The following is a 72089-nucleotide window of genomic DNA, read 5'->3' as shown; positions in this document are numbered from 1 at the left end:
CATTGCATAAGCCAAAGGGCATGACCATCCACTCATACAACCCTTGCTTTGTCTTGAAAGCTGTTTTCCACTCATCTCCTTCCCTAATCCTCATTTGATGATAACCACTTCTTAGATCAATTTTTGAAAAGATGGAGGCGCCATGTAGTTCATCCAGCATGTCTTCCAATCTAGGCATAGGAAACCTATACTTTACTGTGATGTTGTTTACTGCCCTACTATCTATGCACATCCTCCATGTTCCATCTTTCTTAGGTACTAACAAAGCTGGCACAGCACATGGACTCATACTTTCCCTTAATAACCCCTTTCAATTAGCTCTTCAATTTGTTTTTGCAACTCTCTAGAGGCCATTGGATCACATCTATAGGCAGGTTTGTTTGGTAATGGTGCGCCTGGAACAAGGTCAATAGCATGTTCAATCCCTCTTAAAGGTGGAAGTCCTTGTGGAACTCTTCAGGGAAAACATCTTTGAACTCATGCATCAAAGCTTCAAGTTGATCATTCTTATGTGCTTTTATACTTGTATTCACCTGCTTCACAACCAAAGCATAAGCATAACCTCCCTTTTCTATCTCATGGTCGAACTCCTTAGCATTTAGGAACAAACTTGGTGCTTTAGGTGGTTGTTTAGGCGCCACTTGAGTAGGGTTTAGAGGATGTAATCTAACCCTTTTTGATCCAACCAACACAGAATAAACATTAGTGTCCCCTTCATGAATAACCTTCCTATCAAATTGCCATGGTCTTCCAAGTAGAAGATGGCATGCACTCATAGGTAACACATCACACCATAAATCATCCTTATAGCCTCCAATAGAGAATGATATAAGTGCTTGTTTCTTCACTCTCAATCCAGTGCTATCATCTAACCAACTTAATTTGTAGGGTTTAGGGTGTGCCCTTGTGATTAGATTTAGTTTAGACACCACATGATCTGCAATAACATTAGTGCAAGAACCACTATCTATTATCACATTACAAGTATACTCACCTACCTTGCATCTAGTATGGAAAAGATTCTCCCTTTGTGCCATGTTAGGTGTGTGATCCATGTGTAAGGTGCGCCTAAGCACTCCAAGTAACCTTGAATCACCTCTGCAAAAGCATCCTCTTCTTCATCACCTTCCTCCATGCTTTGCTCCTCTTCAGGGATGAATTCATACTTCTCTTCCTCCTCTTGTAAAGCTAAGTAATGCTTCATTGTAAGAGCTTTCTTGGTAGGACAATTACTTGCTATGTGTCCTCTCCCTTGACACTTAAAGCACTTTCTTAGTTCCTCAAACTTATCCTTAGGTACGGCTACCTTAGGCTTCTCCATGGTAGTGTCTTCCTTAGGTGGAAAACTAGGCTTATTAGGTTCGGACCACTTAGTGTAGGAAGTGGTTGCTTTGCCCTTTGCATTAGAATCAAACCTAGGTGTGTATGCTCCCTTGGTTTCTCCTCCATGTCATGTTCTTCAAACTTCATAGCTAGTTGGTTACTTCCTCAAAAGTGTGGTAGGAAGAAACTTCAACTCTCTTAGCTATGCTTCTATTCAATCCTTTAATGTATCTTGCTATCTTATGCTTATCTTTCTCCACTATCTCACATATGAGAGCTAATTTTTCGAACTCCATAGTGTAATCATGTACACTTTGGCTACCTTGGCTCATTGATGTAAGCTTTATGAATTGCCTTTGTTCATAATCATCTGGCAAAAACTTATCTTTGAGCTTCCTTTTAGTTTCTCCCAACTACATAGCTTAGGTTTGTTTTTCTTTGCTCTTTGTGCCTGTAAGCCTTCAAGCCAAATCCCAGCATACTTTGTGAGTCTTATGGCAGCAACTTTGAATGTTTTTCGATCATCAAAGCCCCTATACTCACTTATCTTCTCTAGTTGGCGGATCCACTCTAGTAAATCCTCAGGTTTGCTCTCACCTGTGTAATCTACAAGCTTTAACCCTTTATCATCTGGGTATGAGATCTTGGGGTGATTCAGCTTCATCCCTTTCATCCTCTGAGTGTGCGCCTATGTATGACACACTATTGGGGTTTAGCCTCTTCTTGATGATATCTGCCATAGCATCTACTTGTGCATCCTTTTTGTTGATGTGTAATGTTATAGAATCTAGGCGTGCACTGATCTCCTTTATGGCCTTAGCTAGGTCAATTGAGTCGGACATGGTTAAAGATTGGATCTTTGATACTCCCCCTAGTAGGCAAAAATTTTCGGCCCTTCCAAGGATGTGTAACCTTTGCTCTTGATACCACTTGATATGATTATCAAACTAAGAAGTCTAATAATCAGTTTATGAACACCAAACTTTCGAACCAAACTCAAAGAACTCGAACAAGGATATGAATTTATCCAAGATCACTCCTGAAACTTGAATAAAGACTCTAAACACTCTTAAAAACACTCCTGAATTTAAGATGTTTAACACTAAGTATTCAACACTCCTGAAGAATAATTAATGGTTTCAATTGTAAGCACTAAGCACACAATCAAGAAGAAGAATTAACTCTAAAAATCTGTAAGTTTATTGATAAATTCGGCCCTTATATATAGGCTACAACTATTCTACTTCAACTAGGAAAACATAAAGAAAGTTATCCTACTCCTACTCTGATTTAGACTCCTAAAGATAACATGTACAAGTCACATGTTTATCTTTTTAACAACTTTACTACTTAATTATAAAACAATAAAGATAAACATAGCAATCCTAATTCAACTAGGATTCTATGTAGCAAGCAAGGAGTAATCCTAATTAGAGTAGGACTCCTCTTCACTTCCCTTCCACACGCTAAAGCTAATCCTAATTAGATTAGGATTCTTCTTTACCTCCTTTCCACACGCCAAAGCTAATCCTAATTAGATTAGGATTCCTCTTCATCTAGCTTCCATGTTAACACACAAGCTAGGACTTGATTTTTGTTCTTGACTTGGAACCCTAAAGTCTCCATGGTCAAGTCAATAGGCTCTTGGTTGACCAATGCCTTTGCATCCACATCAATCCTCTTCTTCGTCGTCCGAAGATTCTTGAAAAACTGGAAGCTCTTCGCCGGCCATTGTAGCTTTGTGAAGGCTTTCTTGGAATTCTAGACGATGTTTGTATCGAGGAACATCGTCAAACTCAACCAGCATTTTGTACGCCTTCACAGCCCAAGACTTAGAGGTATCAATAACCTCGTTCAGAGCCCCTTTCGCAGACTCAAAGGCTTCAGCTGCCTCCTTCTTCAGTTCATGGTTCGTTACCCGTAGAAAACTATTTTCTCTTCTAAGACGAACCGTCGTCAGAAGGGCAGCGTTCCTCTCAACCTTCAGGGCTAACTTCAAAGCATTCTTCTCTTCCAGGAGCTCAGTTAGCCAGATGAGATAACTTTTGTTGGCCGACTTCAGTTTGGCTGAGCGCCTCTCCCAGGCCACCCTCGACAGGCGATGCAGAATTTCCTGCTCAGCCATGTCGTACATAACCTTGTCCCCAGCCGTCGTCGCATCCTAGACGAGTTGCTTATTTTCTTTCTCAGCCACCTTGCAAGTCTTCTGTTGTTATGTTGCAAATAAAAAGCTGAAAAAGAGAAGGAAGATCAAAAATGTCAAAGACGATTATAAAAGAGACCAGTTATTTTACAAGTATAAAAGAATAACGATATGGAAATAAATGTTATACCTTAGCAGTCAGTTGAGACATGTAGCCTACATGCCTAGATGAAGTGCCTCTCAAGCCTTTAATATAAGGCTCGGCAAAGCATTTGAAGAGCTCATGTTTGAGCTTCTCGCGATCGGACGAAGTCATCCTCGCAAAAGCAGCCGAGGATTCGTCGTCCAATAAAATCAGCGAAGCGTCAGGAGCTACCTCAGCTGCCCTTTTGCGTTTATCCGAAAGAGGATAGTCATCAATATTATGGATGAGTATGACCACTGCTAGTCTGTTGTACGGACTCATTGGACGTCCGCCCACACGCAAGGTTCTAACAATGTTGGAATAGTAGGACTTACCAGAAAACCGAGAGGCAGATCTATAGGCAGGGGGCATATATGATACCAACCATGCTACCGGCTTGGAGAAAGCCGAGCCGCCCTTAGCCGTCTCAAGTTGAGAAGTCTTTTCTCCACCCCCTTCGGCTTCGTTTAGAATAACAACCACGTCTGGTTGTTCAGAAGCTATAGGGGGTGCCAAGCCCATCTCACCGGCATACGGTACCATTGTCGTCTCCTCTACCGTCGGTGGAATTTCTACCTTCGGTAAGGTGAGCCGATCTACTTTATTCTTTATTTGGAGGAGGAGCATCTCCTATTGTGGCCGGCCTCTTTTTGGTGGCCGCCTTTTCCGCCAACGCTTTGGACGTTGGGGCATTTTTCAAAAGGCCAAAAAAGGGCAAGTCAGGAACGTAAGCGTCAATTGAAGAGATTAGTCCAAAGAAAAGTAAAACATAAGATTAGGACGAAGCTTGCCCAAAGAAGGAAGGTGATTTGACCAAGGAAACATGGTTCTTCTAGGAACCAACAAAGATTTATTCTCGGACGAAGCCTGGTCAAAGAAGGAACACGACCTCAATAGCTTGGTCGGCTTCCAGCCTGGCGGGAGGACCGTCCATAAAAGGCAAAACGAAGGTTCGTCCAAGAATCAATTTAAATACTGATTCTCCGACGAACCTCACACGAAGAAGAAGACTAGCCTTAAGAAGTCTGGCCGCCTTACGGTTTGAAGCAGGCTCCGTCCAGAAGAGGTAATTGCATTTTCTAGACGGAAGTGGCTCAAGGAAGCTAGCCGGCCGAAGGATTTTAGCCGGCTTGCCTGCCAAAACCTAGTCCATCCAGAGACTATTAAAAAAAGTAAAAAAAAAAAAAAAACTCAAAAACCTACCAAGGTATGCGTCCTATTTTCAGAGCCGGATTTATTGTACTCTTTCCACAGCGAGCCGGTGAACTTAGACATGCTTATGTCTCCTGCCTTAGATTTTTTCAGGACGACTTTGGCCGCAACTGCAAAGGAAAAATGCATTGTTAGTAAGTTAGAGTCATGGGACGAGGCCATTACCTAGAAGAATAGAGAAGCATACCCCTATCCCCAGCTTGCCGTAAGCCCGCGGCAACCAGAAAGTTATCATCATAAACGTCTCTTTGAAGGAAAGCCTGCGGCATGTTGAAGCCTCTATTTTCGAGCTTGACGTTGGGAGATTCACTCCACGTCTTATGCGAGCAGTTTGTTTGACGCGCGCCATACTACCCTGCATAGGTAAAGATTGGGTCGTCTAAGTTTGCCGTCCATGTCCATAAAAATAAAATGCATGTCCTGCCAGAATAGGTCCAACTCTAGAATGCGTCGAATATGGAAGGCTCTCTATTCTAGGGTAAGGCCAACCCTTAAGCATCCAGGATTGTTTGATGAAGAGGACAAATCCATTTTTTCTTAAAAAAGAATGAAAAGAAAAAACACAAATTGAGAACGAAAAGAAGAAAGGGATACCAGTTGGAATTACTTGGACTGTTAAAGAAGGTTATCGAGATCTCGGACGGATGCTCTTTCTCTCTCTAAAAGTTCAGTAAAAAATTTGGCAGAGTCTCTCTCTCTAGAAAAATTCTCTCAAGGTGTGAAAGGGAATTCAGAAAGGACAAGGGTCTGTATTTATAGGGAGGTAAATATGATCTTCCCATCCGGTGAAGATAACCGTTGCGTTCAAAAAATCTCTATGGGTTTACCTGTTGAGACCGGCGATTTGGCGCCTTCTTCAGTTTGAAAAGGTTAGTGCTGTTCTATTTGGTTAAAAGAGAATTTCCACCGTCATGGCACATAATGGTAAAAAATTCTGTTTTAAGGGGCAAATGTTGTAGCCTAAAAATCATCGGCTATAAATAGGACACGTGGCTCCCTCCTACTCCTACACGTGTCCCTTCACTATGGCAGAAATGTACAGAGTTCAAAAAGGTGTATGGCCTAAAGTACACTTTTTCTTAATAAAAGAATTGTAGTAGCCCTCATTTTTGCCCAATCTGTACTTAAGCCCAGCATCTAAAAAAGGCATTATTGTAAAATGGATGATGTGTACTCTCCAATCAATGCTCGCCACATGTCATAAAACTATTGCTCATCCAATTAGATGCTCCCAAATTAGGGTGACATCAGCATGCAATAGTTACTTCAGACACTCTAAATAGTCCTTGAAATCAAGGGAAAGGTACGTTTTTCAGAGCAGTATACGGTTATTCTGCCATAAATTCTCTTTCTCTCTCTAAAAATTTTTCTTTCTACTCTTGATACCTGACTTAAGCTTCGGAGGGGGAAATACCACCCAAACCACCAGGGTGGGTCCCTTTTTGCAGGTCTGGAAGCGGAGCTCGGGTCCTGGTTTGGATTCAGGTGTTGTTACACAAGTCTCCTATTAAAAGAACCTATTGTTGGGGATAGTAGTACTATTTTACGAGTTTATCACTATGTAACAAGTGTTACATTGACATAGATTATCGACTTACAATGATACATTTATTGATCCCGTCCAATAACAACTTGTTTCAATCCAATTACATGTTTTTAGTTTTGAAATGCATACATGAGGACTATTAGATAAATATTGTATTATTCTTGAATTAGCTTATGATTTATATTGATACATTTATTAATCTTATCTAGTACCAAATTTTTTTAATTTATCGTGGAACAAGTTAGTGAGTTACTGAGTTGGTATGATTCTAAGTGAGTAACTGACTAAATGTTAAGTTAACATATGATTGCTAACACCTTACTAACTAGTAAGTACTTGTTAACTTATTCACTTATGGATGTTATGTTTACCATCACTTATATAAACTATTGTTATGTTAATTCTTATTATTGTACAACATATTAACTCTCGTTTATAATCACTTAGGCGGTTCAGCCTCATATTAACTGTTTTTGTAAATATATGATTGTCATTTGTTATAATATGATAACCTATCAAGAGTCGTGTAGTAATTTATAATATTAAAATGGTTTTACAATTATATTAATACGATAATATCATAACGTATTATTACAATGATTTTCATTTTTATAATATCATAATATATTACAATGGACAAGTCAGGAATATATACGACGATAAGCAAATAGCCCAGATAACAACTTCAAAATTGGGGAACCGAGAAAAGGAACGAGAAGAAGAGCAAGAGGAAAGATCTGGTGGACACCCAACTAGCCTCGGGGTTTATATGTCGGAAAATCCAAAATCATACGAACGACCCCGACCGGTCGAGGAGGATGAGGAAGTAATGATAGGGGAAGACCTTGAGCAGAAGTTAAGGATAGGAACAAACCTCAATCCCGAGGTCAAGGAAAAGCTCATCAACATACTGCGAGATTGCAAAATGTGTTTGCCTACTCTCCATCTGACATGCAAGGGCTCAACCCTAATTTTGCTTGTTGTTATGGCTGACTTTTTCGACAGGATGACGCTGACACAATGGCGCGACGACTCGATGCCATGATGCCATCCGGCATGATGATGAAGCAATTGTGATTTGAAGACACATCGAAGGACGCGAGATTGGAGCAGAGCATTAAGTGGTAACGGTCCAGCTAAGTAAGGAAGGAGAGTATTGAGGCATAAATTCAGCCGTTGAAGAGCACGAATCAAGACGTTGGAGCATAAGTGGAGAAGATCTCCCATGATTGAAGCGCCAAAGTTAATGTAATAATTAGTGAATTCATTTTTGTATTCGTCGAGAAAAAGCAAGGGCAAAAGAAGGCATATAAAAGGGAGAGAGAGGTCATTAACGAGTTTTTTACGCAACATAGTTGGAAGAACACTAGAGAGAACTTAACATTCTTGTAACGACAGTCAGTCACTAGAAAGATAGTGAACCATATTAGTTTGGTGGATCTCCAACCACCCGCGGTTTTTACCCATCTTCATTGGGGTTTTCCGCATCACCATTTTTGTTTGTTCATCCCCTTTAATCCCCTTTGCATTCTTTTGTCACGTTGTCTTTAACATAATCTGGTTAAATCGTCCCAAACTTTAATTTCGTCGTAAGTGATAAATTTTACCATAAACAATTTGGCGCCCACCGTGGGGCATAACCAGACCATCTACTGTTCAAAATCCATCAAATGGGAGAAACACCCAACCTCGAGGAAATGCAAAGACTCTGAGATTCGTCGTGATGCGACAACAGTTTTGGATTAAGACATGCAGTAGAAACGATGTAAGAGTGGTCTTCACGACATGACACGAACTTAAAAAGACTGAAAATAAACACACCTTCGGTATTCCAGCCGCCAACCAGAGGCGTCCCAGCTTCCCCTAGCGACGACTTCTTCACAAACACAAACCTGTTTTTCCAACCTCTGTCATTCGACTGTATTCCCCCGACCAGAGGCTCTAACCTCGCCTTTGCATGTAGGTTATCCTATTTTTTGCTTTGACCCTAATCTCATAGTGTAACAGTAAGTTGTGGAGGGTGAAGGCTTCTTCCCACGACGCCGTCACCCTGTCGATGACACTCAGAATCCTCCAGACTTGGGGCATAATTTGCCAGGGGGGTGAAGGGAAGTTTAAGGCCTATTTTGAAAAGGTATTCGTAGAGCACTACCCATTTTTGGGGACACAACTCTAGTGGTTCGTCAGACTCAGTGTTCCTAATGATAGTACTTTCGGGCAAATTCCCTAAGTCTAAGAACCTTAAAAGATCATCTTCTGACATTGTTGACAGTTCATCCTCATTTTCTACCCTTAGTTCTACAGCTTTCTCTTTCCCTTTCGATTTTTCTTGAGTTTTACAAAAGTCCTAATGCTACGTCTGCTAGGTGTCATGAGAACAGTAGAAGAAGAGAAAGTAGAACGAATTAAAGGGAATGACGAGCGGAAGAGTGTGAAATTACCTGGTGTCAGCAGTCGATTTTCCGGCGGAGAGAATAATGGAAGTTAAGGAAATTGCCTTACTTGAAGAGAAAGAAAGATTTGATGAAGTTGGAGTGAAAGATGGGATCTTTAAACCGCCCAAGTTATTTATGCCAACAATGAGTAATCATGACAATCGTGCCAACGGTAATAATTAAAACGGCTATTTAAAAAGAAAACTACCTTTTGTATTTTGACATCCTTGAACTACCAAAAATAAACCGCTCAAACGGATTTCCTTTCCTTCCTTGTGTCTCCTTGGGAATTTTTTTCTATAATTGACAAAAGCGAGATTTTTCTTGTGATTTTTGATATCTTAATGACTTAGACGGAATTTCATCTGATTTATTGATTTTTTTCATAACAATTGTCTCATGGGTTTTGTGTCACCCCGATTCAACAATTGGGGGCAAACTGTTATGGCTGAAGTTTTTGACATGATGACGCTCCCAGTAGAATAAATGATATTTGTTGCGCTAATATTGCTGCCGTTTTACCTATACGCAACAATATAACAAGCAAAAATAAATAAAAAAATTGAAAATGAAAATATTGCTACGGTTCCCGCCAAAAACCGCAGCAATATTGTTCAACGGGTCAATTTTGAAAAGCATGTGGGGCCCCCCCTAGCTAATATTGCTCGGGTTTCCACATAGGACCGCAACAATATATTAAAAATAAAATACTTTTTTAATATATTGTGCGGTCCTACGTGGCAACCGCAGCAATATTAGCTGGCAGCCAAAAAAAAAAGGGGGCGGGTTCTAATTTTACGACTCTCACAGTACTCTCTCTCACTCTCGACTCTCTCACGCACACACTCTCTCTCCTCCGGCGAATTCGTTCTTCCGGCGACGTCTGCAACAACTTTCCGGCGATTCGCTCCTTCGTTTTCCGGCGATTTCCTCTTTCGTTTTCCGGCGAGTTCGAATTCCTCCGCTTCTCTCCTTCGTTGCTCCAAGAATTTGATACTGCCTTCTATTTCACCGGCGCCACTTCAAATTTCCGGTGCTTCTCCTCCGGCGCTTCTCCTCTGAATTTCCGTGCTTCTCCCTCAATTTCCGGTGTTCCTCGCCGTTTTGTCATCTTAGGTTAGTTTTTTTGTAAATTTTTCTTAATTAGTGTTTTAATAAATTGTTGGCTTAAATTGTAGTTTAAAATGATTAGTATAAAGTATATATATGCTTAGTTATAAGATTTGAGTATTAAAAACTGATTTTGAGATAATTTTGCTTTAGTTTTTGCATGCCCTAATATGTTATACGGGATTGTTTAGCTTAAGTTATTGTGATTTTTGTAATTCTTTGTTTAAAATGATTGCATGCAATGCCTTTATATTGATAGACTTACCAATGGGAGGGGAAGGGAAATCTAAGGAATGGTTTGGTATTGTTGTTTGATGATAACTTCAAATCGCTTGAATGCGATTATTGTTTGGTGAATACTTGGAATCGCTTGAATGCGATTTTTTTATGTACATCATATTGCCTAGATACCCGTTCAAGACTTACTCATTAGGAGTAAGTCTTGAATAGTCCCCGTTTTGGGACTGTTCTTAAACGTCACATCTCACTTAGGTGGTGAATGTGTGTTGATTCTTTGATTCTAAGTGAAATACGGTTAGTCATTTCCCTAATTTGTTCTCCGGTACATATAAGATAAACAATTATCTTTATCGTGTACTTGGAGAACTGAACGGAAATAATGCTGCCGAATTTACTTAGAATCAAAGATGATACATGCATTCACTAGTGGGATTGGACGTTTAAGGATGGGTTAGGTTGGAGTGATAAGGACCCAATGGAAGCATGCATTGAATATTAGTTTGTTGTATGTGTTGGAGTTATGTGAATTTTAAATTGATAATAATTTGTATGTATGTGTTGGGGTTTTTAGAAATGGATCGAAGTTGGATGTATGGAAAGCGGAATACGTTGGAGTTCGTAGGTGTGAATGAGTTTTGTAAACGTGATGTAGAACATCAACAACTTACTTGCGAGGCTGAGATTTATTGTCCATGTGTTGATTGCTACAATGTGAATATGATTTCTGATATTAGGACCATAAGGGATCATCTTATCCGTCGTGGATTTAGGGCTGAGTATTATATTTGGTTATGGCATGGTGAGCAGGGAAAATATACTCAGGATAGGGTTAATGTTGATGTTGGCACTAGTAATTCATTAGAGATTGATATGTCGAATGCTGGGGTTGAGAATGAAGTTGTGATAGAAGATCATGTTAGGATTGAAGGTGATGATGTAGTAGGTGATGAAAATGACAACGGAGATAATAGTGACACTGAATGAAGAGTTTGGTGATCGATAGGTGAGATGTTGGAAGGGGCTCGTGACCATTTTAATGAGCGGCCACGAGTGTTTGACAGTTTGTCTGAAGCTGCTGGGAAACCCCTTTATCCAGGGTGTACAAAATACACTCAATTGAGTGGGGTTTTAACTCTTTTCAACATAAAAGCGAAACATAATTTGACTGATGTAGGCTTCACAGAACTCTTAGAAGCTTTACATGATATGTTTCCTGAGGTAATTTGTTACCAAAATCTACCTACTATGCCAAAAAATTAATGTGTCCTTTGGGTTTGGAATATGAGCGACTCGATGCATGTCCGAATGATTGCATGTTTATCGAAATGAGTATGCGGACCTTTATGAATGCCCGAGGTGTGGTAAGTCCCGCTACAAATTGCCGGATGGGGTTGTGCCCGGACCGGGCAATACTGGTCCTTCTGCGAAAGTGTTGTGGTATCTTCCAGTTGTGCCAAGGTTTAGGAGGCTCTTTTCTAAAGAAGATGCACAAAACCTAAGATGGCATGCTGATCAAGAGAAAAGAGGGATGCTTAGGCATCCAGCAGATTCTCCTCAATGGAAAGCTATCGATTCCAGATATAGAGACTTTGGTCAGGAAGCTAGGAACTTGAGACTTGCATTGTGTACGGACGGAATGAACCTTACGGTACTTTGAGTAGTCAACATAGTACTTGGCCTGTTCTTTTAGTGATATACAATCTTCCTCCATGGTTGTGCATGAAGCGGAAAGTATATTATGTTGTCTCTTTTAATTTCTGGGCCTAAGCAGCCGGGAAATGATATAGACATATATCTTGCACCTCTCATCGAAGATCTCAAAAAGATGTGGACGAAGGTGTTAAGGTGTTTGATGCGTATTCTAATGAAGATTTCAGGCTTCGTGCTATGCTATTCTGTACTATAAATGATTATCCTGCTTATGGGAATTTATCGGGGTATAAGGTCAAAGGGAAAAAGGCATGTCCCATTTGTGAGAATGGTATGGAGGCTACACATTTGCCACATTGTGGGAAACATGTCTATATCATTAATAGGCAATTCCTACATAGTTCTCATCCATATCGAAAGAAAAAAGCACCATTTAACGGGTTTGTTGAAAATGCTCCAGCTCCTAGACCGTTAACTGGAAAAGAAGTTTATAATCGTGTTAAGGGGATGGGAACAGTATTTGGTAAGGGGGTTAAACCTTCGGAAGACGATGGTGTCATTTGGAAAAAAGAGTCTATATTCTGGAGACTTCCTTATTGGAAATACTTACCAGTTAGACATTGTCTCGACGTAATGCATATTAAAAAAATGTTTGTGATGCAATTATCGGTACTCTGTTGAATATGCCAGGAAAGACTAAGGATGGTCTTAAGGTTCGTAGAGATATGGAGAAATTGAAGATTCGGCCTAATTTATGGCCAAAGGTTAAGGAAAAGGCTAAGAAAGGAAAGGGAACAACAACGTATTTGCCTCCAGCTTGCTATACATTGTCTAGGAAAGAGAAACGATTGTTCTGTGAGTGTTTATACGGTATTAAGGTTCCCACTGGATACTCATCTAACATGAGAAGACTTGTTTCTATGACTGATCTGAAATTAATTGGGTTGAAGTCTCATGACTGTCATGTGATGATGCAAGTGTTTTTGCCGATTGCAATACGCGGGATTCTTCCAAAACATGTCAGACTTGCTATCACGGTTGTGTTCATTTTTCAATACCATATGCAACAAGGTACTTGATCCTGATAGTTGGATGCTTTGCAAAATGAGGTGGTGATCACACTTTGTCAATTTGAGATGTATTTTCCACCTTCTTTTTTTGACATTATGGTTCACTTAGTCCTTCATTTGGTAAGGGAGATTAAACTGTTGGTCCTGTGTTTTTAAGATGGGCATACCCTTTTGAGAGACATATGGGTTCTTTGAAAAAGAAAGTGAAGAATCCAGCAAGACCAGAGGCGAGTATTATTCAAGGAACAATTGCCGAAGAGGTTGGAGGATATTGTTCTTCTTATTTTGCTAAGGCTGTGAGATAGGTCTTCCTAAGTCCAGACACGAGGGTAGATTAGAAGGCAAAGGTGGGGTCGGAATGCGACATATTGCACCTTCATTGGATGAGTTGCATAAAGCTCATCTTTTCGTGTTGCACCATGTTACTGAAGTTAATCCATACTTAGAAAGACATATGCGTGAATTGCGTCACAAAAATCCGTCAAAAGGGGAGAGGGCATTGATGAATGAGCATAACAGGTCGTTCATTGACTGGTTTCACAATAAAGTAATCGGTGAATTGTCTGCAAACAACCATCATGTACCTGATACAATTAAGTGGTTGGCATACGGTCCACGTGACAGTTTTAACTCCTATGAAGGATATGATATCAATGGTTATACCTTTTACACTGAACGTCAGGATAAGAAATCAAAGGTGGTCCAGAATTGTGGGGTTTCAACGATTGCATCATCTAGGGAGTATGCGAGTGCAAAGGATAAAACTCCGATTGATGCTACACAATCATATATGGGATCATTCAAGAAATATGGGAGCTCGATTATTGTGACTTCACTATGCCTATTTTTCGATGCAAGTGGGCGGATAATAGACGTTGTTTGCAAAGGGATGAGTGTGGTTTTACTCTAGTCGATATGAGTCGTCAGGGTGACACTGAAGAACCTTATATCCTCGCATCGCAAGCAAAACAAGTTTCTATGTATCTGATCCTGTAGACACTCAGTGGTGCATTGTTGTTAATGGTAAAAGGCGAATTTTAGGAGTGGTGATGTTGACGACGAAGAAGAATATGATAAGTTTGATGATATCCCCCCTTCTCAATCCCAAATGATGATATGATGAATGTGTCTGATACTGAAAATAGTTACATGCGAATGGATCACCAAGAAGGTATAACAGTCATCGAGCAACCTATTGACCAAAATTAAAGGTAAAAAATGTTTTATATGAGTAATTTGACTTGTTTTGGATTTTGTTACAATAATGTGATGATGTATATATATTGTTTTAAATTTTGTTAACACTCTTTCTTGTTTCTATGTATATGCTACAGATATGGCTAGTGACGATTCGAGCGATCATTCATCGGAGTCTGATGCCCCTTTTCACCCAGAAAAGGAGCTGACTAGGGAGAGGACATTGATCGTGCTGCAGATGCGGAAGATGCATGGATGGAGAGTTGAGCTAGAGGCTGATAGGAATGCTTTATTGGCATTGAGGTGAAAGGTGATGGGCAGCCAACTCCCTCAGGTTCGCGTTTATTTCAATATTGTAAATATTCAATATGTAATTTACTTGTTCGTTCTCTAATTTAATTTCCTTATTTTGATTCTTAGATCCACGTCAGACCACTACATATTATGGTGCACAAGGGAGCGGGAAGAAGTCAAGTGGGAATCCAAAGGCATCTAGAAAGAGTAAACGAGGTCCCACGATGAATCTCCGCAACACAGGAGATATGGTCTTAGAGTTTGATCATTTGGGAAGACCAACAGGTAAATAGATGTAATTTATCAGCCTTAGCTTATTACAATTTCATGTTTGGATTTCTAATTGTTTCTTTACTAGGTCAATGGCGAGCCAAGTATGGTATTTGGATCGGTCTTTCTATACGGAAACTGAACATCAATTGGTCATGGAGACACATATCTCCTACCTTGTTGGATGTGATGTGGAAATACACTATGGTAAACACATTTATCCTACCTTAGTTTAATGTATTTATTGGTAAATTTGATTGGTAATACAACATATAGGCAAGTTGGAACCAAAATTAGACCTTTTAGGCCATTTTGGGCCATTTTCTTCCCAAATGAATGAATATGAGTTGTTTCATGCTAGTTTAAGTTGTAAACACCTCTAACATATCATATATACTTATTTTAATGTATTTATTGGTAGATTTGATTGGTAATAGAACATATAGGTAAGTTCGAACCAAAATTAGCTCTTTTACGCCATTTTCTTCCCAAATGAATGAATTTTAGTTGTTTCATGCTAGTTTAAGTTGTAAATACCTCTAACATTTCATATATACTTAGTTCAATGTATTTATTGGTATATTTGATTAGTAACACAACATATAGATAGGTTGGAACCAAAATTAGCCGATTTAGGCCATTTTGGGCCATTTTCTTCCCAAATGAATGAATATGACTTGTTTCATGCTAGTTTAAGTTGTAAACACCTCTAACATATCATATATACTTAGTTCAATGTATTTATGGGTATATTTGATTGGTAATGCAACATATAGGAAAGTTGGAACCAAAATTAGCCCATTTAGGCCACTTTGGGCCATTTTCTTCCCAAATGAATGAATATGACTTGTTTCATGCTATTTTAAGTTGTAAACACCTCTAACATATCATATATATACTTAGTTTAATGTATTTATTGGTAAATTTGATTGGTAATACAACATATACGCAAGTTGGAACCAAAATTAGCCCATTTAGGCCATTTTGGGCCATTTTCTTCCCAAATGAATGAATATGACGTGTTTCATGCTAATTTAAGTTGTAAACACCTCTAACATATCATATATACTTAGTTTAATGTATTTATTGGTAGATTTGATTGGTAATACAACATATAGGCTAGTTGGAACAAAAATTAGCCCATTTACGCTATTTTGGGCCATTTTCTTCCCAAATGAATGAATATGACTTTTTTCATGCTAGTTTAAGTTGTAAACACCTCTAACATATCATATATACTTAGTTTAATGTATTTATTGGTACATTTGATAGGCAATACAATATATAGGCAAGTTGGAACCAAAATTAGCCCTTTTAAGCCATTGTGGGCCATTTTCTTCCCAAATGAATGAATATGACGTGTTTCATGCTAGTTTAAGTTGTAAACACCTCTTACATATTATATATACTTATTTTAATGTATTTATTGATAGATTTGATTGCTAGTACAACATATAAGCCAGTTGCAACCAAAATTAGCCCATTTAGGCTATTTTGGGCCATTTTCTTCCCAAATGAATGAATATGACTTTTTTCATGCTAGTTTAAGTTGTAAACACCTCTAACATATCATATATACTTTGTTTAATGTATTTATTGGTACATTTGATAGGTAATACAATATATAGGCAAGTTGGAACCAAAATTTAGCCCTTTTAGGCCATTTTGGGTCATTTTCTTCCCAAATGAATGAATATGAGTTGTTTCATGCTAGTTTCAGTTGTAAACACCTATAACATATCATATATACTTAGTTTAATGTATTTTTTGGTAGATTTAATTGGTAATACAACATATAGGCAAGTTGGAACCAAAATTAGCCCATTTAGGCCATTTTGGGCCATTTTCTTCCCAAATGAATGAATATGACTTGTTTCATGCTAGTTTAAGTTGTAAACACCTCTAACATATCATATATACTTAGCTTAATGTATTTATTGGTAGATTTGATTGGTAATACAACATATAGGCAAGTTGGAACCAAAATTAGTTGTTTCAGGCCATTTTGAAAAAACAGAACATGTTTCACATTCCCGACGAGGTTCGGTACAAGAAGCAGTACTTGTCTGCTTTGAACGTTAGTTGGAGGGATTTTAAGAGCAAATGGGTATCTGGTTGGATCACAATGACGAGAGTTAGATCAAAAAAAGAGAAGTTAGGTGATAATCCGCCAGACGTATACAAGCACATCAAGAAGGAGGATTGGGCCACTTTTAAAGAAAAGATGATGTCAGACGATGCTATAGTAAGTATATATTCTAATTATTAACTTGGTCTGCTTGATTTAAATAATATTATACTAACCTAATGTATTTTTTTATTTTGTAGAAAAAGTGAGAAAAGGCGCTTGAGAGCGCAAAGAAGGACACACATCATCACCATTTAGGTCAGAGGAGCTATGGAGATGCTAGAGAGTTGTGGAGGCAGGAGAAATTCGGTCCACCTAGTTTTGATTCTGGATCGTCTTCTAGTACACCATCCTCCTCGGTGTCCTCCAGTTTTAACCGGGGTGATGATTGGTGGTGCGCGATGCATAAGAAAGATCCTGTTACTAAATAGAGATTTATTCCAGCCGAGGAAACAAAGAAAGCAGATGACAAATACGTATGTATGTCATTATGTTTGACATGAATATTTTTTTCATTTATTAACTACATTACTACTGTTAACTTGCTTTTTGGGCAGTTGGAGTACAAGGAGAAGGAAGCCAATGGTGAGTTCATTCTGGTTAGTAAAAGAGACGCCCTTTTTATGGCTCTTGGAGAGAAGCCAGATCATTCGGGTCGCTGTTATGGTTTTGGGGGCGTGAATGTTGGCTATACCAAGCTTTTGGGCACGTACCTCGTACGAACTATAGGAGATCGAGTAAGGAACAAGAGGAGGCACTCATACGGAAAATGAGTGAAAGGTGGAGGGAGGACATCGCCACATATATGCAGAATATGATGATTTCACAGTCACCTACACATCCACCTTCCGAGCCATAACCTTCACCATCAGCTGGGCCATCTCCTTCACATGTACAACCACCTACTCAATCACCTGGGCTATATCAGTTTTTCCCTTCACCATTTGCTTTGCCATCTTCTACACAGCCCACTCAGCCACCTATTCCGTCACATCCTTCACCATTTGTTGTGCCATCTCCTACACAGCCGACTCAGCCACCTATTCCATCATTTGTTCCACCATCTACTTCACCATTTGCTAGGCCATCTCCTCATATCTTGGGCCATCTCTCGGGCCATATCTTGAGCCATTTCCTAGGCCATATCTTGGGCCATCTCCTGCGCCATCTCCTCGGCCATTCCCTGAGGTAGCTGCTTCACAGCCCACTCAGCTACGTACTCCACTATCTGGATTTTCCGACTCTCATTCTCCTCAGCTGAAGGTACATATAATTATTATATATACATGTGCTTTATACAAAAATTATTATATATACATGTGCTTTATACAATATTACGTGTTGTTGTTAGGACGAGGTTCCATGTCGATTGTATTTGGTAGATCCAACTAGTGGAGAGACTTGTCTAGTGGCAGATGCATATTCTTATGCTTTTGATGAGACCACTACAGTTCATGGGTCTAGAATGATGAATGATCACTTGAAAGTGAAAATTCATCGAATTATAGAGAAATATGGTCATTTGCCACTACTTGTTCCCGTCACTGCATATGAGATCGACACTACAACTACTGCTTTGGGTGCTTGGGTGCAATGGCCAAAAAAATTAGCACAAATGTTAAGGGCAGCAGCATGAGCCTCATTGGATACACAGATGCCGACTTTGCTGGTTTTATTGTGGACAGGAAAAGTACTTCTGGAAGGGCCCACTTCTTAGGTTCTTGTCTCATTTCATGGGGATCTAAGAAACAAAATTCTGTAGCATTATCCCCAGCTGAGTCTGAGTACATTGCTGCTGCTTTGTGCTGTGCTCAACTCTTGTGGATAAAGTCACAACTAAAGGATTTTGGGGTCTGTTTCGGAAGTGTTCCGATTTTATGTGATAACACAAGTGCAATCAATATTTCGAAAAATCCTGTCCAGCATCCTAAAACCAAGCATATTGAGATAAGGCATCATTTTCTAAGGGACAATGTTGAAAAAGGAAATGTTGAGTTCGAGTTTTACAGGTCAGAAGATCAATTAGCTGACATATTTACAAAACCTTTGAGCAGAGAAGTGTTCATCAAGCTTCGTACCTTGTTGGGTATGATTAAGATTAGACAATGAGCTCTTAGGTCTTGACTTATCCCTTTGGCTTGTCAAATGATGTCATTTGTGTATATATGTCAGTTGTACATTTTTTTTGCTTTTTAAGGCTTACAAAGTTCTTATGCGATGCTGAACTGGTCATCTTAGTACTTGGGTACTTAAGCATAAGTCTTTAAAGGGTAAGTTGGCACAGACCAGTTTCAGACCACTTGGGAACCAGATTCTTGAGGCGGTTACTCTCTGAATGCTTGGTTTATTTTTCAAATTTCAAATTAGGAAAATAAATGAAGTGACGGTTGTAATTAAGGCAACTACAGTTTGCGATGAACGGATATATCCGTTTGATTTTATTTCTTTCTTACCTTCTTATATATATTCTTGCATGTGATCATACTTTCCTTATTTCTCTCTTATTATCTTTGATCACAGATTTTCTTAACCTTGTTTTCGTTAGTTGCGTTCTTTCCTTAGATCAAACCCTACTTTCTTCTACTCTTGTCTTTCTCGAATTCTTCAAACACAAATTGTTCAAGTTTTCTTTTCTTTTTCTCAAGTTCTCACAACAGAGTAAATTCAGTCTCATCATGTCAACAAGAAGGAGTTCAAGGTTGGCCGAAAAGGAGGTTGAAGAATCTCCTGAGATTGAAACAAAGCAAGCAACGGTAGTGGTTGAACCGATTGTAGAAGAGGAGATTGAAGAAGAAGAAGTACCTCTGATACGGAGGTCTTCAAAGAAGCCAGTCACTGCAAAATCCACCACTACAAAATCAACACCACCGAAAATCACCACAAAATCTACCTCCACAAAAGTAGGTACTTTAACATCAACTGCCAAAACCACCACAAATTACAAAGACCACCACTCCCAAAAAGCCTGTCACACCAAAACCAAAGGCTCCCTCTCCAAAACCGATTGAGGAGTTAAAGCCAGAGGAGTCAGAGAAGATAGAGGAGTCAGAATCTGAAAAAGAGTCGGAGCCGGTGGGAGAGTCGGAACCGGAAAATCAGGAGGTGGAGGAAGAAGAAGTTGAGAAGGAGGATGTTATAGTTGAAAAGCCAAAGAAGGTTGCTGCCAAGAAACCGCCATCAAAAGCGGTTAAGTCTGTTGAGAAGACGGTTACCAAACCCATTCCCTCAAAACAGCCAATCAAAACCACCAAGCCCAAAATCTCTACCCCTACAATTTCACCCAAACCAGTGGAAAAATTAAATTAGAAGGTAGATGCTGATGTTGAGGGGGAAGTTTCTAAGAAGGAGGCTGTTAAGGCTGATGCTAGCAAGGGTCCTAGGATTAAGATGGTTGCTAGGAAGGGTGCTGCATCTTCCAAAGGCAAGGAGATCATGGTGCAGGAACTAGAATCAGACCGGTTTCCTGCTGATAAAAAGAGGAAGGGGTCTACTACTGCTGCTGCTGAGGGTTCTAAACCCAAGAAAAGTAAGTCTACTACTCCTGCGCCTTTGTATGATTTAAGGGATAGGTCTATACTGGTTGGTTTTTATGTTGCAAAGAGTTGGGTTAATCAGAATTTCTTGCATGAGGTTAAGGAAGCCCTAGATTTTCAGAAATGGTCTGTGTTATTTACCAAGGAATTTGATGTGTTTATGCCTTTGGTTGAGGAATTTTATGAACACCTGCATACCAAGGACGATGGGTCCTACTTCGCTTTTGTCAAGGGCACTCCCATTAATTTGTTTGAGAAGGGTTTGGCTGACATTCTCAAAGTCCCCCACAAGGGACTAGATGAGTACTCCAGGGAGAACTGGCCCACTTTTAAAGGCCTCACAGCATAACAGATGCAGACCAGGTTGTTCACTGGTCCTCCTGACCCTAAGCAGGGGTACCTTATTGGCCATTTAAGGGAGCCAATCATGAGGATCTTTCATACCATAGCCTCAAAGATTGTGTTTCCCAGAGCACAGGGGCGCATGAGTGTTAGGTTGATAAACAGTGTTCTTATTTACTGTCTCATGGAACATATCCCCGTCGATCTCCCTGCTATGATCTTGGGTCACATGATCTGATGTGTGGAAAAGGCCAAGCATGCACTACCATATGGAGGGTGGCTGACCTTAGTGTTAACTCATTGGAAAATTCGTATGGTGGGAGACTATGGCACCATGTCTCACCTTACAAATCAGATTGTAGGTCAGAAGGGCATGTCATATGCAGGTGGTGTTCTGAAAATGAAAAGTGCAGCAAAGGGTGAGGCTATTGGTGAAAGGACCAGTACGGAATCAGTTCAGGCTACTTATGCCTTGGTGAAGCAGTTGAGTGACCAGAATCAGATGATGCAGAATATGCTGAATAGTGTCACTCAACATTGCACTGCTCTTTAGGAATCCTATAAGAGAGTTGAGGTTCGCCTTGACAAGGCTGGTATTCAGGGAAGAGAGGATTCTGAGGAAAAGGATGAGTCATCTCATGCTGCTGGTGATGAAGATGATGAAGAGGAGGAGGCAGAAGAGGGGGAGGCAGAGCAAGAAGAAGAGGAGAAAGAAGAACAAGAAGAAGATGCTTCAGAGAACCTTGAGGAGGAAGAAGATGATGGGACTGAAAATGACTCTGGAGCTGATTGATTTATTTTCTTTTCTTCTTATTATCTTTTGCTGCTAACCCCTCTTTCCTTAAACTTTCTATCTGGTTACCCCCCTTTCCCAAATTACAAAAACAATTGATCTTCTGTAATTTGGTCTACTATTGTTCTGTAATAACTCTTAATTAGGACAAGTAGCTTTTGGTACTCTGCAGGAACATTGGTAGCATCAGCATCCCTAGAATGCTGTCTGAGTTGCCTATTTGGCTTGACTTAGTAGTTATCTATTGCTTATTTTATGTTCCTTTGATTGTACCTTGATTTATTTTGATGATGCCAAAAGGGGGAAGCAGGTGTGAAGTTCTGTGATCTTTTCCACCTAATCTTAGGGGGAAGTAGATCTGGTGCTATAACTTGTGTGTGTTGCAGCAACTAGAACAAGGCTGAGCGCCTTGTTAGTGGTGACAGACTAGTAGTGGTTTGGATTTGAGTGTATTCAAAGCACTTTACTTCTTTTCACCCTAATGACTTAGAAATAAGTCTGAATACTACTGATGTTCTTCTTGCGGATGCATGTTTAAGTCTAAGAGCTCTAAGTCTAATCAGTATTTGCCTATGGTACTTAGAAACTCTTTCTTAAACTGCTGTCAGTTAGTTGTGAACTGGTGTACTTGTTAATGATGCTTAATCTGTAGGAACAGTACGAGACCAGTGCTTTGAGCTCTTATCTTAAGAATTCAATTTGTTTGAAAAAAGTTCCCAAAACTAATGATATTATTTGTAGGGGAAACTTCAGGGTTTGTCATAATCAAAAAGGGGGAATTTGTTATGTTCCCTATTTTGAGTTTTGAATGATGACAAACCACATTGAACTATTATATTGCATGTTTGTTTCTGTTTACATGTGTAGGTGCAAAAGTACGAGTTCAATGAATAGAAAGACGAAGCTAGTGAAGCCAAGTCTGGAAGAATTGCATGAAGACCAAGATCAAGCTGTATCTTTTAGGTCTTAGATGCAATGTAAGTGGAATAAAGGTTTTAATGCACTATAAAGGTTTGAAACTAGAGAGATGAGGTAGTTGTGGATGACAAGAAACATCGGGTACCTGTCATACACAACTACATGTAAAACTTGGTTGATTGGAACAATCTGGGAACAGATCTGAACCAGTCCTCTAAGATTTACTTCATGCATTCGTATTTTAGGAAAGTTTCCTTCCGCGTTAAATTGATTTTCAAAATACACGGATGCATGGTTTGTTATGCGAGCAAGATCTCTTAAGTATGGTAAGTGTGTTATATGATATTATACTAAGTATATTTTCCTTGGAATAATTTCCATACTTCCGAGGAAAGTATACTCTCATAATATCATGTAACACTAACTTACCAAAGGCTTATTTATGAAGTTCTGCTAGCATTCAAACCTTAAGCTTTTGCACGATAATATTTTAGTATTCTTTCAGCAAAAGTATTCTCTCTCAAGGATTCAAACCTAGCATAAACCCTAATACCACATAGATCAGAAAAAACTCTCATTCTAAGCATATTAGGCTGTTTTGTTCGTGAGAGAAAAACTTGTTATATTTGAGCATCCTGTGAGTTCAGGTTGCTAGGGAAGTTGATCAGGGATTAACTTCATTTGAACCATCATAGTTGGTGGTTGAGTCGAACTTTCATAGGTGGAAGTTGGGGAATCATCTTGTGCATAGGTGCATAAGTGATTGAGTGTAATTCTTTTGTTTTTCTGAGTTGATTAATAAAAGAGTGAGTGAGTGGAGGACGTAGACTTATTTGAAGTCGAACCTCGTTAAATCCTTGTATTGTTTATTCATTGCTTTTATTTCCGCTGCTAAAGAACTGTTTCTTTACTGTTCTTACAATAATCGAAAAAGTTGCAACATTCGGACAAACACTCAATTCACCCCCCTCTTGAGTGTCTCTTGCACTTATAATTGGTATCAGAGCCTAACTTCTTGAAAGGGTAACACCTAGAGAAGGAGGACATAATGACTACTCAAGAAATGACTAGTGGACCCGGAGGATCAAGGCTACCAAAGTTCAATGGAACTAACTATCCTTGGTGGAAGAATTGCATGAGAAATCTGATCATTGGCACAGACTATGAGTGCTGGATGATTATCAAGAATGGACCAAAGAAGGTGGCTAAAAATTCTGATGGAACTGAAAAGAAGGAGAGTGAGTACACTACTACAGATCTGAAGACCTTCGAGAAGAATGCAAAGGCCATGTCTCTTCTTCAACAAGGTATTGCTGATAATGAGGTAAGTCGTATATTAGCATGCTCTACTGCTAAGGAAATATGGGAAACCTTAGAATTAGCTATGAAGGCACTAGTGAAGTCAGGAGATCTAAAGTTGATATGCTTATGTCAAATATGAAACTTTTGATATGACCGAGATGAAAATATAAGAGATATGTTTACTCGTTTCATGACAATTATCAATGAACTTAAATCTCTTGGAAAAGACTTTACTAATGAAGATTTGGTGAGAAAGATCTTGAGAAGTTTGACAGGTAAATGGCTGCCCAAGGTGACTGCTATTCAGGAGGCTAAGGATCTAACGACCTTGTCCATAGATCAACTTATTGGGTCATTAATGACGCATGAGATGTTGGTGGAGTCAAAAGAGGAAAGCACAACAAAAAGTCGTGGGTTAGCTTTGAAGGGTGAGGAAAATGATGAGATCTGATGATATTGGTCTCATGGCTAAGAGGTTTGAGAGGAGTCTCAGAAGCAGTTCTAGGGGAAGTCTTGGAAGAACAAGGGCAACTTAAAAAAGACCAGTTCCAGCACTGGTTGCTTCAAATGTGGAGAAATTGGACACATGATCAAGGATTGTCCAGCATGGAAGAATGACAAAGGAGGACAGAGAGAAAAGAAAATGACTAAGAGGGCTATGCTAGCCGCCTGGGGTGATTCTGATTCAGGTGGTGAAAGCGAGGAAGATGAAGCCCTAATGTGTGTGACTGCTTTGATTGGAGACATAGACCAGAAGCAGACCAGTCTAGGAAAGAAAGGACACATGTGTCTCATGGCAGGAAGCAGCTCCTCCAGAGAACAGGTAACTATTTCTAATATGCAAGAACAAATGAGATATTGTGATAGAGATGAGTTACTGGATTTTGATTCTGCTATAGAACAAAATGTTAAAGGTAATGTGCTTATAAAGCTAACAAAAAGAAGTTGAGAGAAGTAACTCGAAACTTAGACCTAAGTGAGAGCCGGTCTGCTGAACTTGAACTTATTTGTACAGAATGAAAGAAAAAATTTCAGAGCTTGAAATAAGTTTGGATCAGAAGAATATTGACTTGAGATGCTAAGACCTCAATCAGATTTTTCAAAAACTGATTTTTATCAAAACATTGATAGAGGATTTAGTAAACTCAAGGAGGCTGAAGTTGAAGGTATAAACTTCGAGTTACTCAAACAGAAAAGCTCACTTTAGAACATTCTGATTTAATTATGGCTCATAATTATCTGATTGATGATGTGGAAGAATTATTCAATGAGTATGTGGATTTGAAAGCTTCTTTTGCTAGCAAAGTGGTCCTAATGTAAATGTCAAGACTTATGTTTGGAATATGAGGGTAAGATCTGTGATCTTCAATCCGAATTATACGAACTAAGAAAAGGCAAGAACATTGCGACCACTTCTGAAACAGATCCTGAATGGTTTCAAACTTAAGGATGAGCTCCATAGGCAAAGTTGGATCTTGCCATTGCTGCAGAATTTAATGAAGCTCAACTTAAGAAACTTGAAACCAAGGAACAGGATTTGAGTGATTGCTTGAGACAAATGAACAGGCTGCTCGATGCTCAGAGTACCTTAAACATTCTGACCTCACAACCTGGTAATCCTCAGAGGTTTGGATTAGGGTACTCTGGAACCAGCTCCCAACAGCCACCAAAGTTGGGAAGAGATGAGACTTGGATTTCTGAATTCAAGAGAGGTAAGTACGTGTTTGCAAAGGAATGCACGTGTGTACCTACTGCGGTAAGAATGGTCATGTTATTATACTTGTTGGACTAAGCAAAAACATGACAAAAGAAACCAGTCTCATGTTCACAAGTTCATATCAGAAGGTCACACACACAATTGGTCTAACAATGGAAAACATGATAAAACAAAAGACCAATGTAAAACAAATCTGGGTTAGAAAGGACAGAGTCAAACCAGTTGCCAAGGACAAGGAACCCAAGAAAGTCTGGGTTCCTAAAACTAAACCTTGATTTGTTTTGCAGGTTAGAGTGAGAGCAAAACCATACTGGTATTTGGACAGTGGTTGCTCGAGACACATGTCAGGAGATAAAAGTCAATTTCTCTCACTCGTAGCCTATGAAGGAGGAAGTGTCACCTTTGGAGACAATAGCAAAGGTTTGATTAAAGGTATAGGTAAAGTTGGTAAGACACTTTCTCAAGCGATTAATGATGTTTACTATGTAGAAGGTTTGAAACATAACCTCTTGAGCATTTCTCAACTATGTGACAAAGGAAACCATGTTGAATTTGAAACCAATCTTTGTCATATAGTCAACACTGAAACAAGGGAACTGGTCTGCAAGGGATTTCGACATAACAATGTTTACATAACATTTTTAAGTCAGATTCCAAAGACCAGTGCCACTTGTCTTAGTGTTATAAAGGATGATCATTGGCTGTGGCATAAGAGACTTGGACATGTGAGTTTTTCTTTATCTAAATAAACTGAGATCTCAAGACTTGGTGACAGGTTTACCAACATCAAGTTTGCTGCAGATCATATTTGTCATGAATGTGCTAAATGTAAACATGTCAAGTCCTCTTTTCAGCCAAAGAAGTTTGTAAGCACAACTAGACCTTTCGAACTTGTACACATGGACTTGTGTGGCCTGCGTGTGCAAAGTCGAAATGGTCATAGTTATGTGTTTGTGTTAGTTGATGATTATTCTCGTTTCACTTGGACAATCTTTTTGAAGTTTAAAAATGAAACTTTTGAAGAATTTGAAATTCTGGTAAAACAAGTCCAAAACAAGATTAGTCATCAACTGGTCTCTATCCGGTCTGATCATGGTTCTGAATTTGACAATGTCAGCTTCAACCTACTGTAATGACCATGGTGTATCTCACAATTTTTCAGCTCCTAGAACTCCACAACAAAATGGAGTGGTTGAAAGGAAAAACGCACTCTAGAAGAAATGGCAAGAACAATGCTTCTAGAGAGTGGTCTTCCTCGAAACTTCTGGGCTGAGGCTGTGAGTACTCGTGTTATATTTTGAATAGGGTAATGTTGAGACCTTTACTAAGAAAACACCTTATGAGCTCCTTAGGGGAAGAAAACCAAACATTCACATTTACGCATTTTTGGGTGCAAATGTTTTGTACACAACAATGGTAAATCAAGTTTGGACAAGTTTGACCCTAGGAGTGATGAGGCTGTTTTCGTTGGATACTCTTCACACAGCAAGGCATACAAAGTTTTCAATAAAAGAACCTTGTGTGTTGAAGAAAGTATCCATGTCTTGTTTGATGAGACTAACATGTTCAGCAAGCATGTGCAGGTTGAAGATGTTGATGAGTTCGAATTGGTATGCTGAACTTTACAGGGCTAAGGATGAAGAGGTGCTGAACCAGGCTCACCACACAACTCTCATAGAGAGGAAGAGTCTGGTCCAGCACAGAATCAGGTAGCTCAAGAGGTAAGGGAAGGAGATAGTGACTCAGATGCTCATCCACATGAAGATGATGCAAATGAGACCACTATGGAAACTGGTTCACCTGCTCAAAACAACAATGAGACAGGGGGAACCAGTACAGGACAGGTTCAACATTAGAAGGCACAAATGAAACATTGATATGAAAAATCTTTTAAGTACAAGTCCTCTCACCCCACTGATCTAATCATTAGTGACATTAACAAGGAATTCTACTTTGCAAAACTTTTGTGCATTCTATTCCTTCTTATCAAGTGTTGAATCTACTGACTATAAGGTTGCTTTAACGATCCAGATTGGGTTTAGCCATGCAAGATGAACTCAATCAGTTTGAGAGAAATCAAGTATGGCATCTTGAACCCAGGAGGAGAATGTCTGTTATTGGAACTAAATGGGTGTTCAGGAACAAATTGGACGATTCAGGAATTATAGTCAGAAACAAAGCTAGGCTAGTGGTTCAAGGGTTTAATCAACAGGAAGGAATTGATTATGATGAAACCTTTGCTCCAGTAGCCAGGCTTGAAGCTATCAGGATATTAATTGCTTTTGCTGCTCAAATGAATTTTAAACTCTTTCAAATGGACGTTAAGACAGCCTTTCTTAATGGCTATTTGAAAGAAGATGTTTATGTAAAGCAGCCCCTGGTTTAAGATAGTGATTTGCCAAATCATGTTTTTAAACTCGATAAAGCTCCTATGGTCTCAAACAAGCTCCCAGAGCTTGGTATGAGAGACTTTCCAGTTTTCTTTTAGAAAATGGTTATAAGAGAGGATCAGTTGACAAGACACTATTCTTGAAAGAAAGGGGTCTGATCTGTTGTGGTCCAAATATATGTTATGATTATTTTGTTTGGAGCTACTAATCCTGATTTGTGTAAAGAGTTTGCAGATTTGATGAAGAGCGAATTTGAGATGAGTATGATGGGAGAGCTTGGATTCTTCCTTGGTCTTCAAATCAAGCAACCAAAGATGGAATCATGATCCATCAACAGAAATACCTCAAGGAGCTGCTGAAGAGGTATGGTCTGCAAGATAGCAAGTCCATGAAACACCTATTCCAACTTCTACAAAATTGAGCCTTGATGAGAAGGGAAAGGATGTTGAGGGCACGCTATACAGAGGTATGATTGGCTCATTGCTTTAACAGCCAGTAGGCCAGATATAGTGTTTTCAGTAGGGTTGTGTGCGAGATTTCAAAGCAACCCTAAAGAATCTCACCTAAAGGTGTTAAAAGGATTCTTAGATATCTCAATGGCACTGATGATTTGTGTTTGTGGTATCCAAAGGGCAGCAGCATGAGCCTCATTGGATACACAGATGCTGACTTTGCTGGTTTTATTGTGGACAGGAAAATACTTCTGGAAGGCCCACTTCTTAGGTTCTTGTCTCATTTCATGGGGATCTAAGAAACAAAATTCTGTAGCATTATCCACAGCTGAGTCTGAGTACATTGTTGCTGCTTTGTGCTGTGCTCAACTCTTGTGGATAAAGTCACAACTAAAGGATTTTAGGGTCTGTTTAGGAAGTGTTCCCATTTTATGTGATAACACAAGTGCAATCAAAATTTAAAAAAATCTTGTCCAACATTCTAAAACCAAGCATATTGAGATAAGGCATCATTTTCTAAGGGACAATGTTGAAAAAGGAAATGTTGAGTTGGAGTTTTGCAGGTCAGAAGATCAATTAGCTGACATATTTACAAAACCTTTGAGCAGAGAAGTGTTCATCAAGCTTCGTACCTTGTTGGGTATGAATAAAATTAGACAATGAGCTCTTAGGTCTTGACTTATCCCTTTGGCTTGTCAAATGATGTCATTTGTGTATATATGTCTGTTGTACATTTTTTTTGCTTTTTAGGGCTTACAAAGTTCTTATGCGATGCTGAACTGATCATCTTAGTACTTGGGTACTTAAGCATAAGTCTTAAAAGGGTAAGTTGGCACAGACCAGTTGCAAACCACTTGGGAACCAGATTCTTGAGGCGGTTACTCTCTGAATACTTGGTTTATTTTTCAAATTTCAAATTAGGAAAATAAATGAAGTGACGGTTGTAATTAAGGCAACTGCAATTTGCGATGAACGGATATATCCGTTTGATTTTCTTTCTTTCTTACCTTCTTATATATATTCTTGCATGTGATCATACTTTCCTTATTTCTCTCTTATTATCTTTGATCATAGATTTTCTTAACCTTGTTTTCTTTAGTTGCGTTCTTTCCTTAGATCAAACCCTACTTTCTTCTACTCTTGTCTTTCTCGAATTCTTGAAACACAAATTGTTCAAGTTTTCTTTTCTTTTTCTCAAGTGCTCACAACAGAGTAAATTCAGTCTCATCATGTCAAAAAAGGAGTTCAAGGTTGGTCGAAAAGGAGGTTGAAGAATCTCCTGAGATTGAAACAAAGCAAGCAACGGCAGTGGTTGAACCGATTGTAGAAGAGGAGATTGAAGAAGAAGAAGAAGTACCTATGATACGGAGGTCTTCAAAGAAGCCAGTCACTGCAAAATCCACCACTACAAAATCAATAACACCGAAAATCTACCTCCACAAAATATACCTCCACAAAGATTGTGTTTCCTAGAGCACAAGGGCGCATGAGTGTTAGGTTGATGGACAGTGTTCTTATTTACTGTCTCATGGAACATATCCACGTCAATCTCCCTGCTATGATCTTGGATCACATGATCTGTTGTGTGGAAAAGGCCAAGCATGCACTACCATATGGAGGGTGGCTGACCTTAGTGTTCACTCATTGGAAAATTCGTATGGTGGGAGACTATGGCACCATGTCTCACCTTATGAATCAGATTATAGGTCAGAAGGGCATGTCATATGCAGGTGGTGTTCTGAAAATGAAAAGTGCAGCAAAGGGTGAGGCTATTGGTGAAAGGACCAGTACGGAATCAGTTCGGGCTACTTATGCCTTGGTGAAGCAGTTGAGTGACCAGAATCAGATGATGCAGAATATGCTGAATAGTGTCACTCAGCTTTACACTACTCTTTAGGAATCCTATAAGAGAGTTGAGGTTCGCCTTGACAAGGCTGGTATTCAGGGAAGAGAGGATTCTGAGGAAAAGGATGAGTCATCTCATGCTGCTGGTGATGAAGATGATGAAGAGGAGGAGGCAGAAGAGGAGGAGGCAGAGCAAGAAGAAGAGGAGGAAGAAGAACAAGAAGACGATGCTTCAGAGAACCTTGAGGAGGAAGAAGATGATGTGACTGAAAATGACTCTGGAGCTGATTGATTTATTTTCTTTTCTTCTTATTATCTTTTGCTGCTAACCCCTCTTTCTTAAACATTCTATCTGGTTAACCCCCTTTCCCAAATTACAAAAACAATTGATCTTCTGTAATTTGGTCTACTACTGGTCTGTAATAACTCTTAATTAGGACAAGTAGCTTTTGGTACTCTGCAAGAACATTGGTAGCATCAGCATCCCTAGAATGCTGTCTGAGCTGCCTATTTGGCTTGAACTTAGTAGTTATCTACTGCTTATTTTATGTTCCTTTGATTCTACCCTTGATTTATTTTGATGATGCCAAAAGGGGGAAGCAGGTGTGAAGTTCTGTGATCTTTTCCACCTAATCTTAGGGGGAAGTAGATCTGGTGCTATAACTTGTGTGTTGCAGCAAGTAGAACAAGGCTGAGCGCCTTGTTAGTGGTGACAGACCAGAAGTGGTTTGGATTTGAGTGTATTCAAAGCACTTTACTTCTTTTCACCCTAATTACTTAGAAATAAGTCTGAACACTACTGATGTTCTTCTTGTGGATGCATGTTTAAGTCTAAGAGCTCTAAGTCTAATCAGTATTTGCCTATGGTACTTAGAAACTCTTTCTTGAACTGCTGTCAGTTAGTTGTGAACTGGTGTACTTGTAAATGATGCTTAATCTGCAGGAACAGTACGAGACCAGTGCTTTGAGTTCTTATCTTAAGAATTCAATTTGTTTAAAAAAGTTCCCAAAACTAATGATATTATTTGCAGGGGGAACTTCAGGGTTTGTCATCATCAAAAAGGGGGAATTTGTTATGTTCTCTATTTTGAGTTTTGAATGATGACAAACCATATTGAACTATTATATTGCATGTATGTTTCTGTTTACATGTGTAGGTGCCAAAGTACGAGTTCAATGAATAGAAAGACGAAGCTAGTGAAGCCAAGTCTTGAAGAATTGCATGAAAACCAAGATCAAGCTGTAGCGTTTAGGACTTAGATGCAATGTAAGTGGTATAAAGGTTTTAATGCACTAAAAAGGTTTGAAACTAGAGAGATGAGATAGTTGTGGATGACAAGAAACATCGGATACCTGTCATACACAACTACAAGTAAAACTTGGTTGATTGGAACAATCTAGGAACAGATCTGAACCAGTCCTCTAAGATTTACTTCATGCATTCATATTTTAGGAAAGTTTCCTTCCGCGTAAAATTGATTTTCAAAATACACGGATGCATGGTTTCTTATGCGAGCAAGATTTCTTAAGTATGGTAAGTCTGTTATATGATATTATACTGAGTATATTTTCCTTTGAATAATTTCCATACTTCCGAGGAAAGTATACTCTCATAATATCATGTAACACTAACTTACCAAAGGCTTATTTATGAAGTTCTGCTAGCATTCAAACCTTAAGCTTTTGCACGATAATATTTTAGTGTTCTTTCAGCAAAAGTATTCTCTCTCAAGGATTCAAACCTAGCATAAACCCTAATACCACATAGATCAGAAAAAACTCTCATTCTAAGCATATTAGGCTGTTTTGTTTGTGAGAAAAAAACTTGTTATATTTGAGCATCCTGTGAGTTCAGGTTGCTGGGGAAGTTGATCTAGGATTAACTTCATTTGAACCATCATAGTTGGTGGTTGAGTCAAACTTCCATAGGTGGAAGTTGGGGAATCATCTTGTGCATAGGTGCATAAGTGATTGAGTGTAATTCTTTTGTTTTTCTGAGTTGATTAATAAAAGAGTGAGTGAGTGGAGGACGTAGACTTATTTGAAGTCGAACCTCGTTAAATCCTTGTGTTGTTTATTCATTGCTTTTATTTCCGCTGCTAAAGAACTGTTTCTTTACTGTTCTTACAATAATCGAAAAAGTTGCAACATTCGGACAAACACTTTCACCCCCCCCCCCTCTTGAGTGTCTCTTGCACTTACATTGCCGTCGCAGACGATGATGTTGTTGGTGTTACCTTGCTGAGATCCTTGTTCCATTATTCGAGAGATGATGGCACCGCTTTTCTGACGAAGGAGGATATTGGACAGTTTTGGGAGGTGAAATGATTAATATTTCTATTATCCAAGTGTACATGAGGTAACAATAATCAAAGTTATGATTTTTTTAACATTTAATTATATGGTAGTTGTATTTTTCACATATAGTTTACTTTTGCCAAATTTTAGGGCTACGCAGTCGGACTTAGATGGATATGGGGATGCTATTGGACGTGTTTGTTGGATGTGTCCGCAAAGCACCGTTATGGAGTCGCATTCATCATCGGAGGAGGTAACACAGTACATTGCGCAGGCTATGGTTGGATGCGTCGATGTAAATGCTATCATGTTCGCGCCAATCTTTCAAGAGTAATATTCTTTCTTAATATCTACAAATATTTATCGTTGCATGATATGTGATTTTTTAAGTAATTATTATTGTTTAATCTTGCAATAGCCAATACTGGATCCTCCTTGTCATATGTCCCTTGCTCGGGATACTTTATACCTTCGATTCTGCCAGCTTTCACAAACAGCGGAAGTTAAAGCTTAGATTGCCCATGATAGCATAAGTTGATATATGTTTTATATACTTTAAATGAATTGAGATGTTAACATTTTACAATTAAAGACTAAATCAAACAATGTTGTGTTATCTAGTGCTTTTAGGAGGTTTCGGATGAGCGACCACAAAGTTCGTCGAGAGAAGCTTTTGTGGAAATATGTTGAGGTATGTATTGATCGAATTGCTTGATTCAATTTAAATCTTACTTTATTCTCATTATACGGTTAATTTTCTCATTTTCTTATAACTTTTGATAAAGTGCCCGCAAAAACAAAGAGGCACGGAGTGCGGTTATTTTGTGATGCAGTACATTTTTGACGTTCTCGCTTCATATTTTGGTTCGTTGGATATGGACAAAGTAAGTTCATATAATTATTTATTTTATATTTAATATATTTTAACTATTTGATGCTAACTTTGGTAAATTATTTTTAGGTTGCTCAAACCTTTACCAAAGATCCTTATACGGAGGATCAAATGAATGAGGTGAAGAATAAGTGGGCAAGATACTTTGTTGATGAGTGCATTTCGTAGGTTAGTTAGTTTATGTTAATATTCTTTGTTTTTCTAACTTTAGACGAACATATACATTATTGCAACTTGTACCAACCAACATTGTAGTGATGGATTTCATGATATATATATATATATATTATATATAATATATATATAATATATATGTATATATATAATATATATAATATATTATATTATATGTTGGATTGCGCTAAATATTTTTGTTGGATTATTATGGAATTGTATTTATGATGTTGGTTGGGTTGAATATGATGTTGGTTATTGGCTTGAATATTGGATGATGTATGTTGGAGATCATGGTGGTTGTTTGATGGATTTTGGATTTGCTTGGATGGTGGATCTCGGAGATGTTATTGGTTGTTGTACAGGTTTCCCTATTATGGGTTTATCCAATTTACAAACGGAGCTCTGCCGAAATTTATGCAGAAAATTTATTAGCATATTGCTGCATAGCTTTATCAAGGTTGCATATATAGCTTCCTCATCACTAATATATAACAAAAAAATATTTATAAAAAAAAAATTAATATTGTTGCGGTTTCTGGCCCAGAACCGCAGCAATATTACATGTCAGCAACGTTACATGTCACCAAAAATTAAAATATTGCTGCGGTTTGGCCTAAAAAACCACAACAATAATGGACAATATTGCTGCGGTTTATAACCGCAGCAATATTATTAATACCTATTGTTGCCCCCTTAATTGCTGCGCGCCCAAAACCGCATCAATAGGGCACTTTTCAACCGCAGCAAGTAGCATTTGACATGATGACGAAGCAATTGTGATTTGAAGACACAACGAAGGACGCGAGATTGGAGCAGAGCATTACGTGGCAACGGTCCAGCTAAATAAGGAAGGAGAGTTATGAGGCATAAATTCAGCCGTTGAAGAGCACGAATCAAGACGTTGGAGCATAAGTGGAGAAGATCTCCCATGATTGAAGCGCCAAAGTTAATGTAATAATTAGTGAATTCATTTTTGTATTCGTTGAGAAAAAGCCAAGGGAAAAAGAAGGCATATAAAAGGGAGAGAGAGGTCATTAACGAGTTTTTTACGCAACATAGTTGGAAGAACACTAGAGAGAACTTAACATTCTTGTAACGACAGTCAGTCACTAGAAAGATAGTGAACCATATTAGTTTGGTGGATCTCCAATCACCCGCGATTTTTACCCATCTTCATTGGGGTTTTTTCGCGTCACCATTTTTGTGTGTTTATCCCCTTTGATCCCCTTTGCATTCTTTTGTCGTGTTGTCTTTAACATAATCTGGTTAAATCGTCCCAAACTTTAATTTCGTCGTAAGTGATAAATTTTAGCATGAACACTTGTCATGAGCTCAACATCAGAGTAGGGTTTCTCCCCATCAAACAGAAGCTTAGACATCAAGGGTCTCAAAGATACGCGACTACGGCTACGTAAGTCAAGAAGTTGTTAGAGGCGGTGATTATTGAGGAGTGTCAATACACGGAATAGTTGGCCAATGTGGTATTGGTAAAAAAGGCCAACAGGGCTTGGCGCCTGTGTGTTGACTTCAACGACTTGAACAAAGCCTATTCCAAGGACAATCATCCCCTCCCGAAGATTGATGGACTGGTCGACTAAACTGCTGGTCATGAGTTCCTCAGCTTTATGGATGCCAATGCGGGATACCACCAGATCCCAATGGCGGAAAAGGATCGGATACACATCGCGTTCGTTACAGCTCAAAGCGTATATTGTTACAAGATGAAGACCTTCGGGTTAAAACACACAGGAGCAACCAACCAACGAACGATTAACAAGGTTTTTGAGGAGCAGCTCGGGAGAAATATCGAAGTGTATGTGGACGACATGATCGTCAAGAGTAAGAGAAGTACCGACCATGTTGAGGACCTTGCAGAAACTTTAAACATCCTTCGGCGACATGGCATGAAGTTGAACCCGAAGAAATGCGTGTTCGGGGTGAAAGGGGGGGAGTGCCTCGGGATCCTGATGGACGAGAGGGGAATCGAGGCAAACCCCAAGAAAATGAAGGCCATTTGTAACATGTCATCTCCCAAAAATGTTAGAGAGGTTCAAAGACTCACCGGGTGCCTAGCATCGCTGGGCCGCTTCCTATCTCGCTCAATTAACAGAAGGAAGCTATTCTTTAGAGCGCTCAAGAGGAAAGAGTTCGACTTGGACGAGGAGGCGGAGTAAGCTTTCAAACAACTGAAATAGCACTTGGAGACCATACCGAAACTTATTTCCCCCTTGTCGGGGGAAACTCTTTACATATATTTGTCAGTGTCGGAATATGCCCTCAGCATTGTGCTCGTCGCGGAAAGAAAAGAAAAGCAACGTCCTTTACTTCATCTGTCATGCATATCGGGGGGCTGAAACCCGGTACAGTCAAATGGAAAAAATAGTTTTTGCACTTGTGATAGCAAGTAGGAAGTTAAAACTCTACTTCCAAGCACACCCTATTAAAGTCCTCACCGGACAGCCTATCAGGGGAAGTAATCGAAAGTACGAATCATTTGACACGGATGACTGAATGGGCGGATCAACTAGTGGATATCGGGTTAGAGTACGAGCCTCGAAAGGCAACCAAGGCCTAGGCCTTAGCAGACTTCATCAATGAATGCAGCTCCCGACCATAGACAATGAAGAGACAAGATCATAGGGCTTGCAACTTGACAGTTTTGCCACTAAGACGGAAAGTGGTGCTGGGTTAGTTATCATTCCCCCACTCGGGGACAAAATGGAATATGTAGTGAAATTTAAGTTCCTAGCATCAAACAATGAGGCGGAATACGGAGCCCTGATCCTAGGTCTTCAGATCTGTATCAACTCGAGAGCCCAGATAGTAACGGCCAAATCTGATTCCCAGCTCATAGTTATACAGGTCTCTATAGAGAACGAGGCCAAGGAAGATAATATGATAATGTACCTCAATAAGACCCGAGATCTCACCAAACAGATCTCTTCATTCAACATTCATCACCTCCCGAGATCAGAGAATTAACAAGTGGATGCCTTGGTTCATATAGTAAGCTCGGCAGAGGGACTTGCACCACGAACGATTATCTGGGAAGTCTTAGAACAACCGAGCATCAGTTCCCTCTAGGTTCACACCTTAAATAGAACCGATAACTGGATGGAAAAGATAATAAACTATCTTCGAGATAACGTGCTACCTTTGAGGGATAAAGAGGCAGAGGCTCTGAAAATAAAGTCGGGGTGGTTCGTTTGGCATGAAGGGAACTTGTATAAAAAGTCATACATCCACTCCTTATTGAAGTGGGTCACACCCTTCTAGGGCAATTACATCCTTCGGGAGATCCATGAAGGTGCCTGCAGCGGTATCAAGGGGCACGAACTATAGCGGGGAAAACATTGAGGGCCGGGTATTACTGGCCTACCCTCAAAGCAGATGCTACTGAACTAGTGAAGAGATGCCCTAACTGTCAACTCCATGGTGATATTCCCTGGTCCCCGATAAATCCCCTGACAAATATACAAGCCATTTTACCCTTCAACAGATGGGGTATGGATTTGATAGGGCCCTTTTCTGCAGCCTCGGGGCAAAGGAGATTCTTGCTTGTGGCCATCGATTACTTCACCAAATGGGTAGAAGTAGAACCCCTCGCCTCCATCACCGACAAGCAAGTTCAGAACTTCATATGGAAAAACATCATTACTTGTTTTGGCATCTCGAGGACACTCATCTCAAACAATGGAAGGCAATTTAACAGTGGGCCAACGCGGGAGTATTGTTCCAAGTTCGGGATTCAGACCAAGTTCTCGGCGGTGTCCTGACCACTAACTAATGGCCAAGCAGAAGCCTCAAATAAAGTAGTTCTTAATGGAATCAAGAAATCATTGCAGGGGGCCAAGGGGTCCTGGATTGATGATCTCCCAGGAGTCCTCTGGTTAGCTAAGATCATTGCGAAAGAAGCTACGCGACACTCTCCTTTCAGCCTAATCTACGACAGCGAGGTTTTTCTGCCAGTAGAAGTGGGTGTGCCATCCCCGAGGATGACATTTAACGACCACGACAAGAATGAGGAGGAAAAGAGGGTGAATCTTGACCTCCTACCCGAGTCTAGAGGCAATGCCCTGCTCAGATATATTCGTGACAAGCATAGGATAACAGACAATTCAACCTCAAGGTCAGATCCCGACCCATCCATGTGGGTGACTAGGTTGTCATAAAGGTTGAGGCCACAGGACTAGCACATTTGAAGGATAAGCTCGGGCCGAAGTTGGATGGACCTCTGGGAACCTACCCACTAGAACCAATAGAAGGAATTCCGCTAGACAAGCCTTGGAATGTAAACAATCTGAAAAAAATACTTCGTTTAAATAGTGTTAATGTAACTCGGTCACACTTGAGCCATCGTTTATGTTCAACATGTAAACCGACTCGGGGTACCTGCGACTCCCTATTAGAGTTGCCGTGATATTTTGATAGCTTGGCCACACTTAAGCCATTAGTTTATATTATCCGCCACACATAAGCCAAGGAAAGCTAACCCCTTGGGTGACCTCTTCCATCCGTCCAAAAACTGTTTGTGTCCCACTTGAAGAGCCGACTCTTGGGATGAAGCCTTGTCAAGCTTACGTGTCAAGCTCTTGACATAGTTCTCAGCACCCGAGAGCTTGACTTTCAGCTCATTAAGCTCCTTCTGCTTGGTGTTCTTCTCGATGATAGCAGTGTTGAGGTCATCAAGGATCTTCTTGTTGGTCTCCTTTAGCCTGTCCACCTCGTTCACAGCTTTGGAGGCCTTCTCAAAAGTTTCCTTTTGAGACTCGAGCTCGGTATTAAGCTTAAAGATCTCAGCCTCGTGATCCTCCACCTGCTTCTTCAGACTTTCAACCTCCTTACTAAGCGTCGAAACACCTTCCTCAAATTTAGAGCGGCGATTCATGACGGAAATCATGCGGATGGAGGTCTGCAAATGAGCCCAAATATCTGGAAACGCCTAAAGGTGTGAAGGGAATAAAGTGCACACTCGAGACAAGTGCTTACCTCAAGCCAAGACTGATCGTATAAGTCATTGATCCCCCCATGGCTCAAGTTCAGAAGGGCCTCATCGTCTGCATCAGTATAAATTGCATGGACGACACTTTCACTCTGGCCAATTTCTAAGCCCTTGTGATAGAAGTAAAGGGTACATTGGTTCCAAATTGATTAACTCGAGATCGTTTGTGAGGAGGCTCCTCAAATGCCATCAAATGGTCCTCAGTCGCGACCTCGGCTCTTTTCTTGCTGCCCGAAGAGACTCTCGAGGAGGCCTTCGAAGAAGCCTTCTTAGAATCCTTGGAGGTTGCATTCTCTGCAGCTTGAGCCTTCTCAACATCTCCTTTCAACCTCCGGGAGCGAACGTGAGGTTTCTTAGCCTTCTTAGCCTCAGTATCCTGAAAGAAAAGGAAACAATGCATCAAAACAAGAGGGGGTGTAAAAGAACAGGTTCCAAGAGAAAAGAGCTTACGTTAGAAGGCGGGGGTACGGACATGGTCTACGCGTCCAATTAAGCCAATAGCTTTGCGGCCAAGTCAGCACTGTCAATGAATCGCTCAGCCATTGCGGGATCGAGCCGATGTCGGGCAAGAGCTGAAACAAAGGAAATTTTAGCGTAAAAGAATAAACTCACATATTCGACAAAGGAAATTACCCTTATCGTAGCTTTGGCTAAAGCCTACAGCTGCCAGAAACATCTCGTGACGAGTGGGCAGCCAATTCGAAGGAACATATGCCAAGTGTCCAGATGCTATTCTCGAGGTCATGGAAAGGTATATTCCAACAACCTCCTCCTCGCGAGACATCTCGGGGACTGTTTGATTTAACCAGAATCTAGGCCCATCCTCGGGAGGCAAAATTGGGATCCCCCAGTGACCACTTGTGTAGATATGATAGAACATTCGCCTTAACCCTTTTTGGTTCGAAAGGGCGTCGCACAACCTTGTAGCCGGCCCGACACTAAAAGAGGTACCACCTGGGACTATGGAGATCAGCTGATCCCAACACTAAAGTAAATAGATTGCGCCACAGGCGCAAGCTTGGGGTCACATTGAGAAGTTCACACACAAAAATGAACCCGTTTATCATCAACTAACTATAAGATAAAAGGTTGGTAAGTGTTAGCTGATACCCATTTAGGAGCGAGGTCTTTAATGAACGAGTGCAAGGGAAATCTAAGGCCCATTTTCATGCTCTGATGATATACGGAGACGCACCCTACCGGAGAGGTTAGTACGGATTCAACGTTCTTTGCTCGAACAACAAAAAAGGGATCCTAAATCCAAAACTTAGTGCCAACATACTTGGCATTCCACTCCATGTATTTCATAAAAGTGGCATCGGGATAATAGGAATGAGGACCTCCCTCGGGGTCCAAAGGAGGGAACTCTTATCCTGAAGTCGTAGGGGATTCGTCCTCGCTCCCTCGGATACCATAAGCACTCTATCTGAGAGAAGCGGGTCCAAGTAACTCGAACTACAAGGTTTATGCGCCAAAGTGACTTCAAAAGGCCCGGAACAACTCCCTCATCCTCCTCACTCAACGAATCCGAAGGGCGGGCTAGGAAGGGGACCGACCTCGGGGACTTTAGATGGGTCCTCACATGGCACCCAAGTGCTAACTAAAAATTCGTCCACTCCCCGAATCTCTTCAGACAATCTAATACGAGGGGACGGGATCCATCTTGCGATCCATCCTAAAAAGCTAAAATAAATTAAAGAAAAAAGAACATGATATGATTACTAAGGAAGAGCGTACCTTCTCGAAAATCAAAGTCGGGCGGAACTGACGCATGCACTTGAAGGCCTCGGGATCAGAAGCAAAGAGGAGAGAAAAAGAGGAGATTATAGAGAGAAAGAGAGAGAAATCACTAATGATTCGAAGTACGGTAATCATCTCTCTCTACCCCAATATGTAGTTGTTTTCTCAACCTCTACGTCACGACAACCTCTGGACCACTTAAATGAGCCCTAAAAGGTTTGGGTCACAGAAGAAAGAGCCCAAAGACAATCTCTGGACCTAAGCCCAATTGATCTTAAGGCCCAAATTCAACAGTCAATAGTCAAAGGTCAACGGTCAAAAAGGTCAACGGTCAAAAAACCCTAGTCAACGGTCAGAATTCAACGACCCTTTGCTCTTTACAGACCAAAAATCTTAACGATCTCCAAGCTTCCCTGAGTCCATCACCTCTTGGTCAATCCAAAGGGCTCATCACTAAGCCAAAAAATAGCCAAGTACACTCAGGACCAATTCGAGATCCAAATGGAAAGGCTCATTAGTCCCCGGGTTGGGCATCATTCCTTGGTCAATCCAAGGGGATCAACACTTAGCAGAAAATAGCTAAGTACCCTCATGACCAACGATCGGGATCCCAAGGGAAAGGCTCATTAGCCCCTGACTTGGGCACCATTCCTTGGTCAATCCAAGGGGATCAACACCTAGTTAAAAATAGCTAAGTACCCTCATAACCAACACAGGATCCCAATGGTAGGGCTCATTAGCCCCCGAGTTGGACACCCCTCCTTGGTGAATCCAAGGGGCTCAACACTTAGCTAAAAAATAACTAAGTGCACCCACGACCAACTCGGGATCACATGGAAAGGGCTCATTAGCCCTCGAGTTGGGCACCATTCCTTGGTCAATCCAAAGGGTTCAACACTTACTACCTAGGTATTGGGATGCTCCCCAAAATGGTTTCCTGTCTGGAGGGCTCGTAACTCTATAAATACCAACAATCTCATCATTGAATAGGTATTCAATACTCAACTAATTAAACCAGAGCATCTCTTTAGACTTGCTTACTTTGTCTCTCTAGCCTATCACTCACTTGAGCGTCGAAAAGGCTTTCCCGAGAACACCCCCTGGCTAGTTTTTCCTTGTTTTGCAGGACTAGCAGCGACAAGATTTTGGATTATAACCTAACTCGGAATTTGACTCTCACCCTAAACACATTACTCTTTTGACTAGTTTCTTAGCCGAAACAAAAAGTAATATTATTATAAATATGCCACTGAAAAGCCAAACGGGGGCACACTTTTTTTGTTTCACCACTTGAATTACGCTACTTCATTATGGTTCTAACTTTCTCTCTCTATATTCCTTGATAGTCTCAATTTTTTATATGTTTCACTTATTGAGAATGGAGGAAGCATGTTGTTGTGATCGATGACAAGCAATATAATAATGGACCAGCTGAGCTTTGATAGTGCCATAGTGGTTAAAAGGCGATCCACAAGATCTGAATAAGGTGTGAGCTGGTTCTGGAAGCTGATTTTGGGGATAACTCATTTTGCGCAGGAGCTGCTGTGCAGGTTTTGGTTTTCGTGGAAATTGCGAGGAAGTTCTTCAAGGAGTTGGGCTTTTGCTTTGGTGTGGTGGGCAAACAATAAAACCTGTTTTGTTGAAGTAGGCGGAGACATAGATATTGGGCCTTAATAATTAAGGTGGAACAAAACAGAATTGTCAGGTGGACATGGGGAAGGTGTATAATCTGTGTATATAAACATGTTTTTTTTAAAAGGTAACATGAATATGCGAGGAATGTATTTGAAGAGTGTAGGGTAATATTACATTATCCGCGTTTGCTTTTCCAAACCATAGCCATAGGGGTGTTCATGAGTGGTTAATTAAAAGTTTCGATTCGCTTTTTTTGCAAACCATAGCCATAGCCATAACCATTTAGACCGGTTACCGCTAAGCAGATAACTGTATTTTCGGTACGGTTTTTTTTGGTTAACCATTAACCGTTATTTAAATTATACTATTATGTTTTACTTAATGTACATATATATTTTTTATTTTTTTGTTCATATATTTTATATAATATATACTCTAATATAAAATGTATTATAAAGTGGATAATAATTAATTTATTGGAAAACATAACTAATACTAAGAATTCACTCCATTTCCTATTTATAGTGTTATATTAGTACTAGATTTTTTAAATAATCACATACATTCTTTAATTATTGTAACTTAGTAATAAATCTTAAATTAATATAATTGTTTGAAAATATTTCAAAATAATTATATAGAGAAAAAAATATTTCGGTTAACCGTTCACTCAAAAATCATAACCGTAACCATACCATTTAACTGTGAATTTTATCGGTTCGGTAACCATACCGTCAAAGTATTTTTTTTTACGGTTACGGTTACCACCCATTTTAACCCCTTTTCGGTATTTCGGTACGCTATTTCGGTTTCGATTTTATATGAACACTAAGCCAAGGGAGTAGGTATATTGTCCCCCTTTGAAATGACTATAATACTGTTTAATAATTTAAAAAAATGATTTCTTCATATAAAAAAATAAAAGATGAGAATCAATGCAATTTGCCATATGAAATAAGTCAAAAATGAAATATGCAATTAGCATTAATAACTTGACAAAATACATTGACACAATCAATTCAAAGAATTAATTAGAATCTTCAGTAAAAAAATGTTAGTGATATATCCTAGTAACATAATAATTCGTATATACAAAGTTCAAACAATATGGATTATTAACATTTACAATCCTTAAAGAATTATACTAAAGCCGCTGACAATGATTTATTAATTCATCAACCAAATTTTTCAGTGACGGTATTAAACAGTTCAAAGTTGGTCATCTTCTATTTACATCACTACCAAAATAATTTTAGATTATAAAAACTTGAGAAAAGTAGAAAAAAAGAGTTATATGCATTCAGTTTTGCTCATGAATCAATCTTAAAGTTCCCTTTAAATTTTCTACTATAATTAATTACAAAGATTATAATACAATCTTATTTTTGAAGTTTACGGTAGTGTGTAAGAATATAATCTATGCATCTAAATATTGTATTGGTATTTAGGGAAGCTATAAAAATTTTAAGAGCTTTTTTTATTAATATAAGAGTATTTAAAGATAGGACACGCTAATATAAATTAATAAGTATTAATATATATTTGTATTTTAATATTTTAAAAAGAGAAATATTATTTTTCCTTTACAAATATTTTTTTCCTAGAACTACCATTATGAGATTATACATTAATTGGTTAATGCATTTGTATTTCAAATGAGAGATTATGGTTTCGAGTCTTTCACATACAATTTATTATTTAATATGTCTTACTAGATTGTGTAGGGGGAGGGAGAGTACATATTGCAATACGACGTGTTCTTTGCCTTGGGTTTTAGGTATATATATAGATTTGGGATTGGATTAGAATGTGAAGCAAAATACTTTTAAGGGTATATTTTGTTCACCTTATTTTCAGTCTTTATGAGAAAAATTATGTTCTAAGTTCCATATATGGTCAAATAAGGTAATAAGATTTAATAAGTTTATATAAGTCCAATTCAACCAATATAACCAAAAATAAGATTTTACCACACCGACAAAATAAGTCCATATAAGTTATGATAAGTTTAGATAAGGTCTAATAAGGACTAATAAGGTCTAATAAATTCACAACATTTATATAAGAAAAAATAATTTTGAAATAACATACTCTAAATAAGAGATGTGAAATTGTCGCTGATCTTCGAGCACAATACATTGAAACAAAAAAACCTCAACTTGTATCCCTTACTTTTTTCCATACGCTACAACCGATCATGTGAGTGGACATAATTGTTGGAGTCATGTTAGGATTAATCCTTAGGAGTGATTAGTTATTCTACTTGCATCAGGGTATGAAGAAAAATCTATTTCGAAATCACAAGTATTTTGATATTCAGCTCTTATTTTAACTCTATGAAATAATTATAATTTACGGTTTTTTCACCATATATATGTCCAAGATTTTCATGAATTTCACCATATACCTTCCTAATTTTCTTAATAATCATCAAATATCCCGAACATTTGTACAAGTAGCACAACATGCCCTTTTAACTAATGGAAGGCTAAAACCGTTAGCTATTAGCCCTAATTAATCCCTAAATCTTAATTAAACCAAATTACCTAATCCCTCTCTCCATCCCCCAATCCCCCTCCCCTTCCACTATCCTAGCCACCAAAAGCCTTGCTAGTCATTTGGGTCCACAACCCACCCGCCACCATCACTTCCAATACTTCCACTGTCCAATTCCTTCTCCTCTTTATCCACCAATTTCCTCACCAAAAAAAATCTAGCATGGACCCCATCCATCCATCCATATGAAGGATTTATGTCCTCGACTTAAATGCAATTACTAATTATATAATGGATTGTATTATGGAGATAATAAATTCATTATATTGGGTTGTCTATACGTCTTGCTAGAGAAAGCTATAGAACATCGGGTTAGTAAATTATAAACCCGAAGCCCAATATAATGGATCCTAGATCCTATGAGGTCACACATTAGACTTGGATCAACAAAAGAAGCTTATAGCCAAGAGGGCCCTAGGGGTGGCCGACCAAGAGGTAAAAAGGAGAGGGTTTACTGCTAACCTAAAATATATTATATATTGGGTTAGACAGTAAAGAAAATACATGAGATATCTGTAACACCCCGTAATTTTCACCCTTTATTTTTGGTGTTTGTTTACATTAAAATGATTTTTTTTGTAAAAATAAATAATTTATTATTTAAATTATTTTGGAACGTGTTGTGAAAATGTGTATATGTATTTATATGCTGTGATATATTTTTATATATATATATATTTTATGTTGTTAGTTATTTATTTTGAAAGTTATATTAGTTTCGTTATTTGTTTTCGCGTTTAGGATGCATTTTTGTCGTGTAGCATTTTTGAAACGTTGTTGGACCGACTTGGCTGATGAAATGTTGCATCGCATGTGGCGTGTCATGCTGGACGAAAATCAGCAATTATGGAGTGAATGATGAAGAGTTTTGGTGCTTATTAAGCTAAACTTAGGATCTCTTGTAACCGCTAATTTAATCCATCATTAACATTCTCTTAAACCCTTCATTTTTCCTTGCCAATAAATTCTGATTTTTAATCAGAGAAATTCAACATCATTCTTCATTAAGTCTCGTCATTTTCAAAGAAAAGATAGAAGAGGAAGAGAAGTGAAAAATAAGAGAAAGGTTCAACCCGATTTTTCCTGTCACACCTTCACGAAAATAACTGTAGCCAGAGAACTAACCGTTGGATCATCCTCAAATTTTGACAGCAGGTTTATAACATCCTTATATTCACTTTGACCAGAGCAATTGTGAATACGATCTTTCAATCGCCAGAAATCATGGTCGGACCAGAATAAAATGAAATGAGATTTTTCAATGTTCAAGAAGAAAACGCCTAGTGACTTGTTGCTACAATTTATCGTTCGTTGTGCTTTGGGACTAGAAGAGGAATTGGATTGGATGCGTAACTCTTAACTATCTCTTTATACTCAGCTTTCCTCCCGACGTTCCAGGTAACTAGTAGTTATCTTAGAACAATAGTGATTAGGGTATTGTTCGGTATTAGATTATTACGCCAGGAACTATTTAAAATACTTTTTATTGAAATTATTGATGAAATTTGACATGCGTATACTTGATGCATGCTGTATGAATATTGTATATAGAAAAATAATTTTCGACTGATTTTTAGTATTTATTTGATTTAATTGTTATTTTATGCGTTTTTGGCTTATTTGCATAATAATTATTGAACGAATGTTAAAATTTCTGGAATTATTTTTCTTGGGTCATGTTATATGTACTGTATGTATTTAATGCTATATAATAATTTTTTCCTACTGTTTATCAGTTTATTTAATTGATTTATCTGTTTTTGAATTTTTGTTTCTGTCGGTATATAAATCATAAAAATTATTTCTGGAGACCGAAAAATTCAGTTCTTTGTATATTATGTATTTTCGTGAGTTTATGCATGTTATGTAAATTTTTGGTAATTTTTGGGGGTTTATTTTTATTTTTAATTATTATATTGGCTTTATTGAGTAATCTGTAAATTAATGTTTAAAAATACTTTTAGAGTCCAAAAATTAAAATAAAAATTGTACCATGTCAGTAGAGCCATTAGGGTCGTATGATAATTTTCGTGTTATTTTACTAATCGTATTTATTAGTTTAATAATTATTATGGAGTTTTTGTTGTGAAATTGAGGATATTGTTTTTAATTATTTAAGAGCTTGTTAATCAGAAATAACTTGTGATCTTTCATGTTCTTGGATTCCTGGTGTTTAGTAAGTTTCTATAAGTATTATTGGGTATCATTATGTTTATGTTTGATTTATGTAAAAATGATTAGTTGTGTACGTTTTATTTATTTAAAAAGCCTTGGAGATAATTGGTGATTTTATTTGTTATGATGCATTTCTGTTTGAACTGTTAGTGATGTTCAAAGTATTTATTGTTGGAACATTTGTTCTAAGTTTGTAAGTTACTACTTTGAAGAAATTTTGAAGAAATATCTTTTGATGAATTATGGGTATAAGGCCGGGTGGCATCCCTTTAATTTGACGAATATTTTTTAGATGAATGATGCTTTGATGATATTTATAATTTTATTTTGAGATAAGAATATCCGGTGGGATAGATGTAGTCCCCGGTGAAGAACATGATAACCACGTGGTTTGCGAACTAGGGGTACACCTGGGTTAATTGTTGTCATCCGAGAGGTCAGAGAGTTCTGCGTGTTCTACCCTACATCGGGAGTTCGGCCATTCTTAGACACAGGCAGTGGGGAACGTAAGCCCATAGACTGACCTAAAGATTGCGATATGACAAACCTTGGGAAGTGAATTGCGATTCACTGGCGTTCGGTTTCTGACTCAATAACTTGTTTTACCTATACTTTTATTTTTTATAAAAGTACTCTTGAGATGATTTATTTATTTTTATCCAACTCACTTGCTATTTATTATTCATTTGCGTTATTTGTGAGTTACATGGAAGTGGATGCATATTGTAATTGACTTGACTTTATTATTTCCTTTCTTATTAATCTATGTCTGAATCATGCTTTGATTTCTTTTGTTCTGGGAGAATTGCTAGTTACTCCCCACTGATTGTGGATGTTTGTTGTATATTTTACAGGTTATGTTGATGGGAACCTTCTTTGATTTTGGGCTCGGGTTGAGTTGTGAGCATTAATAAGCTAGATGTTTTAGGCCTAGACTTTTAGTTAGTTGATGAGTTAGTTTTCTCTTTTTGTTATTACTCTAATTAATTCAATTTATTTATACAATAATTTACTTATGTTGGTGTATCACTTAGTTATTTAAACGCATTTCTTGTAGTAGTGACATTCCTAGAAGACGATGTTTCCGCCATCGTCCTTTTAATACTATTATTATTTCTTTCTTTTCCGCTTTGAAATTATGGGGTGTTACAATATCTCTTATTATTTTCTCTCTCCTATTTCTCTCTAAAATTCACGTAATACTCCATAAACTTGAAGAAGGTTTTTTCCTTTCCAACTAGCATTGGTGGAGTGTTGATCCGGGTTGTTGGACCAAGTAGAGGAATCGCATCTGAGGTTCTTTATCCGGGTTATTCAAGCTTTGTGGAATTCACGCCACAAAGGTTAATTCTAAACTTATAATATGTGATCCTTAATTGTATATGCATGTGATTCTGTTTTAAGTGCTTATGAATTAGATTCATGAAATTCGCTTGTAGTACTTATAGAATCCTACACCATACCCCCCCTTGCATGACTCCATTAATAAAAAGACATGTTAGGTTATTTGTATAAAGTCAAGGGTGTTTGGTAAATTTTCAAAAATCACATGATATATGGTGAATTTCATGAAAATTCAAAGGCATTTCATGGAAAAAAAATAATCTTTTTTAGTACTCAATTTAAACATAATATGGTCTCGTATATCTCTATTATATAAGGCAACACGTGGGGGACACCAAAGAATAGAAAAAGGAATTAAAGAAAAAAAAATAGGGAGACAACTAACTGTTTCATTTTGAATGAAAAAGGGGGGAAATTAGGACATTTAAACTTAACATCAGTTTTTTGAGAAAACAAAATATAAAGACAGTTTTCCTACCCAATTAATTTCATTTCTACTTCATATGCTATCACACGCTATTGCACGCATTGCGTGCATGCAAGGCTAGTAATGGAAATAAGTAAACTTTGCTTTATGCTTTATGCTTTATGCTTTATGCTTTGTGCTTCAAGAAGAAGTTTTCATAGCTTTTATACCTACCAAAATAGTTCAAGAGTTGGCACAATATCCATCAAAAGAAGCTACCGCCAAATTCAACAATGTACCCCGTCCTTTGTTTGGCGATGCTTGGGTGGAAGTAGAAACGAGGAGGGACGGTGCTGAGTGATGACGAGGAAATGGCATGATTAAAGCAGGTTTACCTTGTAAGTTTGTCCAACCAATATGCATGAATACTATGTAAGTGTTTATTGATGCATTTCAACTATCTAACATGCGTATCATAAAGTGCACTGAAATGGAAAGAAGAATAAAACTTTAACAAGAGTCAACTACACTTGGAATGCTTATGATATTTGTTAATTGTGAGTGGTCACCTGAAGATGTACGCGATTCTGATAATTTTACCACATTGGAGATACCATTATGGATGATTATGCTTTTCACATTTGGATTTCCGTATATGATTAAACTAGCAACTTATTTATATCATCTAATTCTATCTCTAATCATCACTCAACATTGTTTTTTAACAACGGAAAAATGTGCATTAAGTAAAGACGTATGTACAGCCTAACACTAATACAACCACACAAAAAAAAGGAAACTAAACAGAGCTTTAATCGCTCTTACATAACAATTACAATAACATAAATAACTTAAACTTGGATGAAACTGCTCGATTTAGAAGTCTGCGTTGTTAGATAATTGTAGTGAAGCTTGTCTGCTGGTGGATGACGATCACCAGAAACCTGCTGATATGAGAGGGAGGAGTGGACTGATTTCACAATTGGGAAATAAGTAACAATGAGATTAGGAACTCGCAACAGGATCAATCCCAATGACCTTTTGTCGCATGAGATTCCTAGAAGAGTCACATTCATTTGTGACTCAATACCCTCTAGAATGGGTATTTCAAGCTTCTCCTTTAAGGAGAAGCTCATATGATTTGACGCACTATAAACCCAATTGATAACTTGGGAGGCCGCCTTCAGATATCTTTTGGTCAAGGCGGTGATTTATAATATCCTTATCAAGTGAAACTGTAATCGAACCATAGTTAAATTTCGAACAACCATCCGATTTTCAAAATCGAATAAACCGAACCCCGACAATGAAAACTTTTGCCACTCAAAACCTAACCAACCACTTAAACTAGATCCAACATCATGAAGACAAAGACTACCTTCAGCAATGTACAAAAGTATCAAGCAGATTGAGTACTGATAACTGAACACTGATAAGTACACTGAGGAAGCACTTCCAATTAACCAATTAAACACTAGGGGGAAGGGGGAAGAGAGATGCACATCCACCAGGGAAAGGGAAGGGAAAGACGCAACACTAAACAGGGGAGGGGGAGGGGAAGCCTAAGAAGAAACCAGGAGGGGAAGCCCGAGTAGAAACAAGGGGGGAAGGAGAGGGGGAAGCCCAAACAGAGACCTAACAGACCACTAAACAGGGGATGAGGGTGGGGAAGCCCAAAAGATATCAACTCACTACTGGGAGGGGGAAAAGCCAATGACAGGGCATGGACAGGGAACACTAACCAAGGGGAGGGAGGAGAGAAATCCCAAACTAGACCGACTCACTACCGGCGAGGGAGAAAAAGCCGACAACATGGATGGGGATGGGGACAGGGAAGCTGACGATTGGAAAAGAGGTGGATAAACGACGGAGGCAAGGGAAGAAGAACGAAAGGGAATGAGAGCGCGTCCTAGAGATGAGGAGGAAAGTAGAAGCTGCTAACAGGGGGCTAGGCTCGCCGACGACGAGGCTGATATGCCAGCCTCCGGCGAGCCTAGAGAAGTGGGCGGCAGGGGGTTGTTTTAGGGTTAGGATTGGGAGTATTTTTTTTTAGAGAAAGAGGTTGCTTTGGATCATCACTCAACATTAGTGTATGGTCATGGTAATTCTAAAAAAATCATTGTTTTTCTAAGATAAATATTTTATAAAAAACTTAAATGCACTAAATTTAGTGTGGAGCTAATACTAGTATATGTAATTTACGAAAAAAATAGTCACTATTGTAGGCATATTTTTATTTCCTACACGAGATAAGCACGTACAGATTTGACTAACTCATTGTAAATCATTTTTTGTTTTGAAATACGTTTTAAAAAAGAAGTCACCAACAAATATTTAATGGAATACTTATATACTAAGTGAATACTAACAAACCATACGAACAACTTAAAGACTTATTCAATGTAGATTTTCCCATGATTACTTCATACTTGGTTAATTAACCAAAGATATAGTTCGGGGATAAGGGTACGAATATGATCGGAAATCACATTCACCCATTGTTGGCCTCTACTTAATACAATTCATTTCTAGATTTCTGTAATTAAACAACCATGCAATTGATTCTAACACCCTAAAAACATTAAGATACATAGGTTTATCTAGCACATAATAGATTTTTGATTTTTCTATGATATACCCCTATCTTTTTAAAAATTCTACGTTGTACCCCTAATATTTTCTTATTTTACATTGTACTCTAGATTTTTTTTTTTTGATTTCTACACATTATCCATCCGTTAAATGTATGTAAAGTTTACTGTTAATTATTATTATTTGTATTAATGATTCTTGTTAACAACGATTGGAGGAAAAATTTCCCTCCATATGTAAACTCTCTACTCCATTGGTTCTTCTTTCTCTTAAATCCGCATGTTGAACTTCTTTCTCTCTCAAATTCTCATTGCCGGTCTTCTCCTCGATCAAGAAAATTTAACAACTCAATCAAACTCTAAACCGCACCAAAACAACACAAGTGCAGAAATTTAACAGTTTAACAGCTTCTAATCAACAAAATTACCTGAATTTTGGTTCTTTCTTTCAGATTACTATTGATTTTGCACTTTCGTCTTCAATTTCATCTCCTTCTCCACTTTCGTCTTAATGAAGCTCCAATTTTCAAAAACTACAACAAAATTCTTTAATCATAAAAAATAAATGGACTTCCGTTGAGCGGATAGCAAAAATCGAACACGCGTCTTCTCCTTGACAAAGAGAAATTTTAACATTCGACTATATCCGCATTTTTCCTTCTTGAGAAGGAATATGTCTTTGCATAGGAAAGAGTAAATTTAGGGTTCCACAATGTGATTAGGGATTTCAAGTGACATGGGTAGAAGATTGAACTAACTGACAAGGTTTTAAAGAAGAACTTGAAGATTGAAATGAAGAAGTTTAGGGGTCATTAAAACTACTAAACGGAGGTTTGTTAGGGATTTAAAATATCATTAACGTCTGTCTTCATTAATATATACTATGTGTACTATGTAGAAAACTTAAAAAACATAAGGGTACACTATAGAATAAAAAAATATTAGGTGTACAACGTATAATTTTATAAAATACAGGGGTATAACATAGAAAAACCTAGAGATCTTTTAGTGACATGTTATTTAGCAATTATATTATTGGGATACCAAACTAATTGTCCATATTATCTGATTAGATATTAGAGAATTTATATAGGTCTTGTAATTAGCAATAAAAAGCATGTTCAATGATGAAGCAATAAACATTTAAGCATGTGTAGGAATATAATATATAATATTTATGAAAAAAAAAGATTGAGGGTTAGAATATACAAAAGAGTATGAAATGTTTCAGGATCTACATCATGAAAAGAATATTGTTAGTATAAATAGAAATAAATTAGAATTGACCATCATGATTTATATCTTTGTCGCCTAGGTCATGAATGACTATTGGCAGAAGGAGCAAGGAGAAATCATGAAGCTTGAATAATAATTAAAGGTTTAATTTCTTAGTTTATTATAGATTCAAAGTATTTGGTGGAGCCTTTGGGAGGTATTTGTGTGTCAAAGTCGTATATAGAAATTAAGTCGCATGTAATCTGGTTTCGAAACCGAATCGAACAAGATCTATTTATAGGGAAAATAAAAAAGGGATAAGATTCGCATTGTGCTGCTTGCAAACCTGTTGCACAGGTGATGCATGACATGTATTAAATTGCACAACACAAACTGGCATTTTCGTGTTTGTGTTTTGATGACTATCTCGATGTTTCACGTGCGCATCCTGGTGCGCAGGACGCATTAGATTGTGTGTTGTTCAACTATAGATTTCACCTGATTTATTTGTTATACGAAATTAATTTTTTTTATCTAACATTAATTAATGTCATTTGAATTCGAAAATCAATTATCTAAAGGATAAAAGACTAATTTTAATAATATCTTTTGATTTAGAAAATAAATGTAAAGAATACACTAGTGAAAAAAACCTCATATGACACAACAAAACAGATCTAGTTCTCTCACAATCGGATCAGTAAGAACATTAAATCATGGGTGCGCTAAATTTTGAGTCAATTAACTAATTCGGTTGGGAGGAAAACCGGATCAGTTTTCAATAACTGATCCGGTTCGTGCAACGGATCAGTTATTGCCCAAAATCAACGACAAAAAATCAACGACCCAAAATGAAGGGCCACCGCCCACATCTCTCGCTCCACTTTGAATACTCCTAAAAGTACCCTTCTCCTCCTCATTTCACCCTACCAGACCCTCTCTTCTCACTCTCTCTCCTCTTACTCTCCACTGCCTTTCATCTCTCAGCTTTCTCCTCCTATTAAACCCTAACCGAAGAATTTTGATCTTCACCGCCATCAGCACCACCATCTCTCTCTTATCATCTCCTCCTCTCTTCACCAACAACGCCATCAGCGAAGACCAACAACTTAGCTAGGCGATTTCAATTGATGAGATTTCGTTTCATTTTCTGCCATTGATTAGTTGTTTTATTTCGTTTTTTTAGTTTAGTTGCGAGTTCAAATCTTTTTGTCGTTTTTAATGATTTAGAATAATAATTCGATGCGATTTCAATCCTTTTTGTTTTTTTAGGGTTTAGAATTACAGTTTAGATGTGTATTCATTTTCTCGTTTTTTCCCTTGATAGCTTGATGGAAACAATGAGTTGCATGAGTCCTTGAGTCTTTAGTCTCATTTGATGTAATCGAGATGAGTCCTTAGCAGCCTGCAATTTTAGTCGGAGGTACTCATGTTTCCTATAGAAATTTATAGGTTCTGAGGTAGCGGATGTTGATGGTCTGAGTAGGAAGGAGAAGGAGGTGGGGGAGGAGTGGGGTTTCTACTTTTAGCTCGTTTTGGGAAGAAGAAATTGTGCTAGATAATGGGATAGCCTTCCCCCCCCCCCAATTTTGGAATGACTAGTATGTAGTCAATGTATAGTCTAGCATAGGTAAGAAAGTAAAATTCTATAATAGAAGGAAATGATCTACATAATAAAGACTATTATATCACAAGGAGCTACGGCCTTCAGCATCACTTGGTGAATCGCTGACTTAGTGATTTTTTTTTCCTTGGGTCCAAAAGGGCTGCGTTTTTAGACCAAAAATGCAGCCCTTCACTTGAAGAAGGCCTGCGTTTTTAGTCCAAAAACCCAGCCCTTGTAGCTAGGAAGGGCTGTGTTTGTTGTTAAAAACGCAGCCCTTCGTTGTGAAGGGCTGCGTTTGAAAAACGTAGCTCTACTTAAAAAGTGAAGGGCTGCTGTCAAAATACGCAGCCCTAAGGACCTTTTTAAGCGCAACTCTTCCTTATTTTTCCACTAGTGCAATGGACTCGGACTCATACCTACCCTGTAACATCTAGATCAAGACCACGGGCCCATAGGATTTGAACAAATTGGAAGTATACAACCGGGTAGCATCCGAGCAAGTAGAGGTATGGACATAGGGTTCTGGACCCATTATCTATAGCTAGCTAGGACATAGTATTTTGGTGTTGTCAGCCAAGCTAGTTTTCCATTAATGCAATTAAGAACTACTAGTGTATCTTATTTTTTTCAACCGATCAAGAAATTATTTGCTGCCCATTTTTTTTAGTGAAGTTCGAATATTTTTTCTCTCCTTATTTCAGTATATATCGGTCCTTTTCATCTTAGTTTTGAGTAAACTCATAGTGGAACAATAGTTACGAGCATCAACTTCAAATATTTTCTCATTATTGATATACATGGCATGGATCTTAAACATTAGGTGATAACAATTCTCTATTATATAAGCGAAGGGGTAGTTATAGTGTCCCCTTTTGAAAATACTTTTTAACCCTTCATTCAATAAAAATACTTACTTATTAAGATTTTGAGATTTTCCTCAATCATAACCCTTCCTAATTTAAAATATGTATATCAAATGAAGTTCCAAGTACCTAAAATAGACTTTTATAAAATTATGTATAATGAAAGAAAAAGTTTATGATTGAAGAATAAATTAACATAACTAAAACAGTATTCAAGTCAATTACAAAATCAAAGACATAAATTTGAATTTTACTTGAACTTTAATTTAAAATGCAATGACAATACCAACATTTATTAACAATTAATAGAAATACCAAAAAACAACTTCTTCATCATGTAATTTTTATATTTTTGTATTTACTCCACATGATATTTAATTAAAACTAATGATAATTGTAAATTACATTCTTCAAAATTACATTTAGATAAAATTTAATAATAATCGCAAAAATAATCCATGCACACATCGCGTGCAAAAGAAGGCAAGTATAAATTAATTGAGCTGAACTTTGATTTCCCTTGATACCTTGTTGGATACCATGAGTTGCCGAAGTTCTTGACTCTTTGCTCTCTCTTGATATAATCGAGATAAGTCCATAGCATCCTGCAATTTTAGTCAAAGGTACTGCATGTTAGAGATAAGTCCATAGCTTACTAAAGATATGATAAATATCTGTAGGATATATTAGTACTCAAAAGATAATATTTGCCTAAGATAATATTCTCTCCTAAGTACTAATATATCCTACAGATATTTACCATATCTTTAGTATCCTACTTTATCTCTAATAGGTACTCATGTTTCCTCTGAAAATTTATAGGTTATGCAGTAGGGGATGTACATGGGATACATGTCAGAAACTGCTTAGGGAACATCAAATATTGAGATAAGGTCGTCATTCCAGTAGCTCTGGAAGCTTTAAGGGGGCGTTTGATTCCCTTTGTTGATGTTTGTTGGGTCCTTTTAATCATTCTCTTTACCCTTCCTTTCCCCCAAAAGTCCTCCTTATCCATTCCTCACACCCCCCTAGGGTTTCACTTACACTTTCCCTCATGCTACTCTATGGTCATCTTGACTCATTATTGACCACCACTCAAGCCACCACAACCACCACTCATGCCACTGAACCACCACTGTAGCCACCCCGCGACACATCGAACCCGTCCTCCACCCAACCATTCCGCGACATATCGAACTACCACGAAACCAACACCCACCACCATCCAACCACCGCATGAAAAAACCCAACCCCCACGAAACTAACACCCACTGCCATCCAACCACCACAAAAAACACCCAGCCACCGCGAAACTAACACCCACTACCATCCATCCACCACACAAAATCAACTACCGACCACAAAACCAACACTTACCACCTCCCAACCACCCCACGACATACCAAACCCCACACATTCAGCCATCACAAAATCAACACCTACCACAACCTAGGCTCCCCACGAAACCACCAGACACCCGAAACCAAAATCAAACCACCACCCCACCACCATCATAGCCAGAAAACCGCGTACCAAGAAAACCCAAAAATGAAAAAAAAGAAAAGAGTAAAAAAAAATTACCTTTTCTTTTCTTTAATTATGGTTTTATATGGTTAAATACGGCCATGAAAACTCCAGATTTGAAGTTTTTATGGTCGAATTTGACCTTTAAAACCTAAGATTTGAGTTTTTATGTGGTGGAAAACGAGACGGCAAAAGAGCAGCGGCGGCGGCAACAAAGGAGAGGCGTTGATGGCAGCAAAGAGGGGGCAGCGCGCCGGCGAGATGCCGGCAGCGGTGAGGTGGTGGCAGTGGTTATTGGGAGAGAGAGAGTGTGTATGGATGTTAATAGTGAGAGGAGAGAGATATATTGATACTAACCAAAGAACTCTTTTAATCAAAGGGTTTACCTTTCCATTCTCCTTGTTTCTCTTTCTTAAACCCTTTCCCTATCCCCTTCATAAACCAAACGCCCCCTAATTTTTGTTGTAAACTCCCACCTTTTCAATTTCTTTTGGTATCATGCTAGCCAATAATTGTGACTGTTGCAGTCTAGATTTTAGCCTATGTTTGACTATGTTCTAGTCTGAAGATCTCGGATTTGATTGTTGCAACTTTTAGGATAGTTCAGAACTTCCTTTGACTGGAAACTTGCCGGTTATTATGATGTATGTTGTTGTTGTTTTGGCCTTTGGGTACTTAATTGCTTGTACGAGGACCTCTATTAGCAAATGCATTGGAGTAGAAGTCGGTTTCGTAAGTGCTAACATCTTTTAGCAAAAGTGGTCATTTAGTTGAATCGAATAAGTATGAAAAGAATACAAAGCACAAGGTTACACCTATGAGCTGCAGTGAAGCTGGTTTCAACCCTTTCTTCATTTCAGTTTTCTCTTTGATTATGGGTGTAAAGTATAAAAACTATTACATACTATTATATCCATATTTTATGCAAGATTCTGTTGTTGAAAGTCGATCACATGATCTATGTATCCACAATATTACCGTAGAACTAATAGTGATAATAGAATGTTTGCCACCAGAACTAAACAAATATATGCTTCCCTTTGCAGGAAACTACTCTCTGAAAATAAGCATGTAAAGTACTTGTATTGCCATACATTGATTCTGTTGCGCATGGTTGTGACATGCAATACAACAACAACTAAGCCTTATTCCCAAGGTGATTTGGGGTCGGCTAACATGAATCGTCAACTGGAATCGTGACCCCTTCCTCCACATAGATACTGTCCCTCCACCCACTTCTATCCAACGTCAAGCTCTCCTCAATCCCAAGTAACCTCATATCACTTTCAATTACCCTCAGCCAAGTCATCTTAGGTCTTCCCCTACCCTTTACAATTTGATTACTCCTCCACTCTTCAATCTTCTCACCGGTGCATCTCCTGATCTCCTTTTCACATGACCAAACCATCTTAACCGATTCTTCCTCATCTTTTCTTCAATGGATGCAACTCCTGTATCAAAATGGAGACGTCCAAAGAATTTAAAACTAAAATATACTATATATTAATAGAAGGGATTGTCTTCCTTGAATTATTCACATAATACGAGTGCCATATATACAACACTAGGAGAGTCCTATAATTAAGGAAAGTGTAACAGACTAGAGATATACAAGGATACAAATAATATACATGGAATATTACATATTCTAACACGCCCCCGCAGTTGAAGCGGGATGGGGAAGAACGCTGAGACTGGATCTGAATTCTTCAAAGAGAGGGCGAGGAAGGCCCTTGGTGAAGATGTCAGCGTATTGATAGCGAGAAGGCACATGAAGAACACGAACAAGGCCTTTAGCTACCTTTTCTCGAACGAAATGGATGTCCATCTCAATATGTTTAGTGCGCTGATGCTGAACAGGATTACCAGAGAGATAAACAGCACTAACATTATCACAGTATACCAAGGTAGCACGGCGAACTGGAAAGTGAAGTTCCAGCAGAAGGTTACGTAACCAGCAGGTTTCGGAGACAACGTTGGCAACACCACGATATTCAGATTCAGCACTGGAGCGAGAGAGAGTGGGTTGACGTTTGGAAGACCAGGAGATGAGGTTGTCACCAAGAAACACACAGTAACCCGAGGTGGAGCGGCGAGTATCAGGACAGCCACCCCAGTCAGCATCAGTGTAAGAGACCAGGCGGGAATCACGAGAGGAGTAAAGATGTAGACCCAAGTGAAGAGTGCCTTGAACATAGCGAAGAATACGCTTCAAGGCCTGAAGATGGGACTCCCGGGGATCATGCATGAATAAACATATTTGCTAAACCGCATATGAGATATCAGGTCTGGTGAAGGTGAGATATTGCAGGGCACCAGCCAGGCTACGGAAGAGTGTAGGATCAGCAACAGGAGGACCCGAGGAGGCGCTGAGTTTGGCCTTGGTGTCAACAGGGGTAGTAGTAGGCTTACAAGATGACATGTTGGCACGTTCAAGAATTTCTGTAGCATACTTTTTCTGAGAGAGGAAGTGGCCACCTGTAGTGTGAGTAACAGAGATGCCAAGAAAATAACTCAACGATCCAAGATCAGTCATAGCAAACTCGGCACTGAGATGTGTCATAATAGTAGTGCGGAGAGCATCAGATGAGGCACTTAAAATAATATCATCCACATATAGGAGCAAATAGGCAACAACAGAGCCGCGTCGGTATATAGATAAAGAATGATCAGACTGACTGTGATGAAACCCAAATGAAGAGAGATAAGTGGCAAACCGCTGGTACCAAGCCCTGGGGGCTTGTTTAAGGCCATAAAGTGATTTGCGCAAGCGACAAACATAGTCCGGATGAGATGGATCACGAAAACCCGGTGGCTGGTGCATAAAAACAGTTTCCTGCAGGTGACCATGTAAAAAGGCATTCTTAACATCCAATTGATGAATGGACCAAGACTTACTGAGTGCCAGAGAAAGGACGGTGCGGATAGTAGCTGGTTTGACCACAGGACTAAAAGTCTCCTCACAATCAATTCCAACCTGTTGGGACCTGCCATTAGCAACAAGGCGAGCCTTATGTCGCTCAAGAGAACCGTCAGATCGAAATTTATGCTTAAATAACCACATGCAGCGCACAATATTAACATCAGAGGGACGAGGAACAAGCTCCCAAGTCTCATTTTTAATTAAAGCATTAAATTCGTCAGTCATGGCAACCTTCCAGTTCGGGTCACGGAGAGCGACTATGGGAGAAGTGGGGATAGGAGAGAGGGAGGTAGTGGTAGTAGATAGGTTGAGGAGCCGTTTAGGCTTGAATATGCCATTTCGGGCCCGAGTGCGAATGGGAGAAGTGGGCCGAAAGGGTTGTGAGGGTGGAGAAGCAGGTATGGAAGGTGGGCTGGGCATAGAGTGTACGGGTTCAACCGAGGGCTGGGGGCCCAGTGAGGTAGTAGAGGGGAGGGGAGTGCGAGATGTGGAGGGCTGCTGTGTGGGGGATGTGAGCGGGCCGTGAGCGAGGGAGGGCGAGGAAGGTGGACTGGGTGTAGGCGAAGAAGATGGGCTGGGGGCGTGCGATGGAGTCGGGCTGGGGGCAGGCGAGGGAGTAGGGCTGGGGGCAGGCGATGTAGGAGGGCTGGGGGGAGGCGAGGGAGTAGGGCCAGTCGAGGGAGGGGGGGTAGTTGCTGGCGAGGTAGGTAATGAGGGAGGGGGCTGAATGCGGGTGGGAAGGAGAGGACAAGGGGAGTCCAAGAAGGTGTAGGTGGTAGGTTGTGGCGTGTGAAGGGTGGCGAAGGGGAAGGAGTTCTCATCGAAAGTGACATGGCGAGAAATGTAGAGTTTATGGGAGCTAAGATCAAGGCATTTGTAGCCACGGTGATTGGACGGGAAGCCAAGGAACACACACGGGGTAGTGCGGGGTTGGAGTTTGTTAATGGAAGTGGAAGGAAGGTGAGGGTAGCATAAGCATCCAAATGTACGGAGATGAGAATAAGAAGGGTCACGATGATAGAGAATTTTAGTGGGGGAGGAGAAAGAGAGGACTTTGCTAGGGAGAATATTGTGGAGGTATGTAGCCATTTGAAGAGCATGTGGCCAAAAGGACGGAGGGACGGAAGCATGATGGAGGATAGTACGAGTGGTGTTATTTATGGTACGGATTTTACGCTCAGCTTTGCCATTTTGAGAAGAGGTGTAGGGACAAGAAAATCGAAAATACATGCCATGTTTCGCACATTGTTTGTGAAAGGGAGAGTTGTCAAATTCGCGACCATTATCACATTAGAAACTTTTGATTTTTCGTTCAAATTGAGTATGAATGTAGTCACGAAAAGTAATGAAGGTGGAAAGTACTTGAGATTTGTTAGTGAGAGGGAAAGTCCATAGGAAATTTGTGTAATCATCCAAAAACAACACATAATAGCGATGACTAGAAGAACTCAAAACAGGTGAGGTCCACAGATCACTATGCACAATATCAAAGGGTGCCACAGTAGTATTATTAGATGCATAAAAGGGTAACTTAACATGTTTGCCAAGTTGACAACTATGACAAAAACAAAGTCCACCAGAATTACAAGAAATAAATTTATGTGACTTAAGAGAATTAAAAACAGGAGCTCCGGGATGGCCGAGACGATTATGCCAAGTGGTGGTGGATAGAGCAGCAAACGCAGGTGTGGGAGGAGATATGAGAGATGAGAGCGGGTAAAGATCACCTGTGCTATCACATCTCATAATAATATTCCCCGTCCGAAGGTCCTTCACATGAAAACCAAAGGGGTCAAATTCAACAGATACATGATTGTCAGTGGTGAATTTGCGTACAGAGATGAGATTTTTAATAATTTGTGGAGCATGAAGAACATGATTGAGGGTGAGAGGGAACTGAGAGCTAGAAGCAGGAGAGATAACAGTGCTACCATGACCATGAACAGGAATAAGGTTACCATTGCCAACAACAATATTTTTATTAATGCTAGAATTAAAATAAGACGAGAGAGTACCTGAATCACCCGTCATATGAGATGATGCTCCAGTATCCATGTACCAATTATCGTCGGGCGGAGTCAAAGTCAATGTATGGAAAGCGGCATCAATGTCTGTGGGCGTGGCCTCGGTGGATGAAGGCTCAAGTGTAGCAGCATAAGCTTGAGCAGGTCTGGGCCCGAGGACCCCTGGGCCACTGCTGGGCCGAGACACGGGCCTGGTAGGATACGGGCAAGGCGCATGAGCCCACGGGGCAGGCGGTCCGTACATGTGCTGCGGGTAATGAGTCCATGGACTGGGTCCATAATAAAAACCATACGGCTGGGCACCGTAGTGAGAACCTGGCTGCGGCTGGGAGTGACGACCACGGCCGCGACCTCTGCCGCCATGATGCCGGCCGCTCCGGCCACCCCGACCCCGGCCACGAGCAGAAGGAGTAGGAGAGTGACGGGGATGCGATGGCGGTGTAGGTTCAATAGGATTTTCATCCGGGACAGGCGGATTATCGGCGGCGAGCAGAGCCGAAGAAGATGGGGACCCAAGTTGCTGAGATTTTCGAGACTCCTCCAATGTAAGCATAGAGCGAGCCTTGTAAAAAGGCGGAAGAGGGTCGCTCTGTTGAATGATTGAGGCGACGTTGTCATATGCATCGGTAAGGCCGGCCACAAGTTGGAGGACGAGCCGTTGGTCGGTGACCGGAGAACCAACGCCGGCTAACTGATCGGAAATCATTTTCAGTTTCTGGCAATATGCAGAGACGGTTTTAAAATTTTCCAGTTGAGTGTTTGAGAACTGTTGTTCAAGATATACGGCCCGGGAATGTTTGTTATCCTGGAAAATATCACGGAGTCGTTCCCAGGCCTGTTTAGCGGTAGAATCCGGTTCTAAGATAGTGAGCATGAGGTCCTCAGATATAGTTCCATAGATCCATTGAAGAACTACGGCGTCGGCACGATCCCACGCAAGTTTATCCTTGATTTCGGTCGGCTCAGTAGGGGGGATAATATGGTCGAGTACTTGGTTAGCGCGAGCTGTGATTTTAAAAAGCTCGGCCCAGGAAGAATAATGGGCGTTTTCAACGTCAAGAATGAGGGGAACATGGTGTTTGATGTTCAGTGAGAGGAGGTTAGAGGAGGTTTTGGGTTCGGTGCCCATGGAGGACGACGCAAGGGGGAAGACGGCTAGGTTAGAGAAGAGAAAGAAATCAACCTATGCTCTGATTACCATAATAGAAGGGATTGTCTTCCTTGAATTATTCACATAATACGAGTGCCATATATACAACACTAGGAGAGTCCTATAATTAAGGAAAGTGTAACAGACTAGAGATATACAAGGATACAAATAATATACATGGAATATTACATATTCTAACATATATGAAGCGCTTCAGCAATGCATGATCTGTACAAGATTTCATTAGAGAAGTACATGTAACATTATTTTATTGCATCATGTACCTCTTAGTTTGCAGGTCAGTAGTCTTGCTTTAAAAGTCTTTTCTCTGCTTATAAACTATCATAAACGACTTGTTTGATGATATCTAGGTTGCCATGACATGCCTCTTTTGTTTGCTGTATGGTACACGATGCCAATAATGATACATTTCTGTAAAGACAAATTCAATAAACTGCACATAATATGTCTATGTAGTTGCTGCTTAATTTCTTCTTAGCTGTTTCCTTTGGGTTTGATATCTTTCAAGTTTCAAACACGAGTGTTATTTGACGAAACAGGTATAATATAAGTAGTATAATGTACTATGAAATTCCAATTTTATACGATTACATAAACTATATATAGTGTGTTCATAACGATTTTAGATGAGAGAGGGTTGTGGATCAATTGTTGAACATCACCGCCAAAGATGATGAGAATGTTGTTAAAACTGCTATGAAACAACTGTTTACTCAGATCATGTCAGCAAGTGCGAATGTAGTTGTTGAGGTGCTATCTATGTTCCATCAATTTAGCTTAGTGGTTTATCATTTATTCTCTATTTAAGTAGTAGTGTTAAAGACGTGAGTTTGTGGTTGTGTGCAAGTGAATAAAATTCAGTTTGTTTCTCCAATTATATACTTCTTCCGCTTTAGTATTAGTTTCAACAATCTAGTTGATTCCTCGTTTGAGGAAGAAGGATGTAGTATGCTTGTTTTTCTTCTTACATATTCTGCATTTTCTTCATTCCATGGAGTTGTCAGTTTCCTGATGAGAAATTGCAGATGATTGATTTATTAAGTTCCAACTTCCAAATATATTGAGTTTTAATTTGCAAGCTTCTACCTAATAACGTTTGTCTTACATGATTAGACACTTGGTTGTTATTACTCTTTTAAAGAAGGGCTACAATATTCTGAAATCCCAGGCTTATAAATTTGTTAATCACATGCCAATAATCGTGAATAGGTAATTAAGAAAGTATGCACTTTAAGATATCTTGTGGCTAGTTAAGTCTTCTCTTCTTGTCCTAAATGTTTGAAGGTGATCCACTAATCCTTTTGTGGAGATTCTACAACTTTTACCCCCACCCCGCCCCTAAAAGAAAGATTGATCTTTTGCTCCATTAGCAAATTTAAACTTTGAAAGTGTGAACTAACCATTAGCTACATTAGTCTGATTTATGTGTCTTTTCTCTTCCCTCCTGTTTCTTTATATATTATGTATTTTAAGTGGTATATTAAGTACCCTAGCAGAAAATTTGATATAGAACTAACACCTTTTTGTATTTTGGGAAACCTTTTTCTTTATTTCTAATCTGTCGGCTTGTAATGAAATCTCTGTTAGATGTTTTCGAGCACATGATGATAAGCTTTTAAGAGTCAAATGAACTATAGCGTTGTTTCATCCATCAAGACTTTGATGTCTTTTTCTTTTTACTTATGTGGGTCCATGCGCTGATCTGTGTGAATGTTGCAATAATTCATATTTCAATGTCGGTGAATCAATATCATAATATTCTCTAGTATCAGTTAACATCAGAGGAGAAGCTGGTCCTACGACTTGAAGGGCAGTATCCTGATGATGTGGATGTACTAGCAGCTTTTCTTATGAACTATGTAACGCTAAACTTGAGGAAGCCTTGTGCTTGGGGGGAAAACGAACTACATGCATATTTATCTGGTGATTGCATCAAGTGTATGGCTACTTATGATAACGTTGTTCGGGCTGGTCTAACTCCCAAGAAAAGGGATGTGAAGACTCTATGTGAAATGCTCACATACAAACTGGTATGCAGTGTATATCATTTAATAGAAAATTTTTCACCATCATTTACACCCCTACTTCAGATATCTTATTGATCACCTGAAGTTTCTAAAGGCGGGACTTCGATGGTAAGTCATGTGAAGCGAAGACTAATGAGGATCAGACTGGTGGAGCACTTTCTCTCGTGTGTTCAACCTATGATACAAGGGATGAGGAAGGGAAAATCCATAATGTACTTAGTCTTGAATCTGGCACGTGAAAAATAACATGACACTTTGTACATGATTATTTCCTTACTCTTTACTGAATTATGGCTGACTTATGATAACATGAGACTTCCAGGTGGAAGTTTGACCTGGCAGCAATCTGGAGACAAGAGTGTGCTTTTCTATGAAGTGCACTTTTTTTTAAATTTCACAGATCCCCCAACAGATGCGGTTTGGGTAGAAAACCGTATCAGTTAACTTTACTTACTGCTCCGATTTTCTTCCCAAACCGGCTCAAATAATATTTAACTAATCCGATTTTTGACTGGATCAGTTAGTTTTTTATAACTGCTGTGAGCCCATCCGATCCAAACCAAAACTGAATCTGTAAGTCCGGTTTTGACCGAGGTCGGATGGGCTTTTTTCCATAAGTGATATAATCAATTATCGGGAGTACTTCATTTGGGAATTTCGAAAATCACGCTTAAAGATACAATTAATTATCATTGGTAAGTTTGTCGTGCACCTAAAAAAACAAATAACCTAACTAATCCTTTTAACAATATTATAGATAAGTGAGGGTCAATCCTATAAAGATAAAGTTGTTATATAATTAGCTCTCTTAAACAATGGTGAAAGTAAAGGAACCAAGACTTATATATAATAAGCTAAACAAAGAAACAAACATGATCTAATGAATAAAAACTCTATAGGTAAGTATCTCCCCTAGTATGAACCAATACAATAAAATTTCCTACCCCAAATCAAGCCAGATTAAATAATTAATCACGAGGAGTAATCCGCCTAAAAATACCATAAATCTCTTGTGATTATCTATGGTTTCCCTAAACTAGCACTCACACCTATTATCATGGATTCATATAAGATAGAGACGCTAAGCATATCACAATCAAATTCCTTGCCATTCAATCTACTTATTCCCATTGAGAAATTCATGCTCTTAATGGAAACATTCAAATCCGTCAAAACCCAACTCTAATATCGTTGTGATCAAGACAAAAGAATCATAACAATACTAGTCATCCCTAATCTAGTATTGGAATATACACAATTAATTAATTAAGAACAACCAAACAATTAAGCAACTTCATCCCTCAGCTTAAATTGTGCGTCAACCCCTTCTGGCAGTGGCATAAAGTGCCAGCCTCCGCTTCCTCAGCTTGCTAAAAGACAGCTTCCCCCATGACCAAAAGAATTGTGTGATAAGTAAATTGATCCAGTTGAGGCATAAGAACATTTTGATTAAGCATTCAAAAGTTGACAAAGTTCGGAAAATAATTAACAAACCAAAGAGAATTTAGAGGTATAATAATGAATTAGTTCATTCCAGGGTTCAACTTAACCATAGATAAAAGAACTACTCAAGCATAATTGAAATAAATAAACAAACTAGAGAAGATTAATTACACTTCATAATATAAAATAAAAACAAAAGAAGAAAATACGTACCCGAATTAATGGAAGAAAGGTAGAGTCTTTGAGAATAATGAGATCTACAAGTTTTTCTCTCTAACTTCTCTCTAAACACCCTAAAAAGTATAAACAATAAACTAAGTTATCCGTCATAAAATGAATACAAGAGTAATTATAGCTTCTCAAAATAACAAAACCAACAAAATAAGTCGTAACACAGAATGACACAGACGTGTTGGCCAGTAATAGTCGTCAAATTATTCATTTCAACTTCGAACATCTATAACTTTTGATCCGAAACTTTGTTTGGCACATATAATATATTGTTGGAAAGTTCTTTGAGTTTAATTTCCCACCCAATTATAATTACCTCATTATAACTTTGATACTAAAGTTATGAGCAAATAGTGATTATGTGTTGTATTTGGCACAACTATGAAAACGCTTTGTATCTCTTCAATTCCAATCCATTTTGGACATGATATACCATTCCAAAGGTCATCCAAGTGCCTTCAATCATCATGTCTTTAAATAGGAGTCCAAAATGCCTGAAATTTATATCAAAGGACCAAACAACTAGTGAAAGCATAATAGCTTATAAAAAGTGACGCAAGTATGCACAAATGCAATGTAAATGCTCAAATACTACATGAAAATTCACCCCATGTGCAACTAAATGATAATAGAATATGCACTTATCAATCATGAATAATTAATTGGGCTTTACAAACCGAGTTTAGAATAAATAATTAGACTTGTGATTCTTAGAATGATTCAGGCTTAGCTCTTCAAATTGCTCTTCCTTTGGACTCGACCAATTAGGAGGATAATATGTTTCATCATTGGAAAACATAAAGTAGGGAGACACGATTATGTTCACAGAAGCCCTCACTTTGATTGAGGTTCGTGAAATCGAAAGTCATAGTAGTCTGTGTCAGGACGGAGAGCAGTTATAGATGTTCTACAATCTAGAAACGGTCTATATAGTTTCAGTTTCTACAAACAAAGTTAGTCTGCAAGTTGATAACTACAAGCAATTTGATAAGCTTGCAAAAGAGGACGTTAGCAGATGGGTGCAAACAACTCAGATAATGCGTATAATGATGCAATAAGGTAAACTTACACTCTCTGAGGATGCAAACTTAAACTCTTTAAGGATGCAAAGTTAGTGTTATGCAAAGCTGGGAGATAGATAGATTGAATGGTATGGAAAGGTCAGGGTTATACAAACCTAGATTGAACTGGATTGACAAATTTATAATGATTTTCGAAATAGTTTTAATAAAAAGGACAGGGTTTGCAAGCGAGATCGGCAGATTACAACACTTCTATAGTTTGATTTAGAGGAACCACCACAATTATAGGATACTCTGACTTTGGGAAAGCTTGACTTGAATTAGGCATTATTTGCCTAGAATAGAAGATACTTGGCTTTAATTGAGCATTTGGAGCTATTGACTCAAATGACACTCAAGAACATTTAAAGTTTCTTCACTAGGCAATCAATGTAAGGCAAATCCAGAATGATATCGCTAGAAACCATGGAAGTGACAGAGAGTCCTTTAGGGACAAGAAAAGTTCAGATCGAAAAATATAAGTTATAATTTCTGACTCAAATAGATATAGGTGGGAAAATGCTTTGACGTTGCTAGGCTCAAAGTAGAGTCTATGTCGAGGTCTAGAGAGAGTATGCTTCTGGATTCTAGGAAGCCAAATAATGAGACTTTGATTAATTTATTTAAGCGGTATGACCTCGAGATAGGGATTCCTACATATCCTTGTGAAATCAAACTATTCGTAGTTCTGTGTGCCCTAACTTTTGTCTAGGCTGCCCTTTCTTGTTTTAAATCTAGCGGGTTTGGACATACCTTGGAGATGGAGTTAGGAATGATATGAAATATTTGAAAAGATTTGAAGTTTAAGGTTTGGATGAGGTTTTATTGGATGGGCCAAGACAAGGATTATGGTTAGGGATTATATGGGCCAAGAAAAGGTTTATGGCTTCTTTTTGTTTGGATGCAAAGGTAAGGCTTATAGCTTTCTTTTGTGGATGCCAACGTAAGATTTATGGCTTTTATGGGTTTTAAGGTATTTGATGGATTAAAGACTCTGGAATGAAGGATAGAACTTGTGTGCAATCCCCCTAGCTTGACTTTGACTTTTTACCTTTGGCTCTTTCTTTTGGTCTTTTTTTTATTGCAACTTTTCTTTTGCTTTTTGCTTTTTTTCACTTTGAATCTTTCTTTTTTATTTTGCCTAGCATTGATTCTTTTTATGTACTGAGGCTTGAACACATATTTTTTTTAAGGTTGAGGGATATGGAAGGTTTGAAGATTATATGTGCAGTTTTGGTTTGAATGGTTATTTTGAGTTAAGAATCACGAAAAATGATGGCTTGAGGGATTTTTGCATGAGAATGCTTTAGTGATGTTTTGCATGATGATTGTTTATAAAAGGTGATGGCTTTTTGAAATAACGCAGGGATGAGGGAAATAAATCATAAACCAAAGTATATGTCCATCTTTTTATTAATTTTTTATTTATATTTTTTTATTAATCAAGATCGCCTAATTTGCAAAGTGATTAGAGTTTCATCTTCGAATTCGAAGCATGAAAATGATGAAAGCCGAATGCAAATAAAGCAAATGCAATTATATTATCAATTAGAATTATAAGAGGGATAATAAATATAAATTCCTAAATGACATAGACTCGGCATAGAAGGAAAATAAAGAGTTAGGGGAGGGACTTTCCGACTCAATCTGGAAAACTAGAAAAAAACTAACTACGTCCCTTACAATGTCGAGAAATGCCAAAGCGGTTGTGGTTCGTTGTTGCTGACTTTTGCTACATGTGGATCTGGAAGTCTACCATCTTCAACCATGTCTTGTAGGCGTACTTTAAGGTCCAATACGAAGATGTCATATGCCCATATCCTTGTTCGGATTCCATTCTTAGACCTATTTTCAGGAATATGGTCGAGAGTAGGGCCAAGAGGAAGAACAGAAAGGAGAGCTTGTTTTAAATTAAGCCTATTGAAGGCATCTTCGAATGACATGCCTAAAGGAGTGAAGGTCATTAAGGGCCTTTGGTAACCCTTCTTTTCAGTGTTTAGGGAATTAATCCCATTGCTCTTGGAGCCAAAAGGGTTGCTATTATTCTCCTTGAAGAAGTTATTGTTGTTGTAACCCTTATTTTTCGACGGTTGAACTTCTTCTTCGATTAGTATACCAACCTTGTAGAGCTTCTAGAGGTTGGAATTTAATGTAATCTCCGTACACGGACTGTAAGTTATGGATCACTGTAGAAACATAATCGTGTCTTCCCATTTAAGGATCCAATGATGAAACATACCACGGATTAGTTGGCGCAATCCAACGGAAGAGCAATCTAAAGAACCACTCCAAAATTGTGTTCTGAAATGATATTCTAAAGCCCAATTAATTATTCATGATAATTAATTGCATTTGAGCCCAATTCTTTAAAAAGCCTAATTAATTGATTTATTTTAATAAATAAATATTTTCGAAAGATATTTTTTATATAGTTAAAATCAAATTTTATCCTGTAAAATCAGGTATCCTAAATGAATCAGATCTTTTAAACATGTTTCAAATAAAGCTGGCAAAGGCACGTCATGAATCAGGCTAGTGTGCCTAGCGCACAACCGGCCTTGCGCCTGGCGCAGGGCCTTGCGCTTGACATACTAATTATGTTCGTCAGGCGCAGCTCTATCTAATTGTGCCAGGTGCACCAATATGCACCTGAAACGTGGATTTTTGACTCGTTCACAGTCCTACGTCAAGCGCAAGTCTCTCCGTGAGACACATGCATAATTTCTTTCTTATCTTTTTCAAAAAGCGTGCCACGTGTATGCTTTTTACTAGGCATGCTGTGTCATGCGCTTGACACGTCAGTTGCACCATGTGCACCTTGCACGTGAGGCGCAGTGTCGTTGTGCCTATAAATACTCGTGATTTCTCGAATTAAACACGGCTTTTCATTATTATTTTTACGAATAAAAAAAATCCTTATGAATACTTACGAACACTAATTCTCTCAAAATACTTAAATATTTTCAATCAATTCATAACCACATTACGTCCTTCCACGATTTCTCAGCCCAAAGATCGTTGTGCTCTTCAATCTAAACTACATAGGTATAATCCTGAGGGTCCTTAAGTAAATTAATAATTTTTATATTGAAATTACTAACCGTTTCTTTCATGATGTAGATCTTTAATATAAAAGTCGTGCATTTCTACATTCTAATCCCTTTTTCTATGCTGTATTTCATATTATATTTATTCATGCATGCCTGACTGATCATTCCATTCATGTTATATGATTGTCCTGTATGACTTTTATCACCCACGTGTTATTTTTGTTAATCAAAGAGCTAAAGAATTATTCTAATATTAATTAGATTAATTTGGACAACCTGTTAGGTTCCTTGTAATATTGATTGCATAATAACTTGTCACTAAAAAGTAGTCTTTTTATGTGTTTCCTGAACTAATCTAGACTAAATATTTTTAGGGTGCTTTAAATATTATATGATTATTCTTTGGCATAAAGTCTGCAACGAATCGATATTTAGTAGAGGCCAACAATGGGAAATATGGTTCTTGACTGTATGTACCACCCTCACCCTCGAACTCAATCTTTGGTTCATTTTGACCATCTATGGAGTCATGACAGGGAAATGTACATTGGATAAGTCTCTTATTTGTCCCTACGTTTTTCCCATATCCAATTAGGTTTATGATTCTTCCTAAAAAGAATTGTTGGGCGACTTCAAAAGGTTTTCAATACAAAAACCTTTAAAATGGGGTAGTCAAATATAATACGCACTCATCTCACGTAGGCGAAATAAAAACACGCCTACAATCACCACGCGAACTTTATCCTCTTCAAATGGCATATAAGTCATTTGGGAGGCCTTTTCCTCCATCTAGTGAAGAAGGTGACAAAGTCATCATTCAGGTTTTCTTTAGTTAATTCCAAATCAAAAAGACTGATTGATAGCTGAGAATTATAGCGATAATGCTTATCAAACTCGTCTATGATGTAGTCCTACTCATTCAACTTTGATTTATTTAGTAATCTGAACCACTCGGATGGATGTGCATCCAAATTTAAATTAAAAATATAAGCAAATAGGTCCTTGCTCATGCCATTGGGAGCCATATAAATGAAGAAGACTCTTAGATGATTGTTTGGGTGTTCGATCGCCTTAAATTTTGGGAGGTCACCTAATGCTACTTTTTTTAGGGAGCTTTCCTGTTAGTTTAGGATCAATAATGTCATCGCCATGATCCTGACCTTCTATTACTGTAATGACGGTATAAATTGCTCGAGTTTTTCAGACCTTACATCAGTTTCAGACTTCAAAACTGGTGGTGGTGGTGAGTCTCATCCAATTTTTCTTCCTAAGGTGTCAGTTTTACGCTCATAGATTTGAACTGTCTTTGTCTTATTCCTCGAAACGAGAGATTTTATCAATTAAAGTTGAGCAATGATGGCACTAAGCTGTTCAATTAGCATCTCCCGTTTCAGATGGTGATTAAGGAGTTTTAGATGACTCGTATGAAAAGGTGATAGTTTGTTTAACAAGTGTGGGAGTAGGTTGGCATGTTTCTCTCTTTGATGGGTGTTCCCAAGTTGTAACATCACTAACTGTCCTGAACAGACATTGAACAAACCTCACTTTTGTAAGTATTTTAAAAGCGATTTTGGAAATGAAAAATTATTTTGACATTGATGATTGGAAAATTATGTGGGTATTAGAATAGGATGGACTTAGTTATGATGGAGACAAAAGCCTAACTATATGCATATGCAGAGGTGGAATGGACTATGTAAGCAGACTAGAATCAATGACTAGGCCTTTATGGTGATATGTGAGACTAGCTTTGCTTTACTTGAGGACTGAACCGTTATTGACTTAGGAAGGAGTAGCATCGCTAGACTTCAAGGTTGCCTTTATGCACTTAGGGAGGACTAGCTTCACTAGACCCAAAGATTACCTTTATGGAGTTAGGGAGGACTACCTAGACCCAAGGGTTGCCTTTATGCACTAAGGGAGGACTAGCTTCGCAAGACCTAAGGGTTGCCTTTATGGAGTTAAACTCTGTATGTGGTCCTACATGGGTTTTAAATTAAACTTGACTAGGGCTTACATGGAGATGCAAAGTTGACCTAGC

This window comes from Beta vulgaris, chromosome 4 (assembly GCF_026745355.1).
Source record: "Beta vulgaris subsp. vulgaris cultivar EL10 chromosome 4, EL10.2, whole genome shotgun sequence".
NCBI classification, from domain to species: domain Eukaryota; kingdom Viridiplantae; phylum Streptophyta; class Magnoliopsida; order Caryophyllales; family Amaranthaceae; genus Beta; species Beta vulgaris.
This window is presented reverse-complemented; position numbering follows the sequence as displayed.